At 45.2% G+C, this 72,089-nt stretch overlaps 5 non-coding genes across 5 annotated transcripts; 4 read left to right on the forward strand and 1 right to left on the reverse strand.

Annotated features, from left to right (window-relative positions):
* The first annotated feature begins 9,049 nt into the window (after positions 1 to 9,049).
* On the forward strand, positions 9,050 to 9,219 carry LOC134988456 (U1 spliceosomal RNA). The gene has a single exon (XR_010193924.1). It is a non-coding gene; the product is annotated as a U1 spliceosomal RNA (small nuclear RNA).
* Positions 9,220 to 10,219: 1,000 nt separating this feature from the next.
* On the forward strand, positions 10,220 to 10,293 carry TRNAS-ACU (transfer RNA serine (anticodon ACU)). Its single transcript has one exon. It is a non-coding gene; the product is annotated as a tRNA-Ser (tRNA).
* Positions 10,294 to 11,376: 1,083 nt separating this feature from the next.
* On the forward strand, positions 11,377 to 11,450 carry TRNAS-ACU (transfer RNA serine (anticodon ACU)). Its single transcript has one exon. It is a non-coding gene; the product is annotated as a tRNA-Ser (tRNA).
* A 10,437-nt stretch (positions 11,451 to 21,887) lies between these two features.
* On the forward strand, positions 21,888 to 21,961 carry TRNAS-ACU (transfer RNA serine (anticodon ACU)). The gene has a single exon. It is a non-coding gene; the product is annotated as a tRNA-Ser (tRNA).
* Positions 21,962 to 44,794: 22,833 nt separating this feature from the next.
* LOC134988457 (U1 spliceosomal RNA) lies at positions 44,795 to 44,964 on the reverse strand. The gene has a single exon (XR_010193925.1). It is a non-coding gene; the product is annotated as a U1 spliceosomal RNA (small nuclear RNA).
* Positions 44,965 to 72,089: the final 27,125 nt, after the last annotated feature.

Consider the following 72,089-nt stretch of genomic DNA (forward strand, 5'->3'; position numbering starts at 1 on the left):
TTGCATTCATGTCCTCCTCCCTCACCCTTCCCAGTCCCAAACACTCATTTTTTTTCTTTAAAAATGTATAATATATCACAAGAACAATGAGCAGGCAGGCAGCGGGCATTGGCGGCATCGGACTGAGATAGAAATTAGTGGTGGAGGGCTGGGTCAGTTGATTGTGGGAGAGTTTGTAAGCCATTGGCGGTGGCAGTGGGTATCGGCTCAGAGGCAGTAGCGGGCATTGGCTAAGGGTCATCGGCAGGATTCGGCGGACATTATGGCTGTAGTGCCTCACTAGCCACTGACCTCACCGCACGCCACTGTGGGACAGATGTAACATGCAGAGAGAGGTAGATTTTGGGAGAAGGAATGTCTTAGCATAACTGTTAATTGCAGTGTAATACTGTAATTCAACTGTGCAGCATTTGTGGCTAAATGTCAAAGAAGCCAGTATTTACCCTGCATGCAAAACAATAAATGTATTTGCACATACCTCCCAACTAACCCAATTTTTGCAGGACAGTCACTTTTTTGGGGAATGTCCAGCTAACCCAAATACCCCCCCCCCCCAGTGTCCCATAGTCATGGGGAAGGGGGGGGGTGGAAGGCTCCCTGTAGCTTGTTGCTCTGCAAATATGCACATTGTGGGTAATTCAGACCTGATCGCTAGGGTGTGTTTTTTGCATCCCTGTGATCAGGTGGTTGCCGCCTACAGCGGAAGGGAAAATTTGCTGTGCAGGTGTGTGATCACATGTGCACAAGAGCTGCACAGCTCAGCACTTACTCAGCCATTGAGGTGACGTCACAAATCCTCCCACAAAACGCCGGGTCCCTCCAGTGTTTTTCCGGACACTCCCTAGAAACATTCAGTTGCCACCCACACAAACACCCTCTTCTTGTCAATCTTCTTGTGATCTCCGGACCGTCGCACCTACGCATTGTGGCGCATACGCATGTGCAGTGCAGACCTGATTGCCCGCTGGGTGAAAATAAATTGAAGCGATCTGGTCTGAATAAGCCCCGATGTCTATTCACGGGAGACAGAGGGGCTGGGGCATGGTCAGCAGCTCACAGAGCACCTATAATGACAAAAATGGGAGACATGGCTCATGATCGCGATATACCTGCGAAGGTACGCCCTCTATTGATTGACAGGCAGAGGCATTCGCATTTTCTGCGGGGCACCCGGAGAAAATGTAGGCACATGCACAGGATGGACCCTGCGTATATGCCCCTATCCTCTTCATAGTTTTTGGGGTTGGAACGAGCAGTGTGAAAACATCAATCGATGGGGGTAATTCCAAGTTGATCGCAGCAGGAATTTTGTTAGCAGTTGGGCAAAACCATGTGCACTGCATTTACGAACAGATGATTTTTTATATAAATTTTAAAATGTTAGTAAATGTGTGTTTTTTTCAACCTGGAAGCCCAACATCGATTAAGATCGATCTTAAATAGACCCCTGGGTTTTAAGGATAACCATGGTTGAGTCCAATAATTAATTCACATTGACCGAAGTTCTAATTAAGTAGTGATGTGCACCGGAAATTTTTCGGGTTTTGGTTTTGGGTTCGGTTCCGCGGCCGTGTTTTGGGTTCGGACGCGTTTTGGCAAAACCTCACCGAAATTTTTTTGTCGGATTTGGGTGTGTTTTGGATTTGGGTGTTTTTTTCAAAAAACCCTAAAAAACAGCTTAAATCATAGAATTTGATGGTCATTTTGATCCCATAGTATTATTAACCTCAATAACCATAATTTCCACTCATTTTCAGTCTTTTTTGAACACCTCACAATATTATTTTAATTGGTATTTGGTACCGGGGACACAGTACCTCAATCAAGTCTATAGTTGGCTCTGAAATCAGCATTAAACTGGATCCACACTTAGATTATCTGTCCAATTTTTTTTTCTAGTTGAAACAAAATTATGCTAATATGTGGCAGCAAATGACAATTGACCATTTGCTCCCAAACACTGGAAAACATCCAAAAATGGTCATTTAGATAAATTGGTTAAATCCATTTCATTTAGCTAATTTATCCAAACTACCTTTATTGTATCTTTGTGGGTGAATGATGTGTGGGTCAGTGTTGAGGGTGGTGGAGGAGATGGGTAATAGGCACAGCAGGGTGTGGACAGTCAAATAGTGTGCTTAGAGGTGCAGATAAATAGGGATATCTAATAATTCACCCACTATTCTATAGAATTATTAGATATCCCTATTTATCTGCATTACTCACCTAACACTCAGCATTTATCTACATGCTGATGCTATTCATAGCACTTAGCTTGCAAGTATTTTACCCATAAGGAGACACATTAGATGTTCCCTCTCTTTTCATTAAAGACGTCCCCAGCAACCATACTGTACTATACTACAACAGGAATAATTACTATGGGGGATTATACCATTTGATCTGGAATAAAGGGAAAATATTGTGGAAAGAGTGCTGTAAGTGTATGATATGTAGAACTATTGCCAGGTTCTGACATTTGTCAAGTGAATTACTAATATACATTCAACTAATATTACATAGTGTCCAGTAATTCAGTATCAGACTAATTGATATAGTCAATTTGGATCAATAATAAAGACACAACACAGGTAGCGAACCTTGATATTAATAAATGTATTTCCATTTATTATATATGGTAATTACATTATACAAACTTATTGTACTTTATTTCGTGTTTAGACAATTTTAACGAATTTATTAAAAGTTAATTTTTAAATCATCATTTGTGCGCCAGCAAAAGAGACATTCTTTTCTCTTCTCCTTTCCTGCATAACATTACTTGTCTCTGGTAGCACCCCCGAACGTCCTACAATTAATATTTAATATAACTGATGGACATTTATTGGGGCCTCTTCATACAAATATTTAAAATTTAATAGCTGGTGCAGAACACAGCCCCTTCCCCCCATTCCCTGTATATCTGGATTCACCAAGGAAATGCTGATACTGACTCCAAGAAGAAATGGAGTCTCTTCCCTATGAAGGTGAAGCCTTGTTTGGCGACGGCCTAGTTAATTTGATCTCGGCAGCTCCCGCAGGTAAGTCAACCTTCTTGCACTATGTTCCCTCTCAACGGATAAAGACGCATCATTATCTGATGCAGTCATTTCGGCCCAATAGATATGCAAGAAGTTAAGATTCCCCTTTCTTTGCAGGTAGAGGAAGGAGAAGAGGGAAGAGGTCTGTAGCCTCTTCAAGATTGCAGGAGCAGAGATTGTCCTCTGCTTCTGCCAAATCCACTGCATGACGCTAGGGCTTTCTTGCAGGAGCCCGCACCAGTGGGGGCACGTCTAAAACTCTTCAGTCAGTTCTGGATTCATTCGGACCTGGACTCGTGGGTTTTATAAATAGTGTCCCAAGGGTACAAACTGGGGTTTCAAGACGTTCCCCCTCACCGATTGTTCAAATCAGCCTTAGTCAGCAGGGAGAAGGTTTTTATTCAAGCCGCTTCGTGGTCCCGAAGCCGGACTGCTCAGTCAGACCAATCTGAAATCTGAAATCCCTCAATTTCTACCTAAAGAAATTCAATTTCAAGATGGAATCTCTCACGGTAGTGATCTCCAGTCCGGAGGAAGGAGATTTCATGGTTTTGGTAAACTTAAAGGATGCCTACTTACATGTTCCCATTTAGCCACTGCATCAAGCTACCTGAGGTTTGCAATTCAGGATTGTCATTACTAATTTCAGACGTTGCCATTTGGTCTGTCCACGGCTCCGAGGATTTTCACCAGGGTGATGGCGGAAATGATGGTTCTCCTTCGCAAGCAAGGAGTCACAATTATCCCGTACTTGGATGTTCTCCTGATAAAGGCGAGATCCAGGGACCAGTTGGTGCAAAACATTGCACTCTCCCTGACAGTTCTTCAACAACATGGTTGGCTCCTAAACTTGCCAAAATCGCAGTTGGTCCCAATGACGCGGTTGTTGTTTTTGGGAGTGATACTGGACACAGAAGAAGAGGTTTTCCTCCAGTGGAAAGGCTATGGAGATCCAGAGTCTGGTCAAACAAATTCTGAAACCAGCAAGAGTGTTAATCCATCAATGCATTCGGTTGCTGGGGAAAATGGTTTTGGCCTACGAGGCCATTCAGTTTGGCAGGTTCCATGCCAGAGTGTTCCAGTGGGACCAGTTGGACAAGTGGTCCGGATCCCACTTACACATGCACCGGAGGATAATCCTGTCTTCCAAGACCAGAATCTCACTCCATTGGTGGCTGCACAGTTCTCACCTCCTAGAGGGGCGATGGTTCGGGATCCAGGACTGGATCCTAGGGACCACGGATGCAACCCTTTCGAGGTGGGGAGCAGTCACACAGGGGGAAAACGTCCAAGGAAGATGGTCAAGTCAGGAAAGTTGTCTCCACATAAATGTTCTGGAGTTAAGGGCCATTTAATAACTGCAGACACAGTACACACTGGGACGGGTGCCCAGCATCCTCTACGGACTAAGAAAAGGATTTACCGGTAGGTATTAAAATTCTAGTTTCTCTAATGTCCTAGAGTATGCTGGGGACTCCGTAAGGACCATGGGGATAGACGGGCTCCGCAGGAGACATGGGCACTTTAAGAAATACTTTAGTTCTGGGTGTGCACTGGCTCCTCCCTCTATGCCCCTCCTCCATACCTCAGTTTGATACTGTGCCCAGTTGAGACTGGGTGCTTTTCAGGAGCTCTCCTGAGCTTTCTGACAGAAAGTATTTTGTTAGGTTTTTAATTTTCAGGGAGCACTGCTGGCAGCAGACTCCCTGCATCGAGGGACTGAGGGGAGAGAAGCAGCCCTACTCTCTGAGTTGCAAGGTCCGGCTTCTTAGGCTACTGGACACCATTAGCTCCAGAGGGATTGGTACGCAGGATCTCACCCTCGCCGTCCGTCCCAGAGCCGCGCCGCCGTCCCCCTCGCAGATTCAGAAGATAGAAGCCGGGTGAGTATGAGAAGAAAAGAAGACTTCAGAGGCGGCAGAAGAGTTCATGATCTTCACTGAGGTAACGCACAGCACTGCAGCTGTGCACCATTGCTCCCATACACCTCACATACTCCGGTCACTGTAAGGGTGCAGGGCGCAGGGGGGGCGCCCTGGGGAGCAATATAAACCTCTTTTTGGCAAAAATATAACATATATACAGCTGGGCACTGTATATGTATGAGCCCCTGCCAATTTTACAGTTTAAGCGGGACAGAAGCCCGCCGCCGAGGGGGCGGGGCTTCTCCCTCAGCACTCACCAGCGCCATTTTTTCTCCACAGCACCGCTGAGAGGAAGCTGCCCGGACTCTCCCCTGCTTATACCATGGTAGACAAGAGGGTTGAAAAGAGAGGGGGGGCACATAATTCGGCGCAAATGACATACAGCAGCGCTACTGGACAAACATTAAGTTACTGTGTTATTCCTGGGTTATATAGCGCTGGGGTGTGTGCTGGCATACTCTCTCTCTCTGTCTCTCCAATGGGCCTTGTGGGGAAACTGTCTTCAGAAAAAGCATTCCCTGTGTGTGTGTGGTGTGTCGGTACACGTGTGTCGACATGTCTGAGGAAGAAGGCTATATTAGAGAGGAGCGGGAGCAAATGAATGTGGTGTCTCCGCCGACACCTGATTGGATGGATATGTGGAATGTTTTAAATGCTAGTGTAAACTCATTGCACAAAAGATTAGACAAGGCTGAAGCTTTGGGACAGTCAGGGTCTCAACCCATGCCTGATCCTATGTCGCAGGGACTGTCAGGGTCTCATAAGTGCCCACTATCCCAGATTGTTGACACAGATACCGACACGGATTCTGACTCCAGTGTCGATTACGTTGATGCAAAGTAACAGCCAAAATTGGCAAAATCCATTCGATATAGGATTATGGCAATAAAAGATGTTTTGCACATCACAGAGGAACCCCCTGTCCCTGACAAGAGGGTACATATGTACAAGGGAAAGAAGCCTGAGGTAACCTTTCCCCCCTCACACGAGCTGAACGAGTTATGTGAAAAAGCTTGGGAATCTCCAGATAAAAGACTGCAGATTTCCAAAAGGATTCTTATGGCGTATCCTTTCCCATCAACGGATAGGTTACGATGGGAATCCTCCCCTAGGATGGACAAAGCATTAACACTGGAAAATCAAATTTTTTACCTTATGTTCCCTCACAGCATAAGAAAGCTCTGCATTATCAAATGCAGTCCTTTCGGTCACAAAGAAACAAGAAAGTGCGAGGTGCGTCCTTTCTTGCAAGAAGTAGGGGCAGAGGAAAAAAGATGCACAACACAGCTAGCTCCCAGGAACAGAAGTCCTCCCCGGCCTCTACAAAATCTACTGCATGACGCTGGGGCTCCACTGGCGGAGTCCGGCCCATGTGATGTCATGCAGCCGCTCTGACCACGCCTCCTGTTTCTCCGTTGCCGACCCAATATTGAAACCCTGCCCCCGCACCGCTCCATCTCCGACTTGGAAATGGAGTGTTGTTGACCCCCCCCCCCCCCCCTGCACCGATTGACAGGCAGAGGCGATCGCATTATCTGCAGGCGGATGCGTATGCTCTTAGCAATTTTTGCAGTTGGATTGCTTATTGCGATTGCAATCCAACCTGAATCAGGCCCTATTACCTATCACAATGCACTGCGGGTAGTACAAAATGGGGTTAATATAGGAGAAAAACCCCCAGAGCTGTGCTCCTTAACTGTCCCTGGTGGCTAGTGGAGCAGCTGCCCAGTAATCAGTGTCCACGCCAGTGCGCACACAGCCCGCCCCCTACAGCCACGCTGGATCACGGTATAAAGTGGGCACAGAAGCCCCTTACCACCCTTTCATCAGCGGCCTCGTGATCCCGGAGGGCGGTGTGTGTGTGACTGACCTTAGGAAGAAACCGGAGCCTCCGCTGCAGTGACCCAGCAACCGGGGCACTGGAGTATACTGTGCCGCTGGGAGTGATGGAGCTGCAGTAAATATGTCTATTAGACCTAGCCTGCTGCAGCCCTTGTAGATTCTTATTAAAAAAGTTCTTCTTTTCTTGTCAAAATTAATAGCTAAGAATAGGATGCCTGAGGCAGCCCCCTGTTAAGTGGCCTGCTACTGAAGGCACCAACTACAAACTGAGCTCCCTGTTCATGGAAGCGAGGTTATAGAGGAGGGGGCGCTGAGTATCTTGTGAACAGTCAAAAGCTTTGAGCTTGTTGGTGCCTCAGATCAAGATCCTACTCTACACCCCAATATGAATCCTTGTGGAGTCCAGTGTACCCCACAGAAGAAAAAAATGTGTCACAACCATTAGCAGCAACATAAGAATAGCTGCTGATGGGCACAATTGAGAAAGGAAGGGGGGGAAACATTTGAATCCAGCACATATATGTAATTCGAATATGTAATTTGTACCTTCCTACTTTAAAATGTAATGGATGAACCTCACCCTGTGAGAACTATCTTCATGATCAAGAGATCTCATATGCAAGATAAGTATGTGTTGGGATAGGGCTGTGGAGGTCGGCTGCTCGGGCACACCCCCGTCAAGTTAAGGAGATTCAACTGAGGAAGCACAAGGGAACTCTCATCTGGGGACAACAACTGCAGGGAGAACACATTTTCAGATGAATGTGGGAGGGCAGAAGGCTGCCTAATACTGAAGCACCCCCAAACAACAAACCAAATGCAACAACTAGTGCAAGCATTCCTGGGGGAAGGCCTGCAGCAGATGGATCCAATAACAGCTCCAGATTTGCTCTACAAGACAAGTAAAAGGTTGTGAGCCCTGCAGCACCACCTGTACTTTGCATACACACATATAGGACAGCATCTCTTATATGCCCCAGGGTCAATAAAATAGTATCCTTATCTAGGGTATCCATCCCCTCAGATAAGGTATCCGTCCATGCTGCTACAGCACTACTACACACCCAGGCCGACGCAATTGCCGGTCTGAGTAAGGTACCCGAATGTGTATAAATGGACTTCAGGGTTATCTCCTGTTTGCGGTCAGCAGACTCTTTGAGGGTAGCCGTATCCTGGGACGGGAGGGCTACCTTCTTGGATAAGCGTGTTAATGCTTTGTCCACCCTAGGGGAGGATTCCCATCTTAACCTATCCATTGATGGGAAAGGATACGCCAAAAGAATCCTTTTGGAAATCTGCAGTCTTTTATCTGGAGATTCCCAGGCTTTTTCACATAACTCGTTCAGCTCGTGTGAGGGGGGAAAGGTTACCTCAGGCTTCTTTCCCTTGTACTTATGTACCCTCTTGTCAGGGACAGGGGGTTCCTCTGTGATGTGCAAAACATCTTTTATTGCCATAATCCTATATCGAATGGATTTTGCCAATTTTGGCTGTAATTTTGCATCATCGTAATCGACACTGGAGTCAGAATCCGTGTCAGTATCTGTGTCAACAATCTGGGATAGTGGGCGCTTATGAGACCCTGACAGTCCCTGCGACATAGGATCAGGCATGGGTTGAGACCCTGACTGTCCCGAAGCTTCAGCCTTGTCTAATCTTTTGTGCACTGAGTTTACACTAGCATTTAAAACATTCCACATATCCATCCAATCAGCTGTCGCAGAGACTCCACATTAATTTGCTCCCGCTCCTCTCTAATATAGCCTTCTTCCTCAGACATGTCGACACACGTGTACCGACACACCACAAACACAGGGAATGCTTTTTCTGAAAACAGTTTCCCCACAAGGCCCTTTGGAGAGACAGAGAGAGAGAGTATGCCAGCACACACCCCAGCGCTATATAACCCAGGAATAACACAGTAACTTAATGTTTGCCCAGTAGTGCTTCTGTATGTAATTTGCGCCGAATTATGTGCCCCCCCCCACTCTTTTCAACCCTCTTGTCTACCGTGGTTTCAGCAGGCGAGAGTCTGGGGAGCTGCCTCAGCGGTGCTGTGGAGAAAAAATGGCGCTGGTGAGTGCTGAGGGAGCCTTCTGCCCTCACACATTCGTCTGAAAATGTGTTCTCCCTGCAGTTGTTGTCCCCAGATGAGAGTTCCCTTGTGCTGCCTCAGTTGAATCTCCTTTACTTGACGGAGGTGTGCCTGAGCAGCGGCCCTCCCCAGCCCTATCTCAAATCATACTTATTTTGCTTAGGTGATACCATGGTCATGAAGATTGTTTTCCCAGGGTGAGGTTCATTCATTGCATTCTGGGTATGCTGACCTCTGTTATTTCCCCAAATGTGGGAATCTCGACTGCATAATTTGTGGTAGGGGCGGGGGGGGACTGCATTTGTGCTTTCCCCTGGTTGGCTCTGGTATAATTTAGATCTCATTGTCTCAGGTCTCTCTCCAGCCTAGTTTGCTGTCTGTTTCCACTTCTCTTTTCTTGAGCCCCTCCCTTCTATGCCCTTGCGCACTATCCTGACTTCTCCCGTCTGCTTACTTTGTGCCTTCCAACGCACAATGCGAACTACAGGTGGTGTTGCAGGGCCCACACCCTTTTATTTGCCTTACAGAGCAGCTCTGGAGCTGTTACAGTGCCCAGCTGCTGCAAGAAATCAGCTTGAATGCTTCAGGGGCTGGGGCATGGCCAACATGAGCCCCACACCAAAGGAGGGTGGGGGGTGTTCAATGCGAACTAGGGGTCTGCTTTCTCATGTGGAAGACTGTTTAATGTGAAAACAAGGTGATATCTAATTAGCACACAGGTAAGGAATTAAGAAAATCTTTATTTAAGGGTGAAAATGTTTCTCACAAAATCGTTGCCCCAATGCATCATTGAAATTCAAGCTGGAAAGATGATTTTAATATATCACTTGTACATTTTGTATTGCTCTTCTGGTGACAATGTAGTTTGTTTTTGTCAATTACCATTTTAATAATAGGGTAAAGAAAATTAAGTGGATTTTTGAAAGAAAACAATACTGTCAATATACTATTAAAACAAATTAAAATGGTAAAAGTTATTGTACTTTAAGTAAACATAAAATAGCTAACATATCAATCCCAGTTTTGGATTACTTTAATTAACAAAAAAAATGCATATAGCAGAGGATAGTTTCAATCTGCCTACCTCTGGTTAATGGGCCCAGCATGCTTCCATTGCAGTACTCTGCTGCACATGTAAGTGCAAGAGATCCTGAAGCACTCACTCATCATGGGAAAGTACCAATGTGTTTCTTCGTTGGTTGATTTAAGAAAATTCTTACAAAAACTCTCCAGATTATTGACTTTTTAAAGTTTTTCTAGGAAACGTTCTAGATGAATGCTTATTAGCCTTTGTCAGTATGTACTTTTTGCAAATTGTCTCTGTGGCGCAATCGGTTAGTGTGTCTGGCTACTAACCAAAAGGTTGGTGGTTCAATCCCACCCAGGGACATAATTGACCTTGTGATCAGGTTTTGGTGATATTTAAGTAGACAAGTCAAAATTTCAAACCCCCTCTTATGGTGTAGGGTACCTGGCCTTCTCTGATGTAATCAGAGTTAGATTTGATTCAGTGATTTTATAAAAAACAGCTAGGAAGCACAATTTAGCAATGGGTTGCAGAGAAAAAAAAATATGCTGGCAGAAAAATCCAATTGAGTGATTAAACAGCTCTTCATTTTCTGCCTTTATTTTTATGCTAACAAATTTGTTCTCTAAAAAGTGTCCACAAAGCCAAGTCTCTGATTAACACCTTTGTAGGGATGGTTTTTCACCTATAACTAAATTAAACTTGCTTCATTGGAAAGGCAGCAAGATGCATCCTCATTTCAATGTCTACTGAAATAATACAGGTTGACACCAGGAAACATTAACGCCACTGCATCCTTGCTGCTTTCTCATGTAGAAGTATGTTTAATGTGAAAACAAGGTGATATCTAATTAGCACACAGGTAAGGAATTAAGAAAATCTTTATTTAAGGGTGAAGATGTTTCTCACAAAATCGTTGCCCCAATGCATCATTGAAATTCAAGCTGGAAAGATCACTTGTACATTTTGTATTGCTCTTCTGGTGACAATGTAGTTTGTTTTTGTCAATTACCCTTTTAATAATAGGGTAAAGAAAATTAAGTGGATTTTTTAAAGAAAACTATATTGTCAATATACTATTAAAACAAATTAAAATGGTAAAAGTTATTGTACTTTAAGTAAAAATAAAAGAGCAAAAATATCAATCCCAGTTTTGATTACTTAAATTAACAAAAAAAAATGCATATAGCAAAGGATAGTTTCAATCTGCCTACCTCTGGGTTATGGGCCCAGCATGCTTCCATTGCAGTACTCTGCTGCACATGTAAGTGCAAGAGATCCTGAAGCACTCACTCATCATGGGAAAGTACCAATGTGTTTCTTCGTTGGTTGATGGAAGAAACATCTTACAAAAACTCTCCAGATTATTGACTTTTTAAAGTTTTTCTAGGAAACGTTCTAGATGTATGCTTATTAGCCTTTGTCAGTATGTACTTTCTGCAAAGTGTCTCTGTGGCGCAATCGGTTAGTGTGTCCGGCTACTAACCAAAAGGTTGGTGGTTCAATCCCACCCAGGGACGTAATTGACCTTGTTATCAGATTTTGGTGATCTTTAAGTAGACAAGTCAAAATTTCAAACCCCCTGTTATGGTGTAGGGTACCTGGCCTTCTCTGATGTAATCAAAGTTAGATTTGATTCAGTGATTTTATAAAAACAGCTAGGAAGCACAATTTAGCAGTGGGTTGCAGAGAAAAAGAAATATGCTGGCAAAAAAAATCCAATTGAGTGATTAAACAGCTCTTCATTTTCTGGCTTTATTTTTATGCTAACAAATTTGTTCTTTGAAAAGTGTCCACAAAGCCAAGTCTCTGATTAACACCTTTGTAGGGATGGTTTTTCACCTATTACTAAATTAAACTTGCTTCATTGGAAAGGCAGCAAGATGCATCCTCATTTCAATGTCTACTGAAATAATACAGGTTGACACCAGGAAACATTAACGCCACTGTATCCTTGCTGCTTTCTCATGTGGAAGTCTGTTTAATGTGAAAACAAGGTGATATCTAATTAGCACACAGGTAAGGAATTAAGAAAATCTTTATTTAAGGGTGAAGATGTTTCTCACAAAATTGTTGCCCCAATGCATCATTGAAATTCAAGCTGGAAAGATGATTTTAATATATCACTTGTACATTTTGTATTGCTCTTCTGGTGACAATGTAGTTTGTTTTTGTCAATTACCATTTTAATAATAGGGTAAAGAAAATTAAATGGATTTTTGAAAGAAAACAATACTGTCAATATACTATTAAAACAAATTAAAATGGTAAAAGTTATTGTACTTTAAGTAAAAATAAAAGAGCCAAAATATCAATCCCAGTTTTGGATTACTTTAATTAACAAAAAAAAATGCATATAGCAGAGGATAGTTTCAATCTGCCTACCGCTGGGTTATGGGCCCAGCATGCTTCCATTGCAGTACTCTGCTGCACATGTAAGTGCAAGAGATCCTGAAGCACTCACTCATCATGGGAAAGTACCAATGTGTTTCTTCGTTGGTTGATGGAAGAAACATCTTACAAAAACTCTCCAGATTATTGACTTTTTAAAGTTTTTCTGGGAAAAGTTTTATATGAATGCTTATTAGCCTTTGTCAGTATAGACTTTTGCAAAGTGTCTCTGTGGCGCAATCAGTTAGTGTGCACGGCTATTAACCAAAAGGTTGGTGGTTCAATCCCACCCAGGGACGTAATTGACCTTGTTATCAGATTTTGGTGATCTTTAAGTAGACAAGTCAAAATTTCAAACCCCCTGTTCTGGTGTAGGGTACCTGGCCTTCTCTGATGTAATCAGAGTTAGATTTGATTCAGTGATTTTATAAAAACAGCTAGGAAGCACAATTTAGCAGTGGGTTGCAGAGAAAAAGAAATATGCTGGCAAAAAAAATCCAATTGAGTGATTAAACAGCTCTTAATTTTCTGGCTTTATTTTTATGCTAACAAATTTGTTCTCTGAAAAGTGTCCACAAAGCCAAGTCTCTGATTAACACCTTTGTAAAGATGGTTTTTCACCTATTACTAAATTAAACTTGCTTCATTGGAAAGGCAGCAAGATGCATCCTCATTTCAATGTCTACTGAAATAATACAGGTTGACACCAGGAAACATTAACGCCACTGCATCCTTGCTGCTTTCTCATGTGGAAGTCTGTTTAATGTGAAAACAAGGTGATATCTAATTAGCACACAGGTAAGGAATTAAGAAAATCTTTATTTAAGGGTGAAAATGTTTCTCACAAAATCGTTGCCCCAATGCATCATTGAAATTCAAGCTGGAAAGATGATTTTAATATATCACTTGTACATTTTGTATTGCTCTTCTGGTGACAATGTAGTTTGTTTTTGTCAATTACCATTTTAATAATAGGGTAAAGAAAATTAAGTGGATTTTTGAAAGAAAACAATACTTTTAATATACTATTAAAACAAATTAAAATGGTAAAAGTTATTGTACTGTAAGTAAAAATAAAAGAGCCAACATATCAATCCCAGTTTTGGATTACTTTAATTAACAAAAAAAAATGCATATAGCAGAGGATAGTTTCAATCTGCCTACCTCTGGGTTATGTGCCCAGCATGCTTCCATTGCTGTACTCTGCTGCACATGTAAGTGCAATAGATCCTGAAGCACTCACTCATCATGGGAAAGTACCAATGTGTTTCTTCGTTGGTTGATGGAAGAAACATCTTACAAAAACTCTCCAGATTATTGACTTTTTAAAGTTTTTCTAGGAAACGTTTTAGATGAATGCTTATTAGCCTTTGTCAGTATATACTTTTGCAAAGTGTCTCTGTGGCGCAATCAGTTAGTGTGTATGGCTATTAACCAAAAGGTTGGTGGTTCAATCCCACCCAGGGACGTAATTGACCTTGCTATCAGATTTTGGTGATCTTTAAGTAGACAAGTCAAAATTTCAAACCCACTCTTATGGTGTAGGGTACCTGGCCTTCTCTGATGTAATCAGAGTTAGATTTGATTCAGTGATTTTATAAAAACAGCTAGGAAGCACAATTTAGCAGTGGGTTGCAGAGAAAAAGAAATATGCTGGCAAAAAAAATCCAATTGAGTGATTAAACAGCTCTTCATTTTCTGGCTTTATTTTTATGCTAACAAATTTGTTCTCTGAAAAGTGTCCACAAAGCCAAGTCTCTGATTAACACCTTTGTAAGGATGGTTTTTCACCTATTACTAAATTAAACTTGCTTCATTGGAATGGCAGCAAGATGCATCCTCATTTCAATGTCTACTGAAATAATACAGGTTGACACCAGGAAACATTAACGCCACTGCATCCTTGCTGCTTTCTCATGTGGAAGTCTGTTTAATGTGAAAACAAGGTGATATCTAATTAACACACAGGTAAGGAATTAAGAAAATCTTTATTTAAGGGTGAAAATGTTTCTCACAAAATCGTTGCCCCAATGCATCATTGAAATTCAAGCTGGAAAGATGATTTTAATATATCACTTGTACATTTTGTATTGCTCTTCTGGTGACAATGTAGTTTGTTTTTGTCAATTACCATTTTAATAATAGGGTAAAGAAAATTAAGTGGATTTTTAAAAGAAAACAATACTTTCAATATACTATTAAAACAAATTAAAATGGTAAAAGTTATTGTACTTTAATAAAAAATAAAAGAGCAAAAATATCAATCCCAGTTTTGGATTACTTTAATTAACAAAAAAAATGCATATAGCAGAGGATAGTTTTAATCTGCCTACCTCTGGGTTATGGGCCCAGCATGCTTCCATTGCAGTACTCTGCTGCACATGTAAGTGCAAGAGATCCTGAAGCACTCACTCATCATGGGAAAGTACCAATGTGTTTCTTCGTTGGTGGATGGAAGAAACATCTTACAAAAACTCTCCAGATTATTGACTTTTTAAAGTTTTTCTAGGAAACGTTTTAGATGAATGCTTATTAGCCTTTGTCAGTATGTACTTTTGCAAAGTGTCTCTGTGGCGCAATCAGTTAGTGTGTACGGCTATAAACCAAAAGGTTGGTGGTTCAATCCCACCCAGGGATGTAATTGACCTTGTTATCAGATTTTGGTGATCTTTAAGTAGACAAGTCAAAATTTCAAACCCCCTGTTCTGGTGTAGGGTACCTGGCCTTCTCTGATGTAATCAGAGTTAGATTTGATTCATTGATTTTATAAAAACAGCTAGGAAGCACAATTTAGCAGTGGGTTGCAGAGAAAAAGAAATATGCTGGCAAAAAAATCCAATTGAGTGATTAAACAGCTCTTCATTTTCTGGCTTTATTTTTATGCTAACAAATTTGTTCTCTGAAAAGTGTCCACAAAGCCAAGTCTCTGATTAACACCTTTGTAGGGATGGTTTTTAACCTATTACTAAATTAAACTTGCTTCATTGGAAAGGCAGCAAGATGCATCCTCATTTCAATGTCTACTGAAATAATACAGGTTGACACCAGGAAACATTAACGCCACTGCATCCTTGCTGCTTTCTCATGTAGAAGTCTGTTTAATGTGAAAACAAGGTGATATCTAATTAGCACACAGGTAAGGAATTAAGAAAATCTTTATTTAAGGGTGAAAATGTTTCTCACAAAATCGTTGCCCCCAATGCATCATTGAAATTCAAGCTGGAAAGATGATTTTAATATATCACTTGTACATTTTGTATTGCTCTTCTGGTGACAATGTAGTTTGTTTTTGTCAATTACCATTTTAATAATAGGGTAAAGAAAATTAAGTGGATTTTTAAAAGAAAACAATACTTTCAATATACTATTAAAACAAATTAAAATGGTAAAAGTTATTGTACTTTAATGAAAAATAAAGAGCAAAAATATCAATCCCAGTTTTGGATTACTTTAATTAACAAAAAAAATGCATATAGCAGAGGATAGTTTTAATCTGCCTACCTCTGGGTTATGGGCCCAGCATGCTTCCATTGCAGTACTCTGCTGCACATGTAAGTGCAAGAGATCCTGAAGCACTCACTCATCATGGGAAAGTACCAATGTGTTTCTTCGTTGGAGGATGGAAGAAACATCTTACAAAAACTCTCCAGATTATTGACTTTTTAAAGTTTTTCTAGGAAACGTTTTAGATGAATGCTTATTAGCCTTTGTCAGTATGGACTTTTGCAAAGTGTCTCTGTGGCGCAATCAGTTACTGTGTACAGCTATAAACCAAAAGGTTGGTGGTTCAATCCCACCCATTGACGTAATTGACCTTGTTATCAGATTTTGGTGATCTTTAAGTAGACAAGTCAAAATTTCAAATCCCCTCTTATGGTGTAGGGTACCTGGCCTTCTCTGATGTAATCAGAGTTAGATTTGATTCAGTGATTTTATAAAAACAGCTAGGAAGCACAATTTAGCAGTGGGTTGCAGAGAAAAAGAAATATGCTGGCAAAAAAATCCAATTGAGTGATTAAACAGCTCTTCATTTTCTGGCTTTATTTTTATGCTAACAAATTTGTTCTCTGAAAAGTGTCCACAAAGCCAAGTCTCTGATGAACACCTTTGTAAGGATGGTTTTTCACCTATTACTAAATTAAACTTGCTTCATTGGAAAGGCAGCAAGATGCATCCTCATTTCAATGTCTACTGAAATAATACAGGTTGACACCAGGAAACATTAACGCCAATGCATCCTTGCTGCTTTCTCATGTGGAAGTCTGTTTAATGTGAAAACAAGGTGATATCTAATTAGCACACAGGTAAGGAATTAAGAAAATCTTTATTTAAGGGTGAAGATGTTTCTCACAAAATCGTTGCCCCAATGCATCATTGAAATTCAAGCTGGAAAGATGATTTTAATATATCACTTGTACATTTTGTATTGCTCTTCTGGTGACAATGTAGTTTGTTTTTGTCAATTACCATTTTAATAATAGGGTAAAGAAAATTAAGTGGATTTTTGAAAGAAAACAATACTGTCAATATACTATTAAAACAAATTAAAATGGTAAAAGTTATTGTACTTTAAGTAAACATAAAATAGCTAACATATCAATCCCAGTTTTGGATTACTTTAACAAAAAAAATGCATATAGCAGAGGATAGTTTCAATCTGCCTACCTCTGGTTAATGGGCCCAGCATGCTTCCATTGCAGTACTCTGCTGCACATGTAAGTGCAAGAGATCCTGAAGCACTCACTCATCATGGGAAAGTACCAATGTGTTTCTTCGTTGGTTGATTTAAGAAAATTCTTACAAAAACTCTCCAGATTATTGACTTTTTAAAGTTTTTCTAGGAAACGTTCTAGATGAATGCTTATTAGCCTTTGTCAGTATGTACTTTTTGCAAATTGTCTCTTTGGCGCAATCGGTTAGTGTGTCTGGCTACTAACCAAAAGGTTGGTGGTTCAATCCCACCCAGGGACATAATTGACCTTGTGATCAGGTTTTGGTGATATTTAAGTAGACAAGTCAAAATTTCAAACCCCCTCTTATGGTGTAGGGTACCTGGCCTTCTCTGATGTAATCAGAGTTAGATTTGATTCAGTGATTTTATAAAAAACAGCTAGGAAGCACAATTTAGCAATGGGTTGCAGAGAAAAAAAATATGCTGGCAGAAAAATCCAATTGAGTGATTAAACAGCTCTTCATTTTCTGCCTTTATTTTTATGCTAACAAATTTGTTCTCTAAAAAGTGTCCACAAAGCCAAGTCTCTGATTAACACCTTTGTAGGGATGGTTTTTCACCTATAACTAAATTAAACTTGCTTCATTGGAAAGGCAGCAAGATGCATCCTCATTTCAATGTCTACTGAAATAATACAGGTTGACACCAGGAAACATTAACGCCACTGCATCCTTGCTGCTTTCTCATGTAGAAGTCTGTTTAATGTGAAAACAAGGTGATATCTAATTAGCACACAGGTAAGGAATTAAGAAAATCTTTATTTAAGGGTGAAGATGTTTCTCACAAAATCGTTGCCCCAATGCATCATTGAAATTCAAGCTGGAAAGATCACTTGTACATTTTGTATTGCTCTTCTGGTGACAATGTAGTTTGTTTTTGTCAATTACCCTTTTAATAATAGGGTAAAGAAAATTAAGTGGATTTTTTAAAGAAAACTATACTGTCAATATACTATTAAAACAAATTAAAATGGTAAAAGTTATTGTACTTTAAGTAAAAATAAAAGAGCAAAAATATCAATCCTAGTTTTGATTACTTTAATTAACAAAAAAAATGCATATAGCAGAGGATAGTTTCAATCTGCCTACCTCTGGGTAATGGGCCCAGCATGCTTCCATTGCAGTACTCTGCTGCACATGTAAGTGCAAGAGATCCTGAAGCACTCACTCATCATGGGAAAGTACCAATGTGTTTCTTCATTGGTTGATGGAAGAAACATCTTACAAAAACTCTCCAGATTATTGACTTTTTAAAGTTTTTCTAGGAAACGTTCTAGATGTATGCTTATTAGACTTTGTCAGTATGTACTTTTTGCAAAGTGTCTCTGTGCCGCAATCGGTTAGTGTGTCTGGCTACTAACCAAAAGGTTGGTGGTTCAATCCCAACCAGGGACGTAATTGACCTTGTTATCAGATTTTGGTGATCTTTAAGTAGACAAGTCAAAATTTCAAACCCCCTGTTATGGTGTAGGGTACCTGGCCTTCTCTGATGTAATCAGAGTTAGATTTGATTCAGTGATTTTATAAAAACAGCTAGGAAGCACAATTTAGCAGTGGGTTGCAGAGAAAAAGAAATATGCTGGCAAAAAAAATCCAATTGAGTGATTAAACAGCTCTTCATTTTCTGGCTTTATTTTTATGCTAACAAATTTGTTCTTTGAAAAGTGTCCACAAAGCCAAGTCTCTGATTAACACCTTTGTAGGGATGGTTTTTCACCTATTACTAAATTAAACTTGCTTCATTGGAAAGGCAGCAAGATGCATCCTCATTTCAATGTCTACTGAAATAATACAGGTTGACATAAGGAAACATTAACGCCACTGTATCCTTGCTGCTTTCTCATGTGGAAGTCTGTTTAATGTGAAAACAAGGTGATATCTAATTAGCACACAGGTAAGGAATTAAGAAAATCTTTATTTAAGGGTGAAGATGTTTCTCACAAAATCGTTGCCCCAATGCATCATTGAAACTCAAGCTGGAAAGATGATTTTAATATATCACTTGTACATTTTGTATTGCTCTTCTGGTGACAATGTAGTTTGTTTTTGTCAATTACCATTTTAATAATAGGGTAAAGAAAATTAAATGGATTTTTGAAAGAAAACAATACTGTCAATATACTATTAAAACAAATTAAAATGGTAAAAGTTACTGTACTTTAAGTAAAAATAAAAGAGCCAAAATATCAATCCCAGTTTTGGATTACTTTAATTAACAAAAAAAAAAATGCATATAGCAGAGGATAGTTTCAATCTGCCTACCGCTGGGTTATGGGCCCAGCATTCTTCCATTGCAGTACTCTGCTGCACATGTAAGTGCAAGAGATCCTGAAGCACTCACTCATCATGGGAAAGTACCAATGTGTTTCTTCGTTGGTTGATGGAAGAAACATCTTACAAAAACTCTCCAGATTATTGACTTTTTAAAGTTTTTCTAGGAAAAGTTTTATATGAATGCTTATTAGCCTTTGTCAGTATGGACTTTTGCAAAGTGTCTCTGTGGCGCAATCAGTTAGTGTGCACGGCTATTAACCAAAAGGTTGGTGGTTCAATCCCACCCAGGGACGTAATTGACCTTGTTATCAGATTTTGGTGATCTTTAAGTAGACAAGTCAAAATTTCAAACCCCCTGTTCTGGTGTAGGGTACCTGGCCTTCTCTGATGTAATCAGAGTTAGATTTGATTCAGTGATTTTATAAAAACAGCTAGGAAGCACAATTTAGCAGTGGGTTGCAGAGAAAAAGAAATATGCTGGCAAAAAAAATCCAATTGAGTGATTAAACAGCTCTTAATTTTCTGGCTTTATTTTTATGCTAACAAATTTGTTCTCTGAAAAGTGTCCACAAAGCCAAGTCTCTGATTAACACCTTTGTAAAGATGGTTTTTAACCTATTACTAAATTAAACTTGCTTCATTGGAAAGGCAGCAAGATGCATCCTCATTTCAATGTCTACTGAAATAATACAGGTTGACACCAGGAAACATTAACGCCACTGCATCCTTGCTGCTTTCTCATGTGGAAGACTGTTTAATGTGAAAACAAGGTGATATCTAATTAGCACACAGGTAAGGAATTAAGAAAATCTTTATTTAAGGGTGAAAATGTTTCTCACAAAATCGTTGCCCCAATGCATCATTGAAATTCAAGCTGGAAAGATGATTTTAATATATCACTTGTACTTTTTGTATTGCTCTTCTGGTGACAATGTAGTTTGTTTTTGTCAATTACCATTTTAATAATAGGGTAAAGAAAATTAAGTGGATTTTTGAAAGAAAACAATACTTTTAATATACTATTAAAACAAATTAAAATGGTAAAAGTTATTGTACTGTAAGTAAAAATAAAAGAGCCAACATATCAATCCCAGTTTTGGATTACTTTAATTAACAAAAAAAAAATGCATATAGCAGAGGATAGTTTCAATCTGCCTACCTCTGGGTTATGTGCCCAGCATGCTTCCATTGCTGTACTCTGCTGCACATGTAAGTGCAATAGATCCTGAAGCACTCACTCATCATGGGAAAGTACCAATGTGTTTCTTCGTTGGTTGATGGAAGAAACATCTTACAAAAACTCTCCAGATTATTGACTTTTTAAAGTTTTTCTAGGAAACGTTTTAGATGAATGCTTATTAGCCTTTGTCAGTATGTACTTTTGCAAAATGTCTCTGTGGCGCAATCAGTTAGTGTGTATGGCTATTAACCAAAAGGTTGGTGGTTCAATCCCACCCAGGGACGTAATTGACCTTGTTATCAGATTTTGGTGATCTTTAAGTAGACAAGTCAAAATGTCAAACCTCCTCTTATGGTGTAGGGTACCTGGCCTTCTCTGATGTAATCAGAGTTAGATTTGATTCAGTGATTTTATAAAAACAGCTAGGAAGCACAATTTAGCAGTGGGTTGCAGAGAAAAAGAAATATGCTGGCAAAAAAATCCAATTGAGTGATTAAACAGCTCTTCATTTTCAGGCTTTATTTTTATGCTAACAAATTTGTTCTCTGAAAAGTGTCCACAAAGCCAAGTCTCTGATTAACACCTTTGTAAGGATGGTTTTTCACCTATTACTAAATTAAACTTGCTTCATTGGAAAGGCAGCAAGATGCATCCTCATTTCAATGTCTACTGAAATAATACAGGTTGACACCAGGAAACATTAACGCCACTGCATCCTTGCTGCTTTCTCATGTGGAAGTCTGTTTAATGTGAAAACAAGGTGATATCTAATTAGCACACAGGTAAGGAATTAAGAAAATCTTTATTTAAGGGTGAAGATGTTTCTCACAAAATCGTTGCCCCAATGCATCATTGAAATTCAAGCTGGAAAGATGATTTTAATATATCACTTTTACATTTTGTATTGCTCTTCTGGTGACAATGTAGTTTGTTTTTGTCAATTACCCTTTTAATAATAGGGTAAAGAAAATTAAGTGGATTTTTTAAAGAAAACTATACTGTCAATATACTATTCAAACAAATTAAAATTGTAAAAGTTATTGTACTTCAAGTAAAAATAAAAGAGCAAAAATATCAATCCCAGTTTTGATTACTTAGATTAACAAAAAAAATGCATATAGCAAAGGATAGTTTCAATCTGCCTACCTCTGGGTTATGGGCCCAGCATGCTTCTATTGCAGTACTCTGCTGCACATGCTTCACGTGCAAGAGATCCTGAAGCACTCACTCATCATGGGAAAGTACCAATGTGTTTCTTCGTTGGTTGATGGAAGAAACATTTTACAAAAACTCTCCAGATTATTGACTTTTTAAAGTTTTTCTAGGAAACGTTCTAGATGTATGCTTATTAGCCTTTGTCAGTATGTACTTTTTACGAAGTGTCTCTGTGGCGCAATCGGTTAGTGTGTCCGGCTACTAACCAAAAGGTTGGTGGTTCAATCCCACCCAGGGACGTAATTGACCTTGTTATCAGATTTTGGTGATCTTTAAGTAGACAAGTCAAAATTTCAAACCCCCTGTTATGGTGTAGGGTACCTGGCCTTTTCTGATGTAATCAGAGTTAGATTTGATTCAGTGATTTAATAAAAACAGCTAGGAAGCACAATTTAGCAGTGGGTTGCAGAGAAAAAGAAATATGCCGGCAAAAAAAAATCCAATTGAGTGATTAAACAGCTCTTCATTTTCTGGCTTTATTTTTATGCTAACAAATTTGTTCTCTGAAAAGTGTCCACAAAGCCAAGTCTCTGATTAACACCTTTGTAGGGATGGTTTTTCACCTATTACTAAATTAAACTTGCTTCATTGGAAAGGCAGCAAGAAACACTAGACTAATTGGAGGTGCGCCCTAAAGCAAATTACAATGTTAGGATTAGGGGGTTCGGAAAGACCTCTAGTGTATACTGTCACGATCCGGGTATCTGGACGCCATAACTTACCTTTCAGATGCCTCCTAAGGCTGGCTCAGCGCTCCAGGACCGGATCCCATCTGTTATTCTGATGTCCCCATTCCTGCCTCCTCTCCTGTCACTCTGAGACGCTGTCACAGCGGCGCCATGTTACATCTTGAATGGCATCTCCCGCGGCCTCCGCCGCCGTCCCTGAGTTTCTGCATGCAGGATGTCAGAGTGGCGCTTATGTCAGCCGCGGCCTCCGCTGTTGCCCGCGTGGTTCAAATGTGCACTCATCAGTCTGGCGTCTCCTGTTTACTGTGGCCGGCGCCGCCATTGCTGTTAAAGTTCCCACATGGATTATCAAACCAATCTTCCCTCCAAGTGTCTGCATGGGCGCAGCCATGTTGGATTCTGTCACCTGTTCATTTCCACCAATCCGCTGTTTCCATTGTAATCTGCATAATTGCCTAGCCAATCCCTTCCTTGCTGCAGGTATAAGTATTCTGTGCCTGAGCAAGGAAGGCGTCAGTGATTTGGTTGTCAAACCTAGTTCCAGTTTGTCTCTCTCCCGTGGTTGTTTTCCAGGTTCCAGTTACCATCTCCAAACCTCCACTAAAGAGACCCGCTCTAGTCTACCACCTGCGGTGCAGCCTGACTCTCCAGTCCTCTGGGACTCATCTGTTTCCAGTTACAGATTTACCTGCTTCCAGCCTAGCTTCCAGCAGAGATCAGCTCTTCTTAAAGTGCCGGTATCATTTCCGCAGATTACCACTCACCACCGGCACTATTATTTCACCGCTCTCAAACGCCATATATCAATCATATTTCATCGCTCTCAAGCTTCATTTATTATTTGGCTGGTTCCATCCAGCAATCCACTCCGTGCTTACATCAGTCTGGTTTCAGCCAGTACCCACAGCAGCCATTTTATCCACAGCAGCCCAGCTTTTCCTGGAACACCAGCTAGTATGATCCTGGGCTATCTCCATTGCTACAGTCGGGCCTGGTAAGGACTTTCCAACTAGAAGATAATAAGAACTGTCTCATACTACCAGAGCCCTGTGGTCCTTGTCCTCCTGTAGTACCCAGGAACTGTATTATTTCTCTGCTGATTTTATGTTTCTCTTTTATTACTGCTGTGATGCATGGAGTTTGTCAAAATAAACATCATTGACTTTTATCCTGGTTGTCGTGGGCACGCCTTCGGGCAATTCTTCTACATTTAACTTACATGTCCAGGGGTCTGATACAACCTCCCAGATTCCACTACACCTCAGCCCCTACAACTGAGGCTGCCTCCAGTCAGCTCAGGCCCTCAATTGTGACATATACACTGTATATATATTTTAAGATAGGAAGGTACAAATTACATATTCACATTGCATCTATGGGCTGGATTCAAATGTCCCTTTCCTCCCTCAATCGTGCCCGTCAGCAGCTATTCTATTCTATATAAGGAGCCACGAGTCGCCGCCATTTTCACTTGTGCATTGGAGATGATAGGGAGAGGACGTGCAGCGTTTTCTCAGTTTCTGTGTTCAGTGTGCTGCAAATATCTGTGCTCAGTGTGCTGAAAATATCTACGTTCTCTGCCTGAAAAATGCTCCATATCTGTGCTGCATTGTATTATATAGCATGAGGACAGGGCAGAATTTTGCTGACCACCAGTATATAATATATAGCAGTACGGTACAGTAGGCCACTGCTCTACCTACCTCTGTGTCGTCAAGTATACTATCCATCCATACCTGTGGTGTATTTTAGTAGTTGTGCGCAGTATATATAGTAGGAGGACAGAGCAGAATTTTGCTGACCACCAGTATATAATATATAGCAATACGGTACAGTAGGCCACTGCTCTACCTACCTCTGTGTCGTCAAGTATACTATCCATCCATACCTGTGGTGTATTTTAGTAGTTGTGCGCACTATATATAGTAGGAGGACAGTGCAAAATTTTGCTGACCACCAGACTTCTACTTAAGTCCAATGGTGTAGGATGTGCAAAGCTGTTTGGCTGTGCATTTATTGATCAAAGCATGCATTTTTATCAAAGCGTGATAAAATTGACACATAACGCAGCGTTCAATCAGCGTTAATTTATCTTCAGCTGATATCGATTGTGAATTGACGTTTCTTCTCTTCTTGTCACCTACAGGTAATTACAATTGACTACAACCACCAATCTATTCTGCTGCACTATATCTATATATGCAAAGCTAATTCTGCTGGGTAATGCAAATTGAAACATTATTGCATAGAATGTGATTTTGAAGTACTTTTTTAAAGTTTTGAATGATATAGACCCAGTTTAATCTTTGTGGAATGCCTGGTTGTTGTTTTTAAGGTAATTTATTGCCTGGCATTTGAGGGGGTGGGGTGTGGTTACAGATTTCAATTATTGGTTTCACTTGTAATAGTCTTCTACTAAAGTCCAATGGTGTAGTCTGTGCAAAGCCATTTGGCTGTGCATTTATTGATCTAAGCGTGCATTTTTATAAAAGCGTGATAAAATTGACACATAACAGCAGTGTTCAATTGAAGTGAAAAAGAAGGAAAACAGAAGCACACCAATCTAACAAAACAAAGAAAACTGAAGAACTAATAACAAATGTGAGTCACTTACTCCTCAGATCACTCACCTCCTGATTGTTGCATCTGATTACATAGCACAGAACTACCTTACTTGGACATTTCATAAACCATCCATTTCACCTACAAATGCCTGTATCTGTATTATTGTAATTTTGTTTTTTAAGCACAGCTGCACCAATGCAATTTTACCTGCAAACACTTAAAACATCTAACATAATTACCATTGCTTCTTAAACCTCTCACAATCCTTTCATTTCTTACACTCCAAATACATTTCTGCACCCACTTTATCTACGCTTTTGACTCATTTCATACTAAATCTACACCCCTTGAGCCTACACTGCTTTTCTCACCTGCATTTCTACAATTCTTCTGCTCGGATTCCCTTACAGTCTCCTCTCCTACTTCCACTTTCCCTCAACCTATTTACCTACTTTAATAATCTTCAGCTGCACCAAATCCAGCAGTCTTCTGCCACCTGATACTTATTCCAGTGTCATCTGCTGATGTAGCTATGTTTATTTACCCTGTACTTGTCCTATATTGTCGTCAACTGTAAGTTGCTGTTTTCCTGTTTGATTATTTGTTTATGTACTCTGTAATTGGGCACTGCGGAACCCTTGTGGCGCCATATAAATAAAGGATAATAATAATAATAAATAATATAATATATTAGAGATGAGCGGGTTCGGTTTCTCTGAATCCGAACCCGCCAGAACTTCATGTTTTTTTTCACGAGTCCGAGCGACTCGGATCTTCCCGCCTTGCTCGGTTAACCCGAGCGCGCCCGAACGTCATCATGACGCTGTCGGATTCTCGCGAGGCTCGGATTCTATCGCGAGACTCGGATTCTATATAAGGAGCCGCGCGTCGCCGCCATTTTCACACGTGCATTGAGATTGATAGGGAGAGGACGTGGCTGGCGTCCTCTCCGTTTAGACACTTGATTTACTAATTTTGGGGAGCATTAGGAGTACTCAGTAGTGTACAGTGCAGAGTTTTGCTGATAGTGACCAGTGACCACCACTTTTATTTATAATCCGTTCTCTGCCTGAAAAAAGCGATACACAGCACACAGTGACTCAGTCACATACATACCATATCTGTGTGCACTGCTCAGGCTCAGGCCAGTGTGCTGCATCATCTATATATATTATGTATCTGTCTGACTGCTCAGCTCACACAGCTTATAATTGTGGGGGAGACTGGGGAGCACTACTGCAGTGCCAGTTATAGGTTATAGCAGGAGCCAGGAGTACATAATATTATATTAAAATTAAACAGTGCACACTTTTGCTGCAGGAGTGCCACTGCCAGTGTGACTAGTGACCAGTGACCTGACCACCAGTATATAATATTAGTAGTATACTATCTCTTTATCAACCAGTCTATATTAGCAGCAGACACAGTACAGTGCGGTAGTTCACGGCTGTGGCTACCTCTGTGTCGGCACTCGGCAGCCCGTCCATAATTGTATATACCAGTGACCTAACCGTGGTTTTTTTTTCTTTCTTTATACATACATACTAGTTACGAGTATACTATCTCTTTATCAACCAGTCTATATATTAGCAGCAGACACAGTACAGTGCGGTAGTTCACGGCTGTGGCTACCTCTGTGTCGGCACTCGGCAGCCCGTCCATAATTGTATATACCAGTGACCTAACCGTGGTTTTTTTTTCTTTCTTTATACATACATACTAGTTACGAGTATACTATCTCTTTATCAACCAGTCTATATATTAGCAGCAGACACAGTACAGTGCGGTAGTTCACGGCTGTGGCTACCTCTGTGTCGGCACTCGGCAGCCCGTCCATAATTGTATATACCAGTGACCTAACCGTGGTTTTTTTTTCTTTCTTTATACATACATACTAGTTACGAGTATACTATCTCTTTATCAACCAGTCTATATATTAGCAGCAGACACAGTACAGTGCGGTAGTTCACGGCTGTGGCTACCTCTGTGTCGGCACTCGGCAGCCCGTCCATAATTGTATATACCACCTAACCGTGGTTTTTTTTTCTTTCTTTATACATACATACTAGTTACGAGTATACTATCTCTTTATCAACCAGTCTATATATTAGCAGCAGACACAGTACAGTGCGGTAGTTCACGGCTGTGGCTACCTCTGTGTCGGCACTCGGCAGCCCGTCCATAATTGTATATACCACCTAACCGTGGTTTTTTTTTCTTTCTTTATACATACATACTAGTTACGAGTATACTATCTCTTTATCAACCAGTCTATATATTAGCAGCAGACACAGTACAGTGCGGTAGTTCACGGCTGTGGCTACCTCTGTGTCGGCACTCGGCAGCCCGTCCATAATTGTATATACCAGTGACCTAACCGTGGTTTTTTTTTTCTTTCTTTATACATACATACTAGTTACGAGTATACTATCTCTTTATCAACCAGTCTATATATTAGCAGCAGACACAGTACAGTGCGGTAGTTCACGGCTGTGGCTACCTCTGTGTCGGCACTCGGCAGCCCGTCCATAATTGTATATACCACCTAACCGTGGTTTTTTTTTCTTTCTTTATACATACATACTAGTTACGAGTATACTATCTCTTTATCAACCAGTCTATATATTAGCAGCAGACACAGTACAGTGCGGTAGTTCACGGCTGTGGCTACCTCTGTGTCGGCACTCGGCAGCCCGTCCATAATTGTATATACCACCTAACCGTGGTTTTTTTTTCTTTCTTTATACATACATACTAGTTACGAGTATACTATCTCTTTTTCTTTGCGTCATGTGCTGTTTGGGGAGGGTTTTTTGGAAGGGACATCCTACGTGACACTGCAGTGCCACTCCTAAATGGGCCCGGTGTTTGTGTCGGCCACTACGGTCGCTAATCTTACTCACACAGCTACCTCATTGCGCCTCTTTTTTTCTTTGCGTCATGTGCTGTTTGGGGAGGGTTTTTTGGAAGGGACATCCTACGTGACACTGCAGTGCCACTCCTAGATGGGCCCGGTGTTTGTGTCGGCCACTAGGGTCGCTAATCTTACTCACACAGCTACCTCATTGTGCCTCTTTTTTTCTTTGCGTCATGTGCTGATTGGGGAGGGTTTTTTGGAAGGGACATCCTGCGTGACACTGCAGTGCCACTCCTAGATGGGCCCGGTGTTTGTGTCGGCCACTAGGGTCGCTTATCTTACTCACACAGCGACCTCGGTGCAAATTTTAGGACTAAAAATAATATTGTGAGGTGTGAGGTATTCAGAATAGACTGAAAATGAGTGTAAATTATGGTTTTTGAGGTTAATAATACTTTGGGATCAAAATGACCCCCAAATTCTATGATTTAAGCTGTTTTTTAGTGTTTTTGGAAAAAAACACCCGAATCCAAAACACACCCGAATCCGACAAAAATAATTCGGTGAGGTTTTGCCAAAACGCGTTCGAACCCAAAACACTGAGTTTACACTAGCATTTAAAACATTCCACATATCCATCCAATCAGCTGTCGCAGAGACTCCACATTAATTTGCTCCCGCTCCTCTCTAATATAGCCTTCTTCCTCAGACATGTCGACACACGTGTACCGACACACCACAAACACAGGGAATGCTTTTTCTGAAAACAGTTTCCCCACAAGGCCCTTTGGAGAGACAGAGAGAGAGAGTATGCCAGCACACACCCCAGCGCTATATAACCCAGGAATAACACAGTAACTTAATGTTTGCCCAGTAGTGCTTCTGTATGTAATTTGCGCCGAATTATGTGCCCCCCCCCACTCTTTTCAACCCTCTTGTCTACCGTGGTTTCAGCAGGCGAGAGTCTGGGGAGCTGCCTCAGCGGTGCTGTGGAGAAAAAATGGCGCTGGTGAGTGCTGAGGGAGAAGCCCCGCCCCCTCGGCGGCGGGCTTCTGTCCCGCTTAAACTGTAAAATTGGCGGGGGCTCATACATATATACAGTGCTCAGCTGTATATATGTTATATTTTTGGCAAAAAGAGGTTTATTTATTGCTGCCCAGGGCGCCCTGCACCCTTACAGTGACCAGAGTATGTGAGGTGTATGGGAGCAATGGCGCACAGCTGCAGTGCTGTGCGTTACTTCAGTGAAGATCATGAAGTCTTCTGCCACCGCTGAAGTCTCTTTTCTTCTCATACTCACCCGGCTTCTATCTTCCGGCTCTGCGAGGGGGACGGCGGCGCGGCTCTGGGACGGACGGCGAGGGTGAGATCCTGCGTACCAATCCCGCTGGAGCTAATGGTGTCCAGTAGCCTAAGAAGCAGGACCTTGCAACTCAGAGAGTAGGGCTGCTTCTCTCCCCTCAGTCCCTCGATGCAGGGAGTCTGTTGCCAGCAGTGCTCCCTGAAAATTAAAAACCTAACAAAATACTTTCTGTCAGAAAGCTCAGGAGAGCTCCTGAAAAGCACACAGTTTCCACTGGGCACAGTATCAAACTGAGGTATGGAGGAGGGGCATAGAGGGAGGAGCCACTGCACACCCAGAACTAAAGTCTTTCTTAAAGTGCCCATGTCTCCTGCGGAGCCCGTCTATCCCCATGGTCCTTACGGAGTCCCCAGCATCCTCTAGGACGTTCGTGAAAATAGGATTTTAATACCTACCGGTAAATCCTTTTCTCTTAGTCCGTAGAGGATGCTGGGCACCCGTCCCAGTGCGTACTGTGTCTGCAGTTATTAAATGGCCCTTAACTCCAGAACATTTATGTGGAGACAACTTTCCCGACTTGACCATCTTCCTTGGATGTTTTCCCCCTGTGTGACTGCTCCCCAGCCTCGGAGGGTTGCATCCGTGGTCCCTAGGATCCAGTCCTGGATCTCGAACCATCGCCCCTCTAGGAGGTGAGAACTGTGCAGCCGCCAATGGAGTGATATTCTGGTCTTGGAAGACAGGATTATCCTCCGGTGTATGTGTAGGTGGGATCCGGACCACTTGTCCAACAGGTCCCACTGGAACACTCTAGCATGAAACCTGCCAAACTGAATGGCCTCGTAGGCCGCTCCCATCTTCCCCAGCAACCGAATGCATTGATGGATTAACACTCTTGCTGGTTTCAGAATTTGTTTGACCAGACTCTGGCTCTCCATAGCCTTTCCACTGGAAGAAAACCTCTTCAGTGTCCAGTATCACTCCCAAAAACAACAACCGCGTCATTGGGACCAACTGCGATTTTGGCAAGTTTAGGAGCCAACCATGTTGTTGAAGAACTGTCAGGGAGAGTGCAATGTTTTGCAACAACTGGTCCCTGGATCTCGCCTTTATCAAGAGATCATCCAAGTACAGGATAATTGTGACTCCTTGCTTGCGATGGAGAACCATCATTTCCGCCATCACCCTGGTGAAAATCCTCGGAGCCGTGGACAGACCAAACGGCAACGTCTGAAATTGGTAATGACAATACTGAATTGCAAACCTCAGGTAGCTTGATGCAGTGGCTAAACGGAACATGCAAGTAGGCATCCTTATGTCTACCAAAACCATGAAATCTCCTTCCTCCGGACTGGAGATCCCTACCCTGAGAGATTCCATCTTGAAATTGAATTTCTTTAGGTAGAAATTGAGGGATTTCAGATTTCAGATTGGTCTGACTGAGCCTTCCGGCTTCGGGACCACGAAGAGGCTTGAATAAAAGCCTTCTCCCTGCTGACTAAGGCCGATTTGAACAATCGGTGAGGGGGAACGTCTTGAAACCCCAGTTTGTACCCTTGGGACACTATTTGTAAAACCCACGAGTCCAGGTCCAAATTAATCCAGAACTGACTGAAGTGTTTTAGACGTGCCCCCACTGGTGTGGGCTCCTGCAAGAGAGCCCCAGCGTCATGCAGTGGATTTGGCAGAAGCAGAGGACGATCTCTGCTCCTGCGATCTTGAAGAGGCTACAGCCCTCTTCCCTCTTCTCCTTCCTCTACCTGCAAAGAAAGGGGAATCTTAACTTCTTGCATATCTATTGGGCCAAAATGACTGCGTTAGATAATGATGCGTCTTCATCCGTTGAGAGGGAACATAGGGCAAGAAGGTTGACTTACCTGCGGGAGCTGCCGAGATCAAATTAACTAGGCCGTCGCCAAACAAGGCTTCACCTTCATAGGGAAGAGACTCCCTTTCTTCTTGGAGTCAGCATCAGCATTCCCTTGGTGAATCCACAATGCCCTCCTATCCGAGACTGCCATGAAATTGGCCCGTGAACTCAAGAGTCCTATATCCCTTGCAGTCGTAAGTATGCTGCAGTGTCCTTGATTTGATCCAACGTAAGGAGCATCCCATGTCTCCAGGATATCTATATCGGATGACAAGGTTTTCGACCAATTCTTGAATACTACTACTCACCCATGCGCATGTAATGGCTGGTCTAAGTAATGTACCCGTGGTTACATAACTAGAAATAATGTAGCTTCCTGCATACGATCCGCTGGATTTGTGACAGGGCCCCGTGCAGAACAGGGGGTGATTCCCACTTTATTCTGTCCGTGGCAGGAAATGAATAAACAACCGGAAACCTTTTGGGGATTTGAAACCATCTTGTCGAGCTGGCCCAGACTTTCTCAAACAGAGATGGAGGAACGTTACATCAGCTTTCATTATATATCTATATATACATACATATAGACCCCTTTGTCAGGAACAGCAGGGTCCTCAGTGATGTTAATATGTCCTTAATATCCACAATCATGTACTGAATGCTCCTTGCCAATATTGGATCTAATCAGGAAATATTATGGTCGACATAGGAATCAGTATCCGAGTCAGTATCAGTGTGTAGTAACTGGGCAAAATAACATTTTTGCGGGGCCTGAGGGAAAAGAAGCATAGCCATGAACATCACATCTTTTCTCTACGTCTGTGTCTGGGACACAGATTTATCCAACCTCACTCTGATATTACTGAAACTTTCACCCAGTCAGTTATTGGTGGTGCCAACAGGGCCACCATCATATGTCTGCATTCCTAATATAGTTTCCTCTTGGGAAAAACATTCAGCCACCGACATGTTGACACACATGTACCAAGTACCCACAGACACATCGGCTTATGGGGGATAGACCTACAGTAAATCTGTCAGAGGGACAGATGGGATTTTTCAGCTCACAACCCAGAGTCAAAAGTACACAGTCTGGGAAATAATAAACTCTATAGTGATAGACTTGTAACGCTCTATAGATGTGCTGGTGAGGTGAGGAAGAAGTCCCGCCGCTGTAATGGCACGCTTCTGTCCCGCTCAGAAACAAATAATTAATTACGCTGGTGGGGTAAGGACAGTGCCCAGGCACTAATGTCCACTTTTGCCAGCCTTTTGTGAGGAATTTATGCTGCCCAGGGTGCCCCCCTTCCCCCCCAACGCCCTGCACCCTGCAGTGCCTGTGTTTGTGTGGGAGCATGGCGCACAGCATTCCGCTCGCTGCGTGGTACCTCAGAATGCCATCTGTTCTTCTGCTACTCGCCTGTCTTCTGACTTCTGGCTCTGTAAGGGGGTGACGGCAGGCTACGAGAGTGGGCATCGAGGCGTACCCAGCGATCAGTACCCTCAGGAGCTAATGGTGTCCTGTCAGCCAGAAGTAGAGCCATTGAACTCACTAGAAGTTGGTCATACTTCTCTCCCCTAAGTCCCACGAAGCAGGGAGACTGTTGCCAGCAGCCTCCCTGAAAATAAGAAAAACTAACATAAGTCTTTTCAGAGAAACTCAGTAGAGCTCCCCTGTAGTGCATCCAGTCTCACTGGGCACCATTCTAAAACTGGAGTCTGGAGGAGGGGCATAGAGGGAGGAGACAGTTCACACCCTTTGAAAGTCTTAAAGTGCCCATGTCTCCTGCGGATCCCGTCTATACCCCATGGTTCTTAATGTGATCCCAGCATCCTCTAGGACGTATGAGAAAACAAATAACGCACACACGAGGAGAGAACAAAGGAAGCTATAAGGAGGGGAGGGGAGGGGAGGGGGGGGGGGTAAGGTAAGGTAGTAAAGGCATATTGGATAAACTACAACCTTATACATATTCATTAATGTACCAGTAGTTAGAAGTAGAAGAGCTCTAACAGAAACCACAAAGCTTATCTAAAGCCACACCACACTGGATATGCCCAATCTCATTTGATCTTTGAAGCAAAGCAGTATTGGACTTTGTTACTACCAAGCAGTCTCCCATCCATGTATTATCAGATTCTTTAGGTGTTTTTAAACTACCAACACCCTTTTCTTGGTACATTTAATTTTTACACGTATTCTTTTATGTACCAGAAGTTAGAAGTAGAAAAGCTCTAACAGAAACCACCAGCTCATCTACAGCCACAGCACACTGGATTTGCCCAATCTCTCCTGATCATGGAAGCTGAGCAGTGTTGGTCCTGGTTTTAGTACTTGGATGGGAGACCACCAGGAAATACCAGGAGCTGTGTGTATTTTTACAATACCAACACCGTTCTCTTGATGCATTCCATTTTGAAACATTGGGGCAGATCTATTAAGCCTGGTGAACTGATAAAGTGCAAGGTGATAAAGTACCAGCCAGTCAGCTCCTAACTGTCATTTTTCAAACCCAGCCTGTGACATGGCAATTAGGAGCTGATTGGCTGGTACTTTATCACCATGCAAATTATCATTCCACCAGGTTTAATAAATCGTCCGCTTATTCATTTATGTACTAGTAGTTAGAAGTAGAAGAACTCTAACAGAAACCACTAAGCTCATCTACAGCCACACCAAACTGTATATGCCCAATATCACCTGATCTTAGGCCTGGTTTGTTCTTGGATGTGAGACCACCTGGGAATACCAGGTGCTGTAGGTAGTTTTATACTACCAACACCGTTCTCTTGATGCATTCTATTTTGAAACTTATTCATTGATGTAGAAGTTAGAAACAGCAAAAATCATCTACAGCCGCATCACACTGGATATGTCCAATCTCATCTGATGTTGGAAGCTAAGCAGTGTTGTGCCTGGTTAGTTTTTGGATTTCAGGTCCTGCCTTCTGGTTTGGCCACGGCACCTCGGAAATTCACCAAGGTCATGGCCGTGATGACGACCCTTCACCATCGGTGGACCAGGGAGGAATCTCTCCTCCCGATAAACATTCTGGAATTGCGGGCAGTGTTCAATTCATTGATACTGGCCCTGCCTCTAGTACAGAACAGGCCTGTTCAAGTACAATCGGACAACGCCACCACGGTAGTGTACACAAATCATCAAGTCGGCACTCGAAACTGCATGGCAAAGCTGGAAGTATAAAAAAATCCTCAGTTGGGTAGAACGTCATCTGCCAGCAATATCGGCAGTGTTCATTCCCGGAGTCCTCAACTGGGAAGCGGATTTCCTCAGTCGTCAGGACGTTCACGCTGGAGAGTGGAGAGGCTGCAGCAGAAATATCTGCACTGGTGTCAGTAGGTGACTGAGGCAGGGATGACTGGGAGATAGTGGGTGACTGAAGCATGTATGAGTGGGATATAGTGGGTGACTGAAGCTGGGGTGACTGGGAGATAGTGGGTGACTGATGCAGGGGTGACAGTGATAGTGAGTGACTTAGGCAGGGGTGACAGGGAGATAGTGGGTTACTGAGGGAGGGGTGATAGGAAGGGGTTGGGTAAGTATGGGAAGAAAGTGGGTGACAGGGATAATAAATGAATAAGTCAGGGATGATAGGGAGATAGTGGATGACTGTGGCAGGGGTGACAGGGACAGTAAGAGACTGAGGCAGGGTTGACAGGGATAGTGGGTGACTGAAGCAGGGGTGATAGAGTGACAGTGGGTGACTGAGGCAGGGGTGACAGGGATAGTGGGTGACTGAGGCAGGGGTCGCAGGTATAGTGGTTGACTGAGGCAGCGGTGACTGGGAGATAGTGGGTAACTGAGGCAGAGGTGACAGGGAAAGTGTGCGACTCAGGCAGGGGTGATAGGGAGATAGTGGGCAGCATATCTCTGCCTCACTGCAGCAGCACATTCCTGCTTCACTGACAGCAGCACATCCCTGCAACATTGACGGCAGCACATCCCTGCCTCATTGACGGCAGCACATCCCTGCCTCACTTATAGCAGCACATCCCTGCCTCGCTGACAGCAGCACATCACTGCCTCGCTGACAGCAGCACATCACTGCTTCACTGACAGCAGCACATCACTGCTTCACTGACAGCAGAACATCCCTGCCTCACTGGCAACAGCACATCCCTGCTTTACTGACAGCTGTATATAGGGCCTAATTAAGACCTGATCCCTGCTGTGCATATTCACACAACAGGAGATCAGGTCTGAAGTGCGTGTGTGCTGGTGCCACAGTGCACCGGCACATGCCAGAGATGCGATCAGCATCTCTGCCCAGTGAGCGCCTCTGCCTGATTGACAGGTAGAGGCGGTCACTGGGCAGGAGGAGTCGGGCCAGCGGCGTTGTGCCGCCATTTTGGGGGCACAGTCAGGACAACGCAGACATGACCGGACCGTATGAGGGCGGGGCCGTGACGGCTGTGTAACCCGGACAGCAAAGGCCTTATTTACTAAAATCTCAGATAAATTTTATGGCATTTATGTGCAGTCTAGTTTGCACAGTTGATAGAGTGTTGATCTTGCACTATCAATGTAAGCCTCACATAGGTTTGATACACATGTAAGTTTGTTTTTATTTTACTACATTGTGGTTTGTGGCTCTATACCATGTAATGCATGTCTTTTAACAGTAGTCAAGTCTTCCAATGTGCTTGTTAGTGAAACCCAATACATAGCTTTATTTTATTTTGTTTCTTCAAATATTACATAGTAACATAGTAACATAGTATCTGAGGTTGAAAAAAGACAATTGTCCATCGAGTTCAACCTATTTGTGGTGTCCTATGCATGATGATTTTACTAAAATTTCTGACTGATGCTGCTGTCAGCCATTGCATTTTATCCCTATTTATAGTAACTATAATGCATGACTATGCACCATACCCCTGGATATCCTTATCCAATAGGAATTTATCTAACCCATTCTTAAAGGTGTTGACAGATTCCGCCATTACAACTCCCTCGGGCAGGGAATTCCAAACACGTATTGTCCTTACCGTGAAAAAGCCTTTACGCTGTATTGTGCGGAATCTCCTCTCCTCTAACCTGAGCGAGTGTCCACGAGTCCTCTGTGTTGATCTAACCAGAAACAGGTCCCGCGCAAGCTCTGTGTATTGTCCCCTTATATATTTGTAGATGTTGATCATATCCCCTCTTAGTCTCCGCTTTTCCAATGTAAACATGCCTAGTCTTTCAAGCCTTTCCTTGTATTCCATCATCTCCATGCCCTTAATTAGTTTGGTCGCCCTCCTCTGTACCTTTTCAAGCTCCAGGATATCCTTTTTGTAGTACGGTGCCCAGAACTGTACACAGTATTCAAGGTGTGGCCTCACTAGTGATTTATATAACGGGAGTATAATACTCTCGTCCCTAGCATCAATACCCCGTTTTATGCATGTTAATATCTTATTAGCCTTCTTTGCTGCAGTCCTACTTTGGGTACTACTGCTTAGCTTGCGATCTATGAGGACACCTAAGTCCTTTTCCAGTACAGAATCCCCTAATTTTACCCCATTTAGTAGGTAGGCATATGTCTTATAACTTTTTTTTTCAATATATAAACATTTTTATTATAAGATTTTCAATGACACAAGTACATCCAAGTTGCAGATTATGGATTGTGAAGGACAAATCAACCATATAAACAATTTAAGCAATTTAAATTGCATGCAGGTAGTAGAATATGAAACTCCTTGGATGAAAGTTGGTCGTAATAAACTAGGATAGAAAAGAATAAAGTAGAAAATAAGATTTTAAACCTACCGGTAAATCTTTTTCTCGTAGTCCGTAGAGGATGCTGGGGACTCCGTAAGGACCATGGGGATAGACGGGCTCCGCAGGAGACATTGGCACTTTAAGAAAGAATTTAGTTCTGGGTGTGCACTGGCTCCTCCCTCTATGACCCTCTATGCCACAGTTAGAGAAACTGTGCCCAGAGGAGACTGACAGTATGAGGAAAGGATTTTGTTAATCCAGGGCAAGATTCATACCAGCCACACCAATCATACCGTATAACTTGTGATAAACTACCCAGTTATGAGTACGAAAAAACAACATACTGTAGCATCAGTGCAGGACCGATGCAACTCTAACATAACCCTTATTGAAGCAATAACTATATACAAGTATTGCAGAAGTAGTCCGCACTTGGGACGGTCGCCCAGCATCCTCTACGGACTACGAGAAAAAGATTTACCGGTAGGTTTAAAATCTTATTTTCTCTAACGTCCTAGAGGATGCTGGGGACTCCGTAAGGACCATGGGGATTATACCAAAGCTCCAAAACGGGCGGGAGAGTGCGGATGACTCTGCAGCACCGATTGAGCAAACATGAGTTCCTCCTCAGCCAGGGTATCAAACTTATAGTATTTTGAAAAGGTGTTTGAACCTGACCAAGTAGCAGCTCGACACAGCTGTAGTGCCGAGACCCCTCGGGCAGCCGCCCAAGAAGAGCCCACTTTCCTCGTGGAATGGGCCTAGACCGATTTCGGTAACTGCAATCCAGCCATAGAATGCGCTTGCTGAATCGTGTTACAAATCCAGCGAGCAATAGCCTGCTTTGAAGCAGGGGCACCAATCTTGTTGGTTGCATACAGGACAAACAGCGCTTCAGTTTTCCTGACTCTAGCCGTCCTGGCCACGTAAATTTTCAAAGCCCTGACCACATCAAGTAACTCGGAATCCTCCAAGTCACGCGTAGCCAAAGGCACCACAATACCACTTTTGGTAGAAATTGAGGACGGGTCCGCAATTCCGCTCTATCCACATGGTACACCAAATATGGGCTTTTATGTGACAAAGCCGCTAATTCCGACACTCGCCTAGCCGAAGCCAAGGCTAATAACATGACCACCTTCCATGTGAGATATTTTAACTCCACCGTTTTAAGTGGTTCAAACCAGTGTGATTTTAGAAAACTTACCACCACGTTAAGGTCCCAAGGTGCCACCGGAGGCACAAAAGGAGGCTGAATATGCAGCACTCCTTTTACAAAAGTCTGAACTTCTGGAAGAGAAACCACTTCTTTTTGAAAGAAAATGGATAAGGCCGAAATCTGGACCTTAATAGAGCCTAATTTTAGGCCCAAATTCACTCCAGTTTGTAGGAAGTGAAGGAAACGGCCCAGATGGAATTCTTCCGTAGGAGCATTCCTGGCCTCACACCAAGAAACATAATTTCGCCATATACGGTGTAATGTTTTGACGTTACATCCTTCCTAGCCTTTATCAGCGTAGGGATGACCTCAACCGGAATGCCTTTCACTGCTAGGATCCGGCATTCAACCGCCATGCCGTCAAACGCAGCCGCGGTAAGTCTTGGAACAGACAGGGCCCCTGATGCAACAGGTCCTGTCTTAGAGGAAGAGGCCACGGATCTTCTGTGAGCATTTCCTGCAGATCCGGATCCCAGGTCCTCCGTGGCCAATCTGGAACAATGAGGATTGTTCTCACTCCTCTTTGTCTTATTATCCTTAACACCTTAGGTATGAGAGGAAGAGGAGGAAATACATAGACCGGCCGGAACACCCACAGTGTCACTAGGGTGTCTACAGCTACTGCCTGAGGGTCTCTTGACCTTGCGCAATACCTCTGTAGCTTTTTGTTGAGCCGGGACGCCATCATGTCTATCTGTGGCAGTTCCCACCGACTTGTAATCTGTGCAAAGACTTCCTGATGAAGTCCCCACTCTCCCGGATGTAGGTCGTGTCTGCTGAGGAAGTCTGCTTCCCAGTTGTCCACTCCCAGAATGAACACGGCTGACAGTGCGCTTGCGTGATTCTCCACCCAGCGAAGAATTCTGGTGGCTTGTGCCATCGCCACTCTGCTCCTTGTGCCGCCTTGGCGGTTTACATGAGCCACTGCGGTGACGTTGTCTGACTGGATCAGAACCGGTTGGTCGCGAAGTAAGGTCTCCGCTTGACGTAGGGCATTGTATATGGCCCCTAGTTTCAGGATGTTGATGTGAAGACAAGTCTCTTGACTTGACCAAAGACCTTGGATATTTCTTCCCTGTGTGACTGCTCCCCAACCTTGGAGGCTTGCCTCTGTGGTCACCAGTATCCAGTCCTGAATGCCGAATCTGCGTCACTCGAGAAGGTGAGCACTCTGCAGCCACCACAGGAGTGATACCCTGACCCTGGGGGACAGGGTGATCAACCAATGCATCTGCAAATGTGACCCAGACCACTTGTCCAGTAGGTCCCATTGGAAAGTCCTCGCATGGAACCTGCCGAATGGAATGGCTTCGTATGATGCCACCATCTTTCCAAGGACTCGAGTGCAGTGATGCACTGACACAAGTTTTGGTTTCAATAGGTTCCTGACAAGAGTCATGAGTTCCTGGGCCTTTCCTATCGGGAGATAAACTATCTTCTGGTCTGTGTCCAGAATCATGCCCAAGAAAGACAGACGAGTCGTAGAAACCAACTGCGACTTTGGGATATTGAAAATCCAGCCGTGTTGCTGTAACACTTTCAGTGAAAGTGATACGCTGTTCAGCAACTGCTCTCTTGATCTCGCTTTTATGAGATCGCTCAAGTACGGGATAATTGTGACACCTTGCTTACGCAGGAGAACCATCATTTCCGCCATTACCTTGGTGAAAATTCTCTGGGCCGTGGAGAGACCAAACAGCAACGTCTGAAATTGGCAATGACAGTCCTGTACCGCAAATCTGAGGTACGCCTGATGAGATGGATAAATGGGGACATGAAGGTATGCATCCTGTACACAAATGCGGACAACAGGTGTCAAGCCGTGTGTTGCCTTTGTCAAGCTGTAATAAGTAGGGGTAAGGACGTTAACCACCTCAGAACATCCTCCCTTATACGTCACCTGCAGCGCATTCATCATAAGTCAGTGACAAGTTCAAAAACTTTGGATGACAGCGGAAGCAGTCCACTGACCACTAAATCCCTTCCTCTTGTAACCAAGCTCCTGCAAACCACACCACCAACTCCCTCAGTGTCAATTTCCTCCTTAGACAGGAAAGCCAATAGTCCTGCAGGCCATGTCACTGGCAAGTCTGACGAGTCCTCTCCTGCCTGGGATTCCTCCGATGCATCCTTGAGTGTAACGCCTACTGCTGCTGGCGCTGCTGGGAGTCGATCGTCATCCCAGAGGGGAAGTCGGAAGACCACTTGTACCACTTCCAGTAGGCAATTGACTGTCCAACAGTCCTTTGCGAGGAAGATGAAATATCACAGCAGTCATCCTGCTGCAAAGCGGATAACTCAGGTCTTGTCAGCCTGGGTGGTGAGAAACGTGGTTCCGGTATCCATCGTTAATTCAGAGGCAACTAGAGACTTGATTGAGGTACTGTGTCCCCGGTACCAAATGCCATCTAGGTTCCATTTCTCTAGGCAGGCGATACCGAAAATGTACACAGACCTCAGAAAAAGAGTCACCAGTGTCCTAAAAAATGCAGTTGTACCCAAGGTCCACTAGTCCACATGTCCGTGGTTAAGTGGAGCAGGGCAGAATCAGGACTATATGACTGTGACAGCCCACTGGGTAGATGTATTGCCTCCCGCAGCAAGAACAGCAGCGGCGGCACCAGTAGCAGCATCTCGCAAATGCCAACTCGTTCCTAGGCAGACTACGCTTTGTATCACCGCTTTCCATAAGAGGCACACAGCTGACAACCTCTTACGGAAACTGAGGAACATCATCGCAGAATGGCTTACCCCAATTGGACTCTCCTGGGGATTTGTGACATCGGACAATGCCACCAATATTGTGCGTGCATTACATCTGGGCAAATTCCAGCACGTCCCATGTTTTGCACATACATTGAATTTGGTGGTGCAGAATTATTTAAAAAACCGACAGGGGCGTGCAAGAGATGCTGTCGGTGGCCAGAAGAATTGCGGGCCACTTTCTGCATTCAGCCACCGCGTGCCGAAGACTGGAGCACCACCAAACATTCCTGCACCTACCCTGCCATCCTCTGAAGCAAGAGGTGGTAACGAGGTGGAATTCAACCCTCTATATGCTTCAGAGGATGGAGGAGCAGCAAAAGGCCTTTCAAGCCTATACATCTACCCACGAAATAGACAAAGGAGGGGGAATGCACCTTACTCAAGCGCAGTGGAGAATGATTTCAACGTTGTGTAAGGTTCTGCAACCCTTTGAACTTGCCACACGTGAAGTCAGTTCAGACACTGCCAGCCTGAGTCAGGTCATTCCCCTCATCAGGCTTTTGCAGAAGAAGCTGGAGACATTGAAGGAGGAGCTAAAACAGAGCGATTCCGCTAGGCATGTGGGACTTGTGGATGGAGCCCTTAATTCGCTTAACCAGGATTCAATCTGTTGAAATCAGAGCAATACATTTTGGCCACCGTGCTCGATCCTAGATTTAAAACCTACATTGTATCTCTCTTTCCGGCAGACACAAGTCTGCAGAGGTTCAAAGACCTGCTGGTAAGAAAATTGTCAAGTCAAGCGGAACGTGACCCGTCAACAGCTCCTCCTTCACATTCTCCCGCAACTGGGGGTGCAAGGAAAAGGCTAAGAATTCCGAGCCCACCCGCTGGCGGTGATGCAGGGCAGTTTGGAGTGAGTGCTGACATCTGGTCCGGACTGAAGGACCTGGCAACGATTACTGACATGTCGTCTACTGTCACTACATATGATTCTGTCACCTTTGAAAGAATGGTGGAGGATTATATGAGTGACCGCATCCAGGTAGGCACGTCAGACAGTCCGTATGTATACTGGCAGGAAAAAGAGGCAATTTGGAGGCCCTTGCACAAACTGGCTTTATTCTACCTAAGTTGCCCTCCCTCCAGTGTGTACTCCAAAAGAGTGTTTAGTGCAGCCGCTCACCTTGTCAGCAATCGGCGTACGAGGTTACTTCCAGAAAATGTGGAGAAGATGATGATCATCAAAATGAATTATAATCAATTCCTCCGTGGAGACATTTACCAGCAATTGCCTCCAGAAAGTACACAGGGATCTGAGATGGTGGATTCCAGTGGGGACGAATTAATAATATGTGAGGGGGGCGATGTACACAGTGAAAGGGGTGAGGAATCGGAGGATGATGAGGTGGACATCTTGCCTCTGTAGAGCCAGTTTGTGCAAGGAGAGATTGATTGCTTCTTTTTTGGTGGGGGCCCAAACCAACCAGTCATTTCAGTCAGCCGTGTGGCAGACCCTGTTGGTGAAATGATGGGTTCGTCAATGTTTTTCTTTTCAATCTAAGCCCCTGCAGTTTTCTGTAAGAATCTGCTTCGCTATGATGATCAACAAGTCACAAGGGCAAACACTCAGGGCTGGAGGTGTAGATCTTAGGACCAGCTGCTACAAGCATGGCAAAGGTGTCACTATCATTGGTGACACCCAGAGAGGCAGCGAGGGAGATTGTAATGCAGTGCGCGCAGATAAGCAGCGCAATGGTAAAAAGGAGGCATGGTCTCATAGGTAGGGGTGTGGCCTGTTTTCCTGAATCTCCATTTTGTTGCTCCGGGTATCCCGGGGGTTGAGTGCTGCACCAGGGGACTAGTGTGTGAGTGGTGCTGGCTCCTGCACAGTGACAGAAACTGGGTGTTGCACGTAATGTTACAGTAAAACACCCATATTCTGTCACTGAAGAGGAGCCGGCACTTTGGTGTCACCCCCCTTGGCGGGTGACACTCGGGTGTGGGCCGCAACCCCGTTGTGATGCCACTGACCCATGGGAAGCTTTACGTGGCTTACCCATGTGTTAGTAGCCCCAAGCATCTTTTGTGTTAGTCCCTGAAGAAAAACTTCAAATATTTACAAATACATTTTGTAATCAATGGGCCTAATTCAGTAAGGATTGCAAATTCTGCTAAGTAACAGAATTTGCAATCCTTTGGTTCGCATGCTGGGGCCACCCAGCATGCCGCCTCCCTTCTTGACCACGCTGAAATTGCAGTCTCAGTGCAGTTCAGCGTGATCATAAAAAATGGGGTAGCCTCCTGTTGGTGCAGACTGTATGTGTGCGCAAGAAGCCGCCACCATTTTTGTGATCGCAGCTGCTGCATGTGATGTCATGCAGCAGCTCTGACCACGCCTCCTGTTTCTCCGTTGCCGACCCCATTTTGTAGCCCTGCCCATGCACCGCTCCATCTCCGACTTGGAAATGGATTGTTGCTGACCCCCCCCCAGCACCGATTGACAGTCAGAAGCGATCGCATTATCTGCGGGGTGCCGCAGAAAATGCAGGCGCATGCGTATGCTCTTAGCAATTTTTGCAGTTGGATTGCTTATTGCGATTGCAATCCAACCTGAATCAGGCTCTATTACCTATCACAATGCACTGCGGGTAGTACAAAATGGGGTTAATATAAGAGAAAACCCCCCCAGAGCTGTGCTCCTTAACTGTCCCTGGTGGCTAGTGGAGCGGCTGCCCAGTAATCAGTGTCCACGCCAGTGCGCACATGGCCCACCATCACGGTATAGTGTGGGCACAGAAGTCCCTTACCTCCCTTTCATCAGCGGCCTCGTGATCCCGGAGGGCGGTGTGTGTGTGACTGACCTTAGGAAGAAACCGGAGCCTCCGCTGCAGTGACCCAGCAACCAGGGCACGGGAGTATACTGCGCCGCTGGGAGTGATGGAGCTGCAGTAAAGATGTCTATTAGACCTAACCTGCTGCAGCCCTTGTAGATTCTTATAAAAAAAAGTTCTTCTTTTCTTGTCAAAATGAATAGCTAAGAATAGGCTGCCTGAGGCAGCCCCCTGTTAAGTGGCCTGCTACTGAAGGCACCAACTACAAACTGAGCTCCCTGTTCATGGAAGCGAGGTTATAGAGCAGGGGGCGCTGAGCATCTTGGGAACAGTCAAAAGCTTTGAGCCTGTTGGTGCCTCAGATCAAGATCCTACTCTACACCCCAATGTGAATCCTTGTGGAGTCCAGTGTACCCCACAGAAGAAATTAATGTGTCACACCCATTGGCAGCAACATTAGAATAGCTGCTGATGGGCACAATTGAGAAAGGAAGGGGGGAAAACATTTGAATCCAGCACATATATGTAATTTGAATATGTAATTTGTACCTTCCTACTTTAAAATGTAATGGATGAACCTCACCCTGTGAGAACTATCTTCATGATCAAGAGATCTCATATGCAAGAAAAGCATGTGTTGGGATAGGGCTGTGGAGGGCGGCTGCTCGAGCACACCCCCGTCAAGTTAAGGAGATTCAACTGAGGAAGCACAAGGGAACTCTTGTCTGGGGACAACAACTGCAAGGAGACCACATCTTTTCAGATGAAAATGAGAGGGCGGAAGGCTGCCTAATACTGAAGCACCCTCAAACATCAAACCATATGCAACAACTAGTACAAGCATTCCTGGGGAAAGGTCTGTAGCAGACGGATTTGCATACGGTGATGTCATCCAAGCAGTGGGCCAAAGTTGGCTGGAACCCTCATCTGCATATGAAAAGAGAAAAGGGGCGCTTGGATGACCCCTAGTTCGCATTGAACACCCCCCACCCTCCTTTGGTGTGGGGCTCATGTTGGCCATGCCCCAGCCCCTGAAGCATTCAAGCTGATTTCTTGCAGCAGCTGGGCACTGTAACAGCTCCAGAGCTGCTCTGTAAGGCAAATAAAAGGGTGTGGGCCCTGCAACACCACCTGTAGTTCGCATTGTGCGTTGGAAGGCACAAAGTAAGCAGACGGGAGAAGTCAGGATAGTGCGCAAGGGCATAGAAGGGAGGGGCTCAAGAAAAGAGAAGTGGAAACAGACAGCAAACTAGGCTGGAGAGAGACCTGAGACAATGAGATCTAAATTATACCAGAGCCAACCAGGGGAAAGCACAAATGCAGTCCCCCCCCGCCCCTACCACAAATTATGCAGTCGAGATTCCCACATTTGGGGAAATAACAGAGGTCAGCATACCCAGAATGCAATGAATGAACCTCACCCTGGGAAAACAATCTTCATGACCATGGTATCACCTAAGCAAAATAAGTATGATTTGAGATAGGGCTGGGGAGGGCCGCTGCTCAGGCACACCTCCGTCAAGTAAAGGAGATTCAACTGAGGCAGCACAAGGGAACTCTCATCTGGGGACAACAACTGCAGGGAGAACACATTTTCAGACGAATGTGTGAGGGCAGAAGGCTGCCTAATACTGAAGCACCCCCCCAAACAACAAACCAAATGCAACAACTAGTGCAAGCATTCCTGGGGGAAGGCCTGCAGCAGATGGATTCGCATATGGTGATGTCATCCAAGCAATGGGTATAGTTGGCTGCAACCCTCGTCTGCATATGAAAAGAGAAAATGGTCACGCAGGGCATGGCGGCCTTTGTGGGGTTGCGCTTGGATGACCCCTAGATCGCTTTATACACCCCCATCAGTGTGGGGCTCATGTTGGCCATGAACCAGCCCCTGAAGCATTCAAGCTGATTTCTTGCAGCAGCTGGACCCAGTAACAGCTCCAGAGTTGCTCTACAAGACAAGTAAAAGGGTGTGAGCCATGCAGCACCACCTGTAGTTTGCATACACACATATATAGGACAGCATCTCTTATATGCCCCAGGGGCAATAAAATAGTATCCTTATCTAGGGTATCCGTCCATGCCGCTACAGCACTACACATACACACCCAGGCCGACGCAATTGCCGGTCTGAGTAAGGTACCTGAATGTGTATAAATGGACTTCAGGGTAATCTCCTGTTTGCGGTCAGCAGACTCTTTGAGGGTAGCCGTATCCTGGGACGGGAGGGCTAACTTCTTGGATAAGCGTGTTAATGCTTTGTCCACCCAAGGGGAGGATTCCCATCGTTACCTATCCGTTGATGGGAAAGGATACGCCATAAGAATCCTTTTGGAAATCTGCAGGAGATTCCCAAGCTTTTTCACATAACTCGTTCAGCTCGTGTGAGGGGAAAAGGTTACCTCAGACTTCTTTCCCTTGTACATATGTACCCTCTTGTCAGGGATAGGGGGCTCCTCTGTGATGTGCAAAACATCTTTTATTGCCATAATCATATATCAAATGTATTTTGCCAATTTTGGCTGTAACTTTGCATCATCGTAATCGACACTGGAGTCAGAATCCGTGTCGGTATCTGTGTCAACAATCTGGATAGTGGGCACTTATGAGACCCTGACAGTCCCTGCGACATAGGATCAGGCATGGGTTGAGACCCTGACTGTCCCAAAGCTTCAGCCTTGTCTAATCTTTTGTGCAATGAGTTTACACTAGCATTTAAAACATTCCACATATCCATCCAATCAGGTGTCGGCGGAGACACCACATTCATTTGCTCCCGCTCCTCTCTAATATAGCCTTCTTCCTCAGACATGTCGACACACGCGTACCGACACACCACACACACAGGGAATGCTTTTACTGAAGACATTTCCCCCACAAGGCCCTTTGGCAGAGCTGGCCCTAACCAATATGATGTCCTAGGCAAGATTTTGCCTGGTGCCCCCTAGCACCACCGCTGGTTCCGCCTCTGACCTTGCACCTCTTTCCCAGCACCATCAACCCTCACCCATAACAGTACTTATTTTGGTGTTTGTACCCCCTATATTTTAAACAGGAACAGTTCGCACATTTGGCGCACAGTCCAAAAAGGGGTGTGTTTTTGCTGGCAATGGGCATGTCCACACAATAGTACCCCCAATTAAAATTCCGCCACACAGTACTGCAATTTTATTCACATTTGATCACGCGATAGTGTCCATAATTCACATTACATCCCACAGTAGTATCACTTAACCTTATAAACGTTACTTCTCACAGTAGTGCTCCTTATTCACATTACATCACACTGAATTGCTCCTTATTTACATTACACCACACCCTATTGCTCTTTATTCACATTAGACGACACAGTAAATGCCCTTTCTATACGCAACACTACATATTAGAGCACCTTATACACATAATGCCACACATTAGTAATGCATTTATACACATAATTCCACACAGTAATGCCCCTTACACATATGAGACACATCATTAATGTCCTTATAAACATAATGCGTCTTACACATTATGACAACCTTTATTAATGCCCTTTTACTCATAATGGCCCTCATTCCGAGTTGTTAGCTCGCAAGCTGCTTTTAGCAGCATGGCACACGTTAAGCCGCCGCCTACTGGGAGTGAATCTTAGCTTATCAAAATTGCGAACGAAAGATTAGCAGAATTGCGAATAGACACTTCTTAGCAGTTTCTGAGTAGCTCCAGACTTACTCGACAACTGTGATCAGTTCAGTCAGTTTTGTTCCTGGTTTGACGTCACAAACACACCCAGCGTTCGCCCAGACACTCCCCCGTTTCTTCAGACACTCCCGCGTTTTACCCAGAAACGGCAGCGTTTTTTCACACACACCCATAAAACGGCCAGTTTCCGCCCAGAAACGCCCACTTCCTGTCAATCACACTACGATCAGCAGAACAAAGAAAAAACCTCGTAATGCCGTGAGTAAAATACCTAACTGCATAGCAAATTTACTTTGCGCAGTCGCAGAGCGAACATTGCGCATGCGCAATTAGCGGAAAATCGCTGCGATGCAAAGAAAATTACCGAGCGAACAACTCGGAATGACCACCCTTGCGCATGCGCAATTAGCGGAAAATCGCTGCGATGCGAAGAAAATTACCGAGCGAACAACTCGGAATGACCACCAATGTCCCTTACACATATGCCGCACATTATTAATGCCCTTATACACATAATGACACACATAGTGCCCCTTACACATATGTTGCCACATTATTAATGCATTTTTACATGACACACATAATGCTCCTTACTCATATTCCGAACACTACTGCACAATCAACCCACTCACATGCACACAGCACTCACACTGCCACTAACACTGTGACCTCTGCCTCTGCTTGGATACAGATGTGTCCTCATAAATCTTGCCTCAATGCTAACGTTGGGGCACCTTTTTTTTATTAAAATGCATCTTATTTGCATTGCTATGTTGTTAGGATGCACACGCAGCTTCTGCTGATTAAAATGATATGCAGCACGCCTATATACTGTGTGAGACTGTGGCTGTATCTGCATATGAAATGCTACACACAGAATATAGGCATGCCGCATATCATTTTAATCAGCAGAAGTTGCTGATGCCCCTAGGCATATCAAATGCCCTAGGCAATTGCCTAGTTTGACTATGCCTATGGCCGGCTCTGCCCTTTGGAGAGACAGAGAGAGAGTATGCCAGCACATACCCCAGCGCTATATAACCCAGTAATAGCACAGTAACTTAATGTTTGCACAGTAGCGCTGCTGTATGTAATTTGCGCCAAATTATGTGCCCCCCCCCTCTCTTTTCAACCCTCTTGTCTACCGTGGTATAAGCAGGGGAGAGTCCGGGGAGCTTCCGCTCAGCGGTGCTGTGGAGAAAAAATGGCGCTGGTGAGTGCTGAGGGAGAAGCCCCGCCCCCTCGGCGGCGGGCTTCTGTCCCGCTTAAACTGTACAATTGGCGGGGGCTCATACATATATACAGTGCCCAGCTGTATATATGTTATATTTCTGCCAAAAAGAGGTTTATATTGCAGCCCAGGGCGCCCCCCCTGCGCCCTGCACCCTTACAGTGACCGGAGTATGTGAGGTGTATGGGAGCAATGGCGCACAGCTGCAGTGCTGTGCGTTACCTCAATGAAGATCATGAAGTCCTCTGCCGCCTCTGAAGTCTTCTTTTCTTCTCATACTCACCCGGCTTCTATCTTCCGGCTCTGCGAGGGGGACGGCGGCGCGGCTCTGGGACGGACGGCGAGGGTGAGATCCTGCGTACCAATCCCTTTGGAGCTAATCCCTTTGGAGCTAATGGTGTCCAGTAGCTTAAGAAGCAGGACCTTGCAACTCGGAGAGTAGGGCTGCTTCTCTCCCCTCAGTCCCTCGATGCAGGGAGTCTGTTGCCAGCAGTGCTCCCTGAAAATTAAAAACCTAACAAAATACTTTCTGTCAGAAAGCTCAGGAGAGCTCCTGAAAAGCACCCAGTCTCCACTGGGCACAGTATCAAACTGAGGTATGGAGGAGGGGCATAGAGGGAGGAGCCAGTGCACACCCAGAACTAAAGTCTTTCTTAAAGTGCCCATGTCTCCTGCGGAGCCGTCTATCCCCATGGTCCTTACGGAGTCCCCAGCATCCTCTAGGACGTTAGAGAAAATAGGATTTTAATACCTGCCGGTAAATCCTTTTCTCTTAGTCCGTAGAGGATGCTGGGCACCCGTCCCAGTGCGTACTGTGTCTGCAGTTATTAAATGGCCCTTAACTCCAGAACATTTATGTGGAGACAACTTTCCCGACTTGACCATCTTCCTTGGACGTTTTCCCCCTGTGTGACTGCTCCCCAGCCTCGGAGGGTTGCATCCATGGTCCCTAGGATCCAGTCCTGGATCCCGAACCTTCGCCCCTCTAGGAGGTGAGAACTGTGCAGCCACCAATGGAGTGAGATTCTGGTCTTGGAAGACAGGATTATCCTCCGGTGCGTGTGTAGGTGGGATCCGGACCACTTGTCCAACAGGTCCAACTGGAACACTCTGGCATGGAACCAGCCAAACTGAATGGGCTCGTAGGCCGCAACCATCTTACCCAACAACCAAATGCATTGATGGATTAACACTCTTGCTGGTTTCAGAATTTATTTGACCAGACTCTGGATCTCCAGAGCCTTTCCACTGGAAGAAAACCTCTTCTGTGTCCAGTATCACTCCCAAAAACAACAACCGCGTCATTGGGACCAACTGCGATTTTGGCAAGTTTAGGAGCCAACTATGTTGCTGAAGAACTGTCAGGGAGAGTGCAATGTTTTGCACTAACTGGTCCCTGGATTTCACCTTTATCAAAAGATCATCCAAGTACGGGATAATTGTTACTCCTTGCTTGCGATCACCCTGGTGAAAATCCTCGGAGCCGTGGACAGACCAAACGGCAATGTCTGAAATTGGTAATGACAATACTGAATTGCAAACCTCAGGTAGCTTGATGCAGAGGCTAAATGGGAACATGTAAGTAGGCATCCTTTATGTCTACCAAAACCATGAAATCTCCTTCCTCTGGACTGGAGATCACTGCACTGAGAGAGATTCCATCTTGAAATTTAATTTCCTTAGGTAGAAATTGAGGGATTTCAGATTTCAGATTGGTCTGACTGAGCTGTCCGGCTTAGGGACCACGAAGAGGCTTGAATAAAAACCTTCTCCCTGCTGACTAAAGCCGATTTGAACAATCGGTGAGGGGGAACGTCTTGAAACCCCAGTTTGTACCCTTGGGACACTATTTGTAAAACACACGAGTCCATGTCCGAATGAATCCAGAACTGACTGAAGAGTTTTAGACGTGCCCCCACTGGTGCGGGCTCCTGCAAGAGAGCCCCAGCGTCATGCGGTGGATTTGGCAGAAGCAGAGGATGATCTCTGCTCCTGCGATCTTGAAGAGGATGCAGACCTCTTCCCTCTTCTCCTTCCTCTACCTGCAAAGAAAGGGGAATCTTAACTTCTTGCATATCTATTGGGCCGAAATGACTGCATCAGATAATGATGCGTCTTCATCCGTTGGGAGGGAACATAGGGCAAGAAGGTTGACTTAACTGCGGGAGCTGCCGAGATCAAATTAACTAGGCAGTCACCAAACAACGCTTCACCTTCATAGGGAAGAGACTCCCTTTCTTCTTGGAGTCAGCATCAGCATTCTCTTGGTGAATCCACAATGCCCTCCTATCCGAGACTGCCATGAAATTGGCCCGTGAACTCAAGAGTCCTATATCCCTTGCAGTCTCACGTAAGTATGCTGCAGTGTCCTTGATATGATACAACGTAAGGAGTATCCCATCTCTCCAAGGTATCTTTATCGGATGACAAGGTATTCGACCAATTCTTGAATACTACTACTCACCCATGCACATGTAATGGCAGGTCTAAGTAATGTACCCTTGGTTACATAACTAGAAATAATGTAGCTTCCTGCATACGATCCGCTGGATTTGTGACAGGGCCCCGTGCAGAACAGGGGGTGACTCCCACTTTATTCTGTCCGTGGCGGGAAATGAATAAACAACCAGAATCCTTTTGGGGATTTGAAACCATCTTGTCGAGCTGGCCCAGACTTTCTCAAACAGAGATGGAGAAACGTTACATCAGCTTTCATTATATATCTATATATACATACATATAGACCCCTTTGTCAGGAACAGCAGGGTCTTCAGTGATTTTAATATGTCCTTAATATCCACAATCATGTACTGAATGCTCCTTGCCAATATTGGATCTAATCAGGAAACATTATGGTCGACATAGGAATCAGTATCCGTGTCAGTATCAGTGTGTAGTAACTGGGCAAAATAACATTTTTGCGACCCCGCGGGGCCTGAGGGAAAAGAAACATAGCCATGAACATCACATCTATTCTCTACGTCTGTGTCTGGGACACAGATTTATCCAACCTTACTCTGATATTACTGAAACTTTTACCCAGTCAGTTATTGGTGGTGCCAACAGGGCCACCATCATATGTCTGCATTCCTAATATAGTTTCCTCTTGGGAAAAACATTCAGCCACCGACATGTTGACACACATGTACCAAGTACCCACAGACACATCGGCTTATGGGGGACAGACCGTCAGTAAATCTGTCAGAGGGACACAGGATTTTTCAGCTCACAATCCAGCGCCAAAAGTACGTAGTCTGGGAAATAATAAACTCTATAGTGATAGACTTGTAATGCTCTAAAGATGTTCTGGTGAGGTGAGGAAGAAGCCCCGCTACTGTAATAGCGCGTATCTGTCCCGCTCAGAAATAATTAATTACGCTAGCGGGGTAAGGACAGTGCCCAGGCACTAATGTCCACTTTTTCCAGCCTTTTGTGAGGAATTTATGCTGCCCAGGGTGCCCCCCCTCCGTGCCCTGCACCCTGCAGTGCCTGTGTTTGTGTGGGAGCATGGCACGCAGCGTTCCGCTCGCTGCTCGGTACCTCAGAATGCCATCACTGGAGAAGAAGTCTTCTGTTCTTCTGCTACTCACCTGTCTTCTGGCTCTGTAAGGGGGTGACGGCAGGCTGCGGGAGTGTGCATCTAGGCGTACCCAGCGATCAGCACCCTCAGGAGCTAATGGTGTCCTGTCAGCCTGAAGCAGAGCCATTGAACTCACTAGAAGTTGGTCATACTTCTCTCCCCTAAGTCCCACGAAGCAGGGAGACTGTTGCCAGCAGCCTCACTGAAAATAAAAAAAACTAACAAGTCTTTTCAGAGAAACTCAGTAGAGCTCCCCTGTAGTGCATCCAGTATCACTGCGCACAATACTAAAACTGGAGTCTGGAGGAGGGGCATAGAGGGAGGAGACAGTTCACACCCTTTGAAAGTCTTAAAGTGCCCATGTCTCCTGCAGATCCCGTCTATACCCCATGGTTCTTAATGTGACCCCAGCATCATCTAGGACGTATGAGAAAACAAATAACGCACACATGAGGAGGAGAGAACTAAGGAAGCTATAAGGAGAAGAGGGGAGGGAGGGGGGTTGAAAGGTAAGGTAGTAAAGGCATATTGGATAAACTACAACCTTATACATATTCATTGATGTACCAGTAGTTAGAAGTAGAAGAGCTCTAACAGAAACCACAAAGCTTATCTAAAGCCTCACCACACTGGATATGCCCAATCTCATTTGATTTTTGAAGCAAAGCAGTATTGGACTTTGTTAATACATGGATGGGAGACTGCTTGGTAGTATCAGATTCTTTAGGTGTTTTTAAACTACCAACACCATTTTCTTGGTACATTTAATTTTTACATGTATTCTTTTATGTACCAGAAGTTAGAAGTAGAAGAGCTGTAATAAAAACCACCAGCTCATCTACAGCCACAGCACACTGGATTTGCCCAATCTCTCCTGATCATGGAAGCTGAGCAGTGTTGGTCCTGGTTTTAGTACTTGGATGGGAGACCACCAGGAAATACCAGGAGCTGTGTGTATTTTTACAATACTAACACCGTTCTCTTGATGCATTCCATTTTGAAACATTGGGGCAGATCTATTAAGCCTGGTGAACTGATAAAGTGCAAGGTGATAAAGTACCAGCCAGTCAGCTCCTAACTGTCATTTTTCAAACCCAGCCTGTGACATGGCAATTAGGAGCTGATTGGCTGGTACTTTATCACCATGCAAATTATCATTTCACCAGGTTTAATAAATCGTCCGCTTACTCATTTATGTACGAGTAGTTAGAAGTAGAAGAACTCTAACAGAAACCACTAAGCTCATCTACAGCCACACAACACTGTATATGCCCAATATCACCTGATTTTAGGCCTGGTTTGTTCTTGGATGTGAGACCACCTGGGAATACCAGGTGCTGTAGGTAGTTTTATACTACCAACACCGTTCTCTTGATGCATTCTATTTTGAAACTTATTCATTGATGTACCAGTAGTTAGAAGTAGAAGTTAGAAATAGCAAAAATCATCTACAGCCGCATCACACTGGATATGTCCAATCTCATCTGATGTTGGAAGCTAAGCAGTGTTGTGCCTGGTTAGTTTTTGGATTTCAGGTCCTGCCTTCTGGTTTGGCCACGGCACCTCGGAAATTCACCAAGGTCATGGCCGTGATGACGACCCTTCACCATCGGTGGACCAGGGAGGAATCTCTCCTCCCGATAAACATTCTGGAATTGCAGGCAGTGTTCAATTCATTGACACTGGCCCTGCCTCTAGTACAGAACAGGCCTGTTCAAGTACAATCGGACAACGCCACCACGGTAGTGTACACAAATCATCAAGGCGGCACTCGAAATTGCATAGCAAAGCTGGAAGTATCAAAAATCCTCAGTTGGGTAGAACGTCATCTGCCAGCAATATCGGCAGTGTTCATTCCCGGAGTCCTCAACTGGGAAGCGGATTTCCTCAGTCGTCAGGACGTTCACGCTGGAGAGTGGAGAGGCCGCAGCAGAAATGTCTGCACTGGTGTCAGTAGGTGACTGAGGCAGGGATGACTGGGAGATAGTGGGTGACTGAAGCATGTATGAGTGGGAGATAGTGGGTGACTGACGCCGGGGTGACTGGGAGATAGTCAGTGACTAAGGCAGGGGTGATAGGGATATAGTGGATGACTGTGGCAGGGGTGACAGGGACAGTAGGAGACTGAGGCAGGGGTGACAGGGATAGTGGGTGACTGAGGCAGGGGTGATATGGAGATAGTGGTTGACTGAGGCAGGGGTGACAGAGATAGTGGGTGACTAAAGCAGGGGTGACTGGTATAGTGGGTGACTGAGGCAGGGGTCGCAGGTATAGTGGTTAACTGAGGCAGCGGTGACTGGGAGATAGTGGGTAACTGGGGCAGGGGTGACAGGGAAAGTGTGTGACTCAGGCAGGGGTGATAGGGAGATAGTGGGCAGCAGATCACTGCCTTGCTGACAGCAGCACATCCCTGCTTCACTGACAGCAGCACATCCCTGCCTCATTGACAGCAGCACATACCTGCCTCACTTATAGCAGCACATCCCTGCCTTACTGACAGCAGCAGATCACTGCCTCACTGACAGCAGCAGATCACTGCTTCACTGACAGCAGCAGATCCCTGCCTCACTGGCAGCAGCAGATCCCTGCCTCACTGGCAGCAGCAGATCCCTGCCTCACTGGCAGCAGCAGATCCCTGCCTCACTGGCAGCAGCAGATCCCTGCCTCACTGGCAGCTGTATATAGGGCCTAATTCAGACCTGATCTCTGCTGTACATATTCACACAACAGGAGATCAGGTCTGAAGTGTGTGTGTGTGCTGGTGCCGCAGTGCACCGGCACATGCCAGAGATGCGATCAGCATCTCTGCCCAGTGAGCGCCTCTGCCAACACATACTTATCTTGCATATGAGATCTCTTGATCATAAAGATAGTTCTCACAGGGTGAGGTTCATCCATTACATTTTAAAGTAGGAAGGTACAAATTACATATTCAAATTACATATATGTGCTGGATTCAAATGTTTTCCCCCCTTCCTTTCTCAATTGTGCCCATCAGCAGCTATTCTAATGTTGCTGCCAATGGGTGTGACACATTCATTTCTTCTGTGGGGTACACTGGACTCCACAAGGATTCACATTGGGGTGTAGAGTAGGATCTTGATCTGAGGCACCAACAGGCTCAAAGCTTTTGACTGTTCCCAAGATGCTCAGCGCCCCCTGCTCTATAACCTCGCTTCCATGGTTGTAGTTGGTGCCTTCAGTAGCAGGCCACTTAACAGGGGGCTGCCTCAGGCAGCCTATTCTTAGCTATTAATTTTGACAAGAAAAGAAGAACTTTTTTTATAAGAATCTACAAGGGCTGCAGCAGGCTAGGTCTAATAGACATCTTTACTGCAGCTCCATCACTCCCAGCGGCGCAGTATACTCCCGTGCCCTGGTTGCTGGGTCACTGCAGCGGAGGCTCCGGTTTCTTCCTAAGGTCAGTCACACACACACCGCCCTCCGGGATCACGAGGCCGCTGATGAAAGGGAGGTAAGGGGCTTCTGTGCCCACACTATACCGAGATCCAGCGTGGCTGTAGGGGGCGGGCCGTGTGCGCACTGGCGTGGACACTGATTACTGGGCAGCTGCTCCACTAGCCACCAGGGACAGTTAAGGAGCACAGCTCTGGGGGGTTTTCTCCTATATTAACCCCATTTTGTACTACCTGCAGTGCATTGTGATAGGTAATAGAGCCTGATTCAGGTTGGATTGTAATCGCAATAAGCAATCCAACTGCAAAAATTGCTTAGAAGCATACGCATGCGCCTGCATTTTCTGTGGCACCCCGCAGATAATGCGATCACCTCTGACTGTCAATCGGTGCGGGGGGGGTCAGCAACAATCCATTTCAAAGTCGGAGATGGAGCGGTGCAGGGGCAGGGCTACAAAATGGGGTCGGCAACGGAGAAACAGGAGGCGTGGTCAGAGCGGCTGCATGACATCACATGCAGCCGCTGCGATCACAAAAATGGTGGCGGCTTCCTGCGCACACGTACAGTCTGCACCAACAGGAGGCTAACCCATTTTTTATGATCACGCTGAACTGCACTGAGACTGCAATTTCAGCGTGGTCAAGAAGGGAGGCGGCATGCTGGGTGGCCATGCCCTGTGATGGGTGGCCCCAGCATGCGAACCAAAGGATTGCAAATTATGTTTCTTAGCAGAATTTGCAATCCTTACTGAATTAGGCCCATTGATTACAAAATTGTAAACAATATTTGAGGTTTTTCTTCACAAAAGATTACACAAAAGATGCTTGGGGCTACTAACACATGGGTAAGCCACGTAAAGCTTCCCATGGGTCAGTGGCATCAAAACAGGGTTGCGGCACACACCCGAGTGTCACCCGCCAAGGGGGGTGACACCAAAGTGCCGGCTCTTCTTCAGTGACAGAATATGGGTGTTTCACTGTGACATTACGTGCAACACCCAGTTTCTGTCACTGTGCAGGAGCCAGCACCACTCACACACTAGTCCCCGGGTGCAGCCCCCAACCCCCGGGATACCCGGAGCAACAAAATGGTGATTCAGGCCACGCCCCTACCTATGAGACCATGCCTCCTTTTTACCATTGCGCTGCTTATCTGCGCGCACTGCATTACAATCTCCTTCGCCACCTCTCTTGGTGTCACCAGTGATAGTGACACCTCTGCCATGCTTGTAGCAGCTGGTCCTAAGATCTACGCCTCCAGCCCTGAGTGTTTGCCCATGTGACTTGTTGATCATCATAGCGAAGCAGATGCTTACAGAAAACTGCAGGGGCTTAGATTGAAAAGAAAAACATTGATGAACCCATCATTTCAGCGACAGGGTCTGCCACACGACTGACTGAAATGACTGGTTGGTTTGTGCCCCCACCAAAAAAGAATCAATCAATCAATCTCTCCTTGCACAAACTGGCTCTACAGAGGCAAGATGTCCACCTCATCATCCTCCGATTCCTCACCCCTTTCACTATGTACATCCCCCTCCTCACAGATTATTAATTCGTCCCCACTGGAATCCACCATCTCAGATCCCTGTGTACTTTCTGGAGGCAATTGCTGGTGAATGTCTCCAAGGAGGAATTGATTATAATTCATTTTGATGATCATTATCTTCTCCACATTTTCTGGAAGTAACCTCGTACGCCGATTGCTGACAAGGTGAGCGGCTGCACTAAACACTCTTTTGGAGTACACACTGGAGGGAGGGCAACTTAGGTAGAATAAAGCCAGTTTGTGCAAGGGCCTCCAAATTGCCTCTTTTTCCTGCCAGTATACATACTGACGTGCCTACCTGGATGCAGTCACTCATATAATTCTCCACCATTCTTTCAAAGGTGACAGAATCATATGCAGTGACAGTAGATGACATGTCAGTAATCGTTGCCAGGTCCTTCAGTCCGGACCAGATGTCAGCACTCACTCCAGACTGCCCTGCATCACCGCCAGCGGGTGGGCTCGGAATTCTTAGCCTTTTCCTCGAACCCCCACTTGCGGGAGAATGTGAAGGAGGAGCTGTTGACGGGTCACGTTCCGCTTGACTTGACAATTTTCTCACCAGCAGGTCTTTGAACCTCTGCAGACTTGTGTCTGCCGGAAAGAGAGATACAATGTAGGTTTTAAATCTAGGATCGAGCACGGTGGCCAAAATGTAGTGCTCTGATTTCAACAGATTGAATCCTGGTTAAGTGAATTAAGGGCTCCATCCACAAGTCCCACATGCCTAGTGGAATCGCTCTGTTTTAGCTCCTCCTTCAATGTCTCCAGCTTCTTCTGCAAAAGCCTGATGAGGGGAATTACCTGACTCAGGCTGGCAGTGTCTGAACTGACTTCACGTGTGGCAAGTTCAAAGGGTTGCAGAACCTTGCACAACGTTGAAATCATTCTCCACTGAGCTTGAGTCAGGTGCATTCCCCCTCCTTTGCCTATTTAGTGGGCAGATGTATAGGCTTGAATGGCCTTTTGCTGCTCCTCCATCCTCTGAAGCATATAGAGGGTTGAATTCCACCTCGTTACCACCTCTTGCTTCAGATGATGGCAGGACAGGTTCAGGAATGTTTGGTGGTGCTCCAGTCTTCGACATGCGGTGGCTGAAGGCAGAAAGTGGCCCGCAATTCTTCGGGCCACCGACAGCATCTCTTGCACGCCCCTGTCGTTTTTTAAATAATTCTGCACCACCAAATTAAATGTATGTGCAAAACATGGGACGTGCTGGAATTTACCCAGATGTAATGCACACACAATATTGGTGGTGTTGTCCGATGTCACAAATCCCCAGGAGAGTCCAATTGGGGTAAGCCATTCTGCGATGATGTTCCTCAGTTTCCGTAAGAGGTTGTCAGCTGTGTGCCTCTTATGGAAAGCGGTGATACAAAGCGTAGCCTGCCTAGGAACGAGTTGGCAATTGCGAGATGCTGCTACTGGTGCCGCCGCTGCTGTTCTTGCTGCGGGGGGCAATACATCTACCCAGTGGGCTGTCACAGTCATATAGTCCTGAGTCTGCCCTGCTCCACTTAACCACAGACAAGTGGACCTTGGGTACAACTGCATTTTTTAGGACACTGGTGACTCTTTTTCTGAGGTCTGTGTACATTTTCGGTATCGCCTGCCTAGAGAAATGGAACCTAGAGGGTATTTGGTACCGGGGACACAGTACCTCAATCAAGTCTCTAGTTGCCTGTAAATTAACGATGGATACCGGAACCACGTTTCTCACCACCCAGGCTGACAAGACCAGAGTTATCCGCTTTGCAGCAGGATGACTGCTGTGATATTTCATCTTCCTCGCAAAGGACTGTTGGACAGTCAATTGCTTACTGGAAGTAGTACAAGTGGTCTTCCGACTTCCCCTCTGGGATGACGATCGACTCCCAGCAGCAACAACAGCAGCGCCAGCAGCAGTAGGCGTTACACTCAAGGATGCATCGGAGGAATCCCAGGCAGGAGAGGACTCGTCAGACTTGCCAGTGACATGGCCTGCAGGACTATTGGCTCTCCTGTCTAAGGAGGAAATTGACACTGAGGGAGTTGGTGGTGTGGTTTGCAGGAGCTTGGTTACAAGAGGAAGGGATTTAGTGGTCAGTGGACTGCTTCCGCTGTCATCCAAAGTTTTTGAACTTGTCACTAACTTATGATGAATGCGCTGCAGGTGTCGTATAAGGGAGGATGTTCCGAGGTGGTTAACGTCCTTATCCCTACTTATTACAGCTTGACAAAGGCAACACACGGCTTGACACCTGTTGTCCGCATTTGTGTACAGGATGCATACCTTCATGTCCCCATTTATCCACCTCATCAGGCGTACCTCAGATTTGCGGTACAGGACTGTCATTGCCAATTTCAGACGTTGCTGTTTGGTCTCTCCATGGCCCTGAGAATTTTCACCAAGGTAATGGCGGAAATGATGGTGCTCCTGTGCAAGCAAGGTGTCACAATTATCCCGTACTTGGGCGATCTCATAAAAGCGAGATCAAGAGAGCAGTTGCTGAACAGCGTATCACTTTCACTGAAAGTGTTACAGCAACACGGCTGGATTCTCAATATCCCGAAGTCGCAGTTGATTCCTACTTCTCGTCTGTCTTTCTTGGGCATGATTCTGGACACGGACCAGAAGAGGGTTTATCTCCAGATAGGAAAGGCCCAGGAACTCATGACTCTTGTCAGGAACCTATTGAAACCAAAACTTGTGTCAGTGCATCACTGCACTCGAGTCCTGGGAAAGATGGTGGCATCATACGAGGCCATTCCATTCGGCAGGTTCCATGCGAGGACTTTCCAATGGGACCTACTGGACAAGTGGTCCGGGTCACATTTACAGATGCATTGGTTGATCACCCTGTCCCCCAGGGTCAGGGTATCACTCCTGTGGTGGCTGCAGAGTGCTCACCTTCTCGAGGGACGCAGATTCAGCATTCAGGGCTGGATCCTGGTGACCACAGATGCAAGCCTCCAAGGTTGGGGAGCAGTCACACAGGGAAGAAATTTCCAAGGTCTTTGGTCAAGTCAAGAGACTTGTCTTCACATCAACATATACAATGCCCTACGTCAAGCGGAGACCTTACTTTGCGACCAACCGGTTCTGATCCAGTCAGACGTCACCGCAGTGGCTCATGTAAACCGCCAAGGCGGCACAAGGAGCAGAGTGGCGATGGCACAAGCCACCAGAATTCTTCGCTGGGTGGAGAATCACGCAAGCGCACTGTCAGCAGTGTTCATTCCGGGAGTGGACAACTAGGAAGCAGACTTCCTCAGCAGACACGACCTACATCCGGGAGAGTGGGGACTTCATCAGGAAGTCTTTGCACAGATTACAAGTCGGTGGGAACTGCCACAGATAGACATGATGCCGTCCCGGCTCAACAAAAAGCTACAGAGGTATTGCGCAAGGTCAAGAGACCCTCAGGCAGTAGCTGTAGACGCCCTAGTGACACCGTGGGTGTTCCGGTCGGTCTATGTATTTCCTCCTCTTCCTCTCATACCCAAGGTGTTGAGGATAATAAGACAAAGAAAAGTGAGAACAATCCTCATTGTTCCAGATTGGCCACGGAGGACCTGGTATCCGGATCTGCAGGAAATGCTCACAGAAGATCTGTGGCCTCTCCCTCTAAGACAGGACCTGTTGCATCAGGGGCCCTGTCTGTTCCAAGACTTACCGCGGCTGCGTTTGACGGCATGGCGGTTGAATGCCGGATCCTAGCATTCCGGTTGAGGTCATCCCTACGCTGATAAAGGCTAGGAAGGATGTAACGTTAAAACATTACACCGTATATGGCGAAATTATGTTTCTTGGTGTGAGGCCAGGAATGCTCCTACGGAAGAATTCCATCTGGGCCGTTTCCTTCACTTCCTACAAACTGGAGTGAATTTGGGCCTACAATTAGGCTCTATTAAGGTCCAGATTTCGGCCTTATCCATTTTCTTTCAAAAAGAATTGGCTTCTCCTCCAGAAGTTCAGACTTTTGTAAAAGGAGTGCTGCATATTCAGCCTCCTTTTGTGCCTCCGGTGGCACCTTGGGACCTTAACGTGGTGTTAAGTTTTCTAAAATCACACTGGTTTGAACCACTTAAAACAGTGGAGTTAAATTATCTCACGTGGAAGGTGGTCATGTTATTAACCTTGGCTTCGGCTAGGCGAGTGTCGGAATTAGCGGCTTTGTCACATAAAAGCCCATATTTGGTATTCCATGTGGATAGAGCGGAATTGCGGACCCGTCCTCAATTCCTACCAAAAGTGGTCTCATCTTTTCATATGAACCAACCTATTGTGGTGCCTGTGGCTACGCGTGACTTGGAGGATTCCGAGTTACTTGATGTGGTCAGGGCTTTGAAAATTTACGTGGCCAGGACGGCTAGAGTCAGGAAAACTGAAGCGCTGTTTGTCCTGTATGCAACCAACAAGATTGGTGCCCCTGCTTCAAAGCAGGCTATTGCTCGCCGGATTTGTAACACGATTCAGCAAGCGCATTCTATGGCTGGATTGCAGTTACTGAAATCGGTCAAGGCCCATTCCACGAGGAAAGTGGGCTCTTCTTGGGCGGCTGCCCGAGGGGTCTCGGCACTACAGCTGTGTCAAGCTGCTACTTGGTCGGGTTCAAACACCTATGCAAAATACTATAAGTTTGATACCCTGGCTGAGGAGGAACTCATGTTTGCTCAATCGGTGCTGCAGAGTCATCCGCACTCTCCCGCCCGTTTTGGAGCATTGGTATAATCCCCATGGTCCTTACGGAGTCCCCAGCATCCTCTAGGACGTTAGAGAAAATAAGATTTTAAACCTACCGGTAAATCTTTTTCTCGTAGTCCGTAGAGGATGCTGGGCGCCCGTCCCAAGTGCGGACTACTTCTGCAATACTTGTATATAGTTATTGCTTCAATAAGGGTTATGTTATAGTTGCATCGGTCCTGCACTGATGCTATGTTGTTTTTTCATACTGATAACTGGGTAGTTTATCACAAGTTATACGGTGTGATTGGTGTGGCTGGTATGAATCTTGCCCTGGATTAACAAAATCCTTTCCTCATACTGTCCGTCTCCTCTGGGCACAGTTTCTCTAACTGTGGCATAGAGGGAGGAGCCAGTGCACACCCAGAACTAAAGTCTTTCTTAAAGTGCCCATGTCTCCTGTGGAGCCCGTCTATCCCCATGGTCCTTACGGAGTCCCCAGCATCCTCTACGGACTACGAGAAAAAGATTTACCGGTAGGTTTAAAATCTTATTTTCTACTGTATTCTTTTCTATCCTAGTTTATTACGACCCACTCTCATCCAAGGAGTTTGATATTCTACTACCTGCATGCAATTTAAATTGCTTAAATTGTTTATATGGTTGATTTGTCCTTCACAATCTATAATCTGCAACTTGGATGGTTTTGTGTCATTGAAAATCTTATAATAAAAATGTATATATATATTAAAAAAAAAAAAAAAGTTATAAGACATATGCATTCAATATTTGAAGAAACAAAATAAAATAAAGCTATCTATTGGGTTTCACTAACAAGCACATTGGAAGACTTGACTACTGTTAAAAGACATGCATTACATGGTATAGAGCCACAAACCACAATGTAGTAAAATAAAAACAAACTTACATGTGTATCAAACCTATGTGAGGCTTACATTGATAGTGCAAGATCAACACTCTATCAACTGTGCAAACTAGACTGCACATAAATGCCATAAAATTTATCTGAGATTTTAGTAAATAAGGCCCGTTGCTGTCCGGGTCACGCAGCCGTCACGGCCCGCCCCCATACGGTCCGGTCATGTCTGCGTTGTCCGGACTGTGCCCCCAAAATGGCGGCACAACGCCGCTGGCCCGACTCCTCCTGCCCAGTGACCGCCTATGCCTGTCAATCAGGCAGAGGCGCTCACTGGGCAGAGATGCTGATCGCATCTCTGGCATGTGCCGGTGCACTGCGGCACCAGCACACACGCACTTCAGACCTGATCTCCTGTTGTGTGAATATGCACAGCAGGGATCAGGTCTGAATTAGGCCCTATATACAGCTGTCAGTAAGGCAGGGATGTGCTGCTGCCAGTGAGGCAGGGATGTGCTGCTGGTAGTGAAGCAGTGATGTGCTGCTGTCAGCGAAGCAGTGCTGTGCTGCTGTCAGCGAGGCAGAAATGTGCTGCTGTCAGCGAGGCAGGGATGTGCTGCTGTCAGCGAGGCAGGGATGTGCTGCTGTCAGCGAGGCAGGGATGTGCTGCTGTCAGCGAGGCAGGGATGTGCTGCTGTCAGCGAGGCAGGGATGTGCTGCTGTCATTGAAGCAGGAATGTGTTGCTGCAGTGAGGCAGAGATATGCTGCCCACTATCTCCCTGTCACCCCTGCCTGAGTCACACACTTTCCCTGTCACCCCTGCCTCAGTTACCCACTATCTCCCAGTCACCGCTGCCTCAGTCAACCACTATACCTGCGATCCCTGCCTCAGTCACCCACTATACCAGTCACCCCTGCTTTAGTCACCCACTGTCACCCTATCACCCCTGCTTCAGTCACCCACTATCCCTGTCAACCCTGCCTCAGTCACCCACTATCTCCCAGTCACCCCTGCCTCAGTCAGCCACTATCCCTGTCACCCCTGCCTCAGTCTCTTACTGTCCCTGTCACCCCTGCCACAATCATCCACTATCTCCCTATCACCCCTGCCTTAGTCATTTATTATCCCTGTCACCCACTTTCTTCCCATACTTACCCAACCCCTTCCTATCACCCCTCCCTCAGTAACCCACTATCTCCCTGTCACCCACTATCTCCCAGTCACCCCGGCCTCAGTCACCCACTATCTCCCACTCATACATGCTTCAGTCACCCACTATCTCCCAGTCATCCCTGCCTCAGTCACCTACTGACACCAGTGCAGACATTTCTGCTGCGGCCTCTCCACTCTCCAGCGTGAACGTCCTGACGACTGAGGAAATCCGCTTCCCAGTTGAGGACTCCGGGAATGAACACTGCCGATATTGCTGTCAGATGACATTCTACCCAACGGAGGATTTTTGATACTTCCAGCTTTGCCATGCAGTTTCGAGTGCCGCCTAGTTTCGAGTGCCGCCTTGATGATTTGTGTACACTACCGTGGTGGCGTTGTCAGATTGTACTTGAACAGGCCTGTTCTGTACTAGAGGCAGGGCCAGTGTCAATTAATTGAACACTGCCTGCAATTCCAGAATGTATATCAGGAGGAGAGATTCCTCCCAGGTTCACCGACCCTGGAGAAAGTGTTGCTCCAACACCGTGGCCCAGCCCAAAAGACTGACATCCATTGTCAGGAGGACACAGTTGGAGATCCAGAAGGGATGGCCCCTGCTCAACTGTTGGTCCTGTAGCCACCAGCTCAGTGTCAGACGAACCTCCGGAGTCAAGGAGATCATTTGAGACATTATCCGATGAGGCAGGCCGTCCCACTTGGAGAGGATTAACCTCTGCAGAGGGTGGTAATGAAATTGAGCGTACTCTACCATATCGAAAGCCGACACCATGAGGTCTAGTACTTGCATCGCCGTGTGTATCAACACTCTTGGGCGAGAGAGAAAGATACTGTCCTGAATTTTCAGGACTTTCTCTGGAGACAGAAACAATTGTTGTCTGTGTGTGTCCAGCAGTGCCCCTAGGTGCACCATGTTCCGAGCAGGGACCAGCGAGGACTTTTTTCAGTTGATGAGCCACCCGTGGACTTGTAGGAATTGGACCGCCAGTTCCAGATAACTGTGGAGAACCTCTTGGGAGTTCACCAGGATCAGCAAGTCGTCCAAATTTGGCAGGATCCTGATTCTCTGATGGTGAAGGGTCGTCATCACGGCCATGACCTTGGTGAATATCCGAGGTGCCGTGGCCAAACCAGAAGGCAGGACTTGAAATCCAAAAACAAACCAGGCACAACACTGCTTAGCTTCCATCATCAGATGAGATTGGACATATCCAGTGTGATGCGGCTGTAGATGATTTTTGCTGTTTCTAACTTCAACATCAATTAATAAGTTTCAAAATAGAATGCATCAAGAGAACGGTGTTGGTAGTATAAAACTACCTACAGCACCAGGTATTCCCAGGTGGTCTCACAAACCAGGCCTAAAATCAGGTGATATTGGGCATATACAGTGTGGTGTGGCTGTAGATGAGCTTAGTGGTTTCTGTTAGAGTTCTTCTACTTCTAACTACTCGTACATAAATGAATAAGCGGACGATTTATTAAACCTGGTGAAATGATAATTTGCATGGTGATAAAGTACCAGCCAATCAGCTCCTAATTGCCATGTCACAGGCTGGGTTTGAAAAATGACAGTTAGGAGCAGACTGGCTTGTACTTTATCAGTTCACTGAACTAATCTCCTCTTGCGCTATAAATAGTATGATATGGCTCAAAGTTCAATAAAAACAAATAAATAATTTCATATATTCTATATTTTTTATTACATATAAATATATATATATATATATATATATATATATATATATACATACTTTACAATAAACTATTAGACCGGTCAAATAAAATCACTAACAATATATTTGCATAGCTATAGGAGGTGGATCTTAGATAAACTCTGTGCACAGAGAAATTTTCAAAAATAAAAATCAGTCCATATATTGGATTAAGAAAATAAGAATTTACTTACCGATAATTCTATTTCTCGTAGTCCGTAGTGGATGCTGGGGACTCCGTCAGGACCATGGGGAATAGCGGCTCCGCAGGAGACAGGGCACAAAAGTAAAAGCTTTAGGATCAGGTGGTGTGCACTGGCTCCTCCCCCTATGACCCTCCTCCAAGCCTCAGTTAGGATACTGTGCCCGGACGAGCGTACACAATAAGGAAGGATCTTGAATCCCGGGTAAGACTCATACCAGCCACACCAATCACACTGTACAACCTGTGATCTGAACCCAGGTAACAGCATGATAACAGCGGAGCCTCTGACAAGATGGCTCACAACAATAATAACCCGATTTTTGTAACAATAACTATGTACAAGTATTGCAGACAATCCGCACTTGGGATGGGCGCCCAGCATCCACTACGGACTACGAGAAATAGAATTATCGGTAAGTAAATTCTTATTTTCTCTGACGTCCTAAGTGGATGCTGGGGACTCCGTCAGGACCATGGGGATTATACCAAAGCTCCCAAACGGGCGGGAGAGTGCGGATGACTCTGCAGCACCGAATGAGAGAACTCCAGGTCCTCCTCAGTCAGGGTGTGCCCCTGACCAAGTATGAGCTCGGCAAAGTTGTAAAGCCGAGACCCCTCGGGCAGCCGCCCAAGATGAGCCCACCTTTCTTGTGGAATGGGCATTTACATATTTTGGCTGTGGCAGGCCTGCCACAGAATGTGCAAGCTGAATTGTACTACACATCCAACTAGCAATCGACTGCTTAGAAGCAAGAGCACCCAGTTTGTTGGGTGCATACAGGATAACAGCAAGTCAGTCTTCCTGACTCCAGCCGTCCTGGAAACTATATTTTCAGGGCCCTGACAACATCTAGCAACTTGGAGTCCTCCAAGTCCCTAGTAGCCGCAGGTACCACAATAAGCTGGTTCGGGTGAAACACTGACACCACCTTAGGGAGAAACTGGGGATGAGTCCGCAGCTCTGCCCTGTCCGAATGGACAATCAGATATGGGCTTTTTGAGACAAACGCCGCCAATTCTGACACTCGCCTGGCCGAGGCCAGGGCCAACAGCATGGTCACTTTCCCTGCGAGATATTTCAAATCCACAGATTTGAGCGGTTTAAACCAATGTGATTTTAGGAATCCCAGAACTACGTTGAGATCCCACAGTGCCACTGGAGGCACAAAAGGGGGTTGTATATGCAGTACTCCCTTGACAAACTTCTGGACTTCAGGAACTGAAGCCAATTCTTTCTGGAAGAAAATCGACAGGGCCGAAATTTTAACCTTAATGGACCCCAATTTGAGGCCCATAGACACTCCTGTTTGCAGGAAATGCAGGAAACGACCGAGTTGAAATTTCTTCATGGGGCCTTCCTGGCCTCACACCACGCAACATATTTTCGCCACATGTGGTGATAATGTTGTGCGGTCACCTCCTTCCTGGCTTTGACCAGGGTAGGAATGACCTCTTCCGGAATGCCTTTTTTCCCTTAGGATCCGGCGTTCAACCGCCATGCCGTCAAACGCAGCCGCGGTAAGTCTTGGAACAGACATGGTACTTGCTGAAGCAAGTCCCTTCTTAGCGGCAGAGGCCATGAGTCCTCTGTGAGCATCTCTTTAAGTTCCGGGTACCAAGTCCTTCTTGGCCAATCCGGAGCCACGAGTATAGTTCTTACTCCTCTACGTCTTATAATTCTCAATACCTTGGGTATGAGAAGCAGAGGAGGGAAGACATACATCGACTGGTACACCCACGGTGTTACCAGAACGTCCACAGCTATTGCCTGAGGGTCTTTTGACCTGGCGCAATACTTGTCCAGTTTTTTGTTCAGGCGGGACGCCATCATGTCCACCTTTGGTCTTTTCCAATGGTTCACAATCATGTGGAAGACTTCCCGATGAAGTCCCCACTCTCCCGGGTGGAGGTTGTGCCTGCTGAGGAAGTCTGCTTCCCAGTTGTCCACTCCCGGAATGAACACTGCTGACAGTGCTATCACATGATTTTCCGCCCAGTGAAAAATCCTTGCAGTTTCTGCCATTGCCCTCCTGCTTCTTGTGCCGCCCTGTCTGTTTACGTGGGCGACTGCCGTGATGTTGTCCCACTGGATCAATACCGGCTGACCTTGAAGCAGAGGTCTTGCTAAGCTTAGAGCATTGTAAATTGCCCTTAGCTCCAGTATATTTATGTGGAGAAAAATCTCCAGACTTGATCACACTCCCTGGAAATTTTTTCCCTGTGTGACTGCTCCCCAGCCTCGCAGGCTGGCCTCCGTGGTCACCAGCATCCAATCCTGAATGCCGAATCTGCGGCCCTCTAGAAGATGAGCACTCTGTAACCACCACAGGAGAGACACCCTTGTCCTTGGAGATAAGGTTATCCGCTGATGCATCTGAAAATGCGATCCGGACCATTTGTCCAGCAGATCCCACTGAAAAGTTCTTGCGTGGAATCTGCCGAATGGAATCGCTTCGTAATAAGCCACCATTTTTCCCAGGACTCTTGTGCAATGATGCACTGACACTTTTCCTGGTTTTAGGAGGTTCCTGACTAGCTCGGATAACTCCCTGGCTTTCTCCTCCGGGAGAAACACCTTTTTCTGGACTGTGTCCAGAACCATCCCTAGGAACAGCAGACGTGTCGTCGGAAACGGCTGCGATTTTGGATATTTAGAATCCACCCGTGCTGTCGTAGAACTACTTGAGATAGTGCTACTCCGACTTCCAACTGTTCTCTGGACCTTGCCCTTATCAGGAGATCGTCCAAGTAAGGGATAATTAAGACGCCTTTTCTTTGAAGAAGAATCATCATTTCGGCCATTACTTTGGTAAAGACCCGAGGTGCCGTGGACAATCCAAACGGCAGCGTCTGAAACTGATAGTGACAGTTCCGTACCACGAACCTGAGGTACCCTTGGTGAGAAGGGCAATTTGGGACATGGAGGTAAGCATCCTTGATGTCCAGGGACACCATATAGTCCCCTTCTTCCTGGTTCGCTATCACTGCTCTGAGTGACTCCATCTTGATTTGAACCTTTGTATGTAAGTGTTCAAAGATTTCCCATTTAGAATAGGTCTCACCGAGCCGTCTGGCTTCAGTACCACAATATAGTGTGGAATAATACCCCTTTCCTTGTTGTAGGAGGGGTACTTTGATTATCACCTGCTGGGAATACAGCTTGTGACTTGTTTCCAATACTGCCTCCCTGTCGGAGGAAGACGTTGGTAAAGCAGACATCAGGAGCCTGCGAGGGGGAGACGTCTCGAATTTCCAGTCTGTACCCCTGGGATACTACTTGTAGGATCCAGGGGTCCACTTGCGAGTGAGCCCACTACGCGCTGAAACTCTTGAGACGACCCCCCACCGCACTTGAGTCCGCTTGTACGGCCCTAGCGTCATGCTGAGGACTTGGCAGAAGCTGTGGAGGGCTGCTGTTCCTGGGAATGGGCTGCCTGCTGCAGTCTTCTTCCCTTTCCTCTATCCCTGGGCAGATATTACTGGCCTTTTGCCCGCTTGCCCTTATGGGGACGAAAAGACTGAGGCTGAAAAGACTGTGTCTTTTTCTGCTGAGATGTGATTTGGGGTAAAAAAGGTGGATTTTCCAGCTGTTGCCGAGGCCACCAGGTCCGATGGACCGACCCCAAATAACTCCTCCCCTTTATACGGCAATACTTCCATGTGCCGTTTGGAATCTGCATCACCTGACCACTGTCGTGTCCATAAACATCTTCTGGCAGATATGGACATCGCACTTACTCTTGATGCCAGAGTGCAAATATCCCTCTGTGCATCTCGCATATATAGAAATGCATCCTTTAAATGCTCTATAGTCAATAAAATACTGTCCCTGTCAAGGGTATCAATATTTTCAGTCAGGGAATCCGACCAAGCCACCCCAGCGCTGCACATCCAGGCTGAGGCGATCGCTGGTCGCAGTATAACACCAGTATGTGTGTATATACCTTTTTAGGATATTTTCCAGCCTCTCAGCTGGCTCCTTGAGGGCGGCCCTATCTGGAGACGGTACCGCCACTTGTTTTGATAAGCGTGTGAGCGCCTTATCCACCCTAAAGGGTGTTTTCCAACGCGCCCTAACTTCTGGCGGGAAAGGGTATACCGCCAATAATTTTCTATCGGGGGAAACCCACGCATCATCACACACTTCATTTAATTTATCTGATTCAGGAAAAACTACAAGTAGTTTTTCACACCCCACATAATACCCTTCTTGTGGTACTTGTAGTATCAGAATTATGTAACACCTCCTTCATTGCCCTTAACATGTAACGTGTGGCCCTAAAGGAAAATACGTTTGTTTCTTCACCGTCGACACTGGAGTCAGTGTCCGTGTCTGTGTCGACCGACTGAGGTAAATGAGCGTTTTACAGCCCCTGACGGTGTTTGAGACGTCTGGACAGGTACTAATTTGTTTGCCGGCCGTCTCATGTCGTCAACCGACCTTGCAGCGTGTTGACATTATCACGTAATTCCTTAAATAAGCCATCCATTCCGGTGTCGACTCCCTAGAGAGTGACATCACCATTTCAGGCAATTGCTCCGCCTCCTCACCAACATCGTCCTCATACATGTCGACACACACGTACCGACACACAGCACACACACAGGGAATGCTCTGATAGAGGACAGGACCCCACTAGCCCTTTGGGGAGACAGAGGGAGAGTTTGCCAGCACACACCAAAAACGCTATAATTATACAGGGACAACCTTTATATAAGTGTTTTTCCCTTATAGCATTTTAATATATATATACATATCGCCAAATAAGTGCCCCCCTCTCTGTTTTAACCCTGTTTCTGTAGTGCAGTGCAGGGGAGAGCCTGGGAGCCTTCCCACCAGCATTTCTGTGAGGGAAAATGGCGCTGTGTGCTGAGGAGAATAGGCCCCGCCCCCTTTTCGGCGGGCTTCTTCTCCCGTTTTTCTGAGACCTGGCAGGGGTTAAATACATCCATATAGCCCCCAGGGGCTATATGTGATGTATTTTTAGCCAGAATAAGGTACTATCATTGCTGCCCAGGGCGCCCCCCCCCAGCGCCCTGCACCCTCAGTGACCGCTGCTATGAAGTGTGCTGACAACAATGGCGCACAGCTGCAGTGCTGTGCGCTACCTTATGAAGACTGAAGAGTCTTCTGCCGCCGTTTCTGGACCTTCACTTTTCGGCATCTGCAAGGGGGGTCGGCGGCGCGGCTCCGGGACGAACCCCAGGGTGAGACCTGTGTTCCGACTCCCTCTGGAGCTAATGGTGTCCAGTAGCCTAAGAAGCCAATCCATCCTGCACGCAGGTGAGTTCACTTCTCTCCCCTAAGTCCCTCGTAGCAGTGAGCCTGTTGCCAGCAGGACTCACTGAAAATAAAAAACCTAACAAACTTTTACTCTAAGCAGCTCTTTAGGAGAGCCACCTAGATTGCACCCTTCTCGGCCGGGCACAAAAATCTAACTGAGGCTTGGAGGAGGGTCATAGGGGGAGGAGCCAGTGCACACCACCTGATCCTAAAGCTTTTACTTTTGTGCCCTGTCTCCTGCGGAGCCGCTATTCCCCATGGTCCTGACGGAGTCCCCAGCATCCACTTAGGACATAAGAGAAATCAATTTACCAGCTGTAATTCGCACCCATGTAGTAGATAACATATTTATAAGTTGTTATATATTGGAATTCCTCAATATGCTGCCACTTGGCAAAGGAGATGATATTGTGCAAAATAACCGCTCCACACTGGAGCCTTACGTGTAGCTTGCACCAGTTGTTATAACACGGTAGAGTCATTGGACCCTTATACCAGCCTTATTTGCACCCCCAAAATATACCATCATCTAGCGGTAATATCCGTGGACTAAACGGAGATCGGGAGAACACAACCGTGACTGTGGTCGGGTAATTATTCAGCACAGCAGGCGCCAGTGAAGCGCCGTTCCTGCAGCCCGAGACCGTCTCTTCTGTCATTGGACTCTCCCGTGTTATAACAACTGGTGCAAGCTACACGTAAGGCTCCAGTGTGGAGCGGTTATTTTGCACAATATCATCTCCTTTGCCAAGTGGCAGCATATTGAGGAATTCCAATATATAACAACTTATAAATATGTTATCTACTACATGGGTGAGAATTACAGCTGGTAAATTGATTTTTTAATCCAATATATGGACTGATTTTTATTTTTGAAAATTTCTCTGTGCACAGAGTTTATCTAAGATCCACCTCCTATAGCTATGCAAATATATTGTTAGTGATTTTATTTGACCGGTCTAATAGTTTATTGTAAAGTATATATATATATATATATATACACTTTACAATAAACTATTAGACCGGTATATATATTTTAATATGTAATAAAAAATATAGAATATATGAAATTATTTATTTGTTTTTATTGAACTTTGAGCCATCATACTATTTATAGCGCAAGAGGAGATTAGTTCAGTGTTCCAGTGTTACCGGAGACTTTAAAGTGCCGGTTCTTTTTTACTTGATTTACCCCAAGTCAAGCTCTCTCCTGCAGCT

Source organism: Pseudophryne corroboree, unplaced genomic scaffold (assembly GCF_028390025.1).
Source record: "Pseudophryne corroboree isolate aPseCor3 unplaced genomic scaffold, aPseCor3.hap2 scaffold_1065, whole genome shotgun sequence".
NCBI classification, from domain to species: domain Eukaryota; kingdom Metazoa; phylum Chordata; class Amphibia; order Anura; family Myobatrachidae; genus Pseudophryne; species Pseudophryne corroboree.